Below are 72,089 nucleotides of genomic sequence, written 5' to 3'. Positions count from 1 at the left end.
CAAGACAGGAGGGTTTCCCATGCAGAGAAAAGTTCCCATATTAAAGATTGCAATTGGGGTCTTCCCACATGTATAAGATGACAAGGCCACAAATGCCTTTCGGGTACAAGGAATGTGTTGCTATGCAATATAATGGTGAAGAATCTAGGTTGAGAAGTCAGACAAAACTAGTTAGCAAGCATTGCCAACATATAATTATCCAGAAAGGACTATATATATGCTGTTTATTCTGGGATGTGGATTGTTTGAAGAATGCAACTTTTCTACCCCTCCTTGCTCTCCATCTCTCAGACATAGAAAGGGGAAAAAAAACAATTTTTCCAATTCAGACTCACAACTCTAAGACTGTCAAGAAGCAAAGAGTCCTAGGTGGAAGATGGCATTGTTTATTGCTCCCGAAATTCACTCATGGCTTTTAGTCAAAGGGTCAGGTATTCCAAATCCTTGATATCAGAGAAAAACATAATTCCCAATCCATGTAGAAACGTGTCCATTAAATATTACTTTTAATATTGAAGAATACTGTTTCTCAAGCTTTGTATAAAGAACACAGATTTCCAAAGACAGCATCATTTCACTTGCCACTTTTCCTGATGGAAGGGAAAGAAGAGGTCTTTCCAAATCAGCTATAATGGAGCCCACTACTCCTGTATGCTTCCTACTTATAAGATAAAATTATTTGGAAGATAATTTTTCTAAGCTAACATTGGTCAATTCTACCCAACAAAAGTTCTCTTTGTATCACTTTATTAAACTCTTTTCTTCCTAAGAAATATAGAGCAAAGGAAGTAGAAAAACGTGTTGTAAGAAAGCTGAGAAAATAGTAGAATATTCATAGAAAAGAGAGATCATGATGCCACGCAAGCTGCATAAGGCCCCTTTGTACCCCGGGGGGATCTGGGGGAAGCCACATGTGTATGTTGCAATGGAATCACGTCATCATTTCTCTGAATCTGAGGGGAGGGTTTGCTCTATATAAATTGTGGTCACAGAAGCTAACTGAGCTCCCTTCTGTTACATTTGTGGCCAGGAGAAGAATTGCACGTAATTATGCATCTTTGTTGACCACGCGTGGAAACAAATCCTGGAAATGAAACCAACTCTTCTATCAAGGTCTCCAAGTACAAATCCACCAAATTTACCAGACCTCGAGAGGATGAATTTGGAAGAATGGTGCTTCCCTGGAAATGGTTCTCCAAGGTGCGTAGGTCAATAGAGGACGGAATCTCGCGCCGTGTGACAGGGAGCCAGGAGAGAGTATCTGGGAATAACATCGTAAATGAAGGACCACTTCAGCCACCTAATACATCTGCGGCAGCTGTTTTGGCACCCAGTTACCGAGTTCACAAAGACTTATTTAACAGTGCAAACACACAACGCGGTGTGTGTATCTGTGTATGTTTTTAATGACCTACACACAGGCTACTATTTTATAGTGACTTCCAGCAGAGAGAGGAAAAAAACAAGATTCAACTATAGAATCTGTCTATATTTAATATTTCTGTTAGTTTTCTGTCTGCCAGTCTGGCAGATTGGCCCGATTGGAAAAACAACATCTATGATTGCTGAAGCAGTTCCTGGCTACATTTGGCACCCTTAATCCCAGTACGACACAGAAATCCCTGTCTGCAAATCTAAGGCAAAAGAGGCTAGCCTTTGTGGGTCACCAAGACTTATCTGTTCGTCTTTATTTCAAAGTCCAAATTCTAGTGTCATTCCTCAATGCGATAGCATAACAGTGCACAACATTTCACAAAAACAACGCACACTCTATGCAAATCCTCGGGTTGACTGGGTGTCATCCGTCCCGGGTCACCATAAAAAAAATGAATCTGTCTCCTGTTTTCTGCTTTTTGTTTTGTTTTTCTAAGACCAAGATGAAGAAGAAGAAAAAAAAAAAAAACCAAACTTTGGTTCATTTCACTCGAACTCTATTTTTAACAGGAGTAGAATTAAAGTGGTTTTTCTATACATTGATATACGAATAAGAAAAGTTCAATTGACATCATGTGCTTTTGATTGCTGTTTGGCCAACAAAACTCCAAAGTGCGGTGAAAATGTTTAAAAAGTACTGAACCTGAGATTGGAAGTGCCAAGTCTGAAACTTGGTCCTGACTCTTAGGAGCTGGGAGAGATTTGACAAGTCACTCAACGCTCTGAGTCACCCAGCCTCACATTATTGGCACATCAGATAGGATTCCACGTCTGGTAAAAGACAAAGTCCCATTCAAATGTAACATGATATACTAGAAAATTGAGAGAGGACACATTAGTCTGTAGGTAGTATTTAAATCGAAGCTTACCGTCAAATAAAGCTATAACTCTTAAAAAGAAAAAAGGCTGAAAATCTTATTTCCAACCTTCATCAGTGTTCATCTGTGCTCCTGTCGAGGGAAGAAACTGGAATATTTGGTCCCACATCTAATTAGGTCCTGGAAATTCAGCAAGATGTGAATGGAAGTTTTGTTTCTATGCAAGAAATCCTGGCAACTAGAACATCTTTTTTTTTTTTTTTTTTCAGCACATCAACATTCCATACCACAAATTACTGGCATAGATTGCCTGCAGAATCAGCTACCTTACCTTTAACCCTTTGGCTGCCAAAGGATGGGAAGTACACATTATTAGCAGAGACAATGGCCCAGGGGATCGGCACAGGGGAAGACTGAGAGTATCTTGAATGAGGCTTTGGATTGGTTATATGAATAAAGCATGAGCTTTAAAGTCGGACTGTGGTCATTTCAATCTTGATTACACCATTTTCCTTTTCCCATCTGTAGACTGGCATAACAATAATCCACAGGATAGTCGTGTCGTCGTGAAGTTTAATAAGATAATTTCAGATGAGTGCCCCAAATGGCCAGCAGCACTCAATAAAGGGGTTGCTATCATTCTTAATATCAACGGTGAGCTAATGTTTTGAAATGTTTTAATGCCCACCCAAATTTCCTATGCCTGAAAAACTGTTAGTTACGAAACAAATGAAAATATACAATAGTATCTAAATAATAGCACATTCACATTTATTTTTTTAGAATAAGTACATTTTTGCAGGGAAAAGAGCTCCACTCTTCCCCCCTCACACATGCATTAGCTCAAGCTGGAAAACTAATGTATTCTAACTTTTTTTCTTTAATCAGCTTTCAAATCCTGTCAATCTAATCTCTAAAACCCTCCCTCAGAGGCCCCCTCCCTGCTCTCCTCCCTGCCCTGGACCTCACCACCGTTCTTTCCAACCACATCTCAGTCTCTTATTTTGTCCCCATGCTTCCAATCTCCTCCCAGACCCATGCTCTATACTGCCACCCGTTTCTGGATTAAAACTGTGACCTGACCCCTGGGCACTGTGAAGACTGATCTTCCAATAAGATCTCATTAACCAAAATATTCAAATTCCTGAGTGTGATATACAGCTTGCTTCACAAAGTGGCCCTAGGTAACCTTTCAGGCTCTTATACAGTGGGAAGTTCCAATGGGAACTTCTCCCACCTCAGCGGACACTGGATGCCAAAGAGGCTGATGTGGGTTAGCAGAGGTAGGCAAAGGAAATAAGGACCCTGAGTGCCTTAACCACCTCCCCTGACCCCATGTAGAATAGTAAAATGGGCCTGAAGGTGGACAGAGGGAATCTTGTGGAATATTTCTACTAAGGAGGCTGTTGCCAAGCAGAGTCTTACCCTTACCTTTTTGGAAAGGTACGGGGGGATCCTACCTCCTAAACTTCTCCATCAAGAAAAGACTTGCCACCCCAGTTGCTAGGAGGGCTCATGGCACACTGCTTTCAGCTGTCAGCCCTTTCAGGGACTCCTTCTAGTGCAGATAAAAGCCTATTTCAGGATCCCACCCTATCAGGGTGGCCGCATCCAACGAAGAAGCCAGTGATGTATAGAGCCACGCTATCTCAGTCTATGAAGTTAACTCCAAAGGGCCACTTTAGCACCAGAGCTTCTCCTGTGCTCACCTGAGGCCACCTGAGGCCTCCTTCACAGCTGGACAACTCCCTCTGCCCAATCCTACATCCCCTTTCCTTCAACAGGTGTTAATCCTATGGACCGTTCCCATAAACATTTTACATGTTAAATTTCCCCTGAGAGCCAGCTTCCAAAGGAATCAAACCTGCAATAGCGTGTTCTAGAGGCTTGTTTTCAAACACATCTGCCTGGAAGTCTGTATGTCCCTTGAGGGCAGAGATGGATATTAATGCATCTTTGCATTGCTGAGAGCTGGCACCTGAGAAGCAGCACAGGACTTTTTTAATTAAAGACATCAAAACCAGGATGAGAAAGTGAAATGCAAACTTTCAAATCAGCACAGGAAGACTTTTCTATGAAGGAGTTCTTTAACAGGAGGAGTTTCTCATTTTTTTTTTAAGTTTATTTTAAGAGAGAGAGAGAGTATGAGCAGAGGAGGGCCAGAGAGAGGGAGAGTGAAGGAAACCCATGCAGTCCCCATGGTTAGCACAGAGCCCAATGCAGGGCCCAAACTTCCAAAGCTGTAGATCCTGACCTGAGCCAAAAGCAAGAGTCATGTGCTTAACTGACTGAGCCACCCAGGTTCCCCAAGGATTTCTCATTGTAAAAGAGAAATGTTTGTTTGTTTGTTTGTTTGTTTTCTATTATCATTTCTATGAGAACATATTTTCCCAACGCATTCATGGTCTACCTGTAGGCCTCATTCTTAGCTGTAGAAGTGAGGTAATTTACCTGCTCACTTAGGTAACCATATGACTTAAGGATACTCATCCATTTGTATTTGCATGTGTAGAGAGACGTATTTATTTTATTTATTTTTTTTTTAATATATGAAATTTATTGTCAAATTGGTTTCCATACAACACCCAGTGCTCATCCCAAAAGATGCCCTCTTCAATGCCCATCACCTACCCTTCCCTCCTTCCCACCACCCCCCCATCAACCCTGAGTTTGTTCTTAGTTTTTAAGAGCAGAGAGACATATTTAGAATAACACTCCTGGATTTTCTCCACCCTCATTTTTCCCCAGTGGAGGAGACTGACTTACCAGCTAAGTCTGGTAATAGGAAATGATCCTTCCTCTTCCCCAGCTGATTTGGAGTCTCCCTGCCTAACAAAAGCCATTGTCCATTGTCCTCTCTACTTCTGCAAGCTGTACAGAGGAGGCCTCCAAAGATGATGCAGCTTCTAAGCACTGCCAGAGAGCAGGTGGGTATAGTCGTCTACTTTAAGGGTAGGTTAGCAAGTCCACTTGGCAAACACACTTGTGTTAGTTATCTATTGCTTAGGGAAACATTGTCCCTAACTTACCTGCTTCAAACAACTTATTATCTCCCAGTATCTATGGGTCAGGAATCTTGACATGGCTTCACGGGATCCTCTGCTTCAGGGTTTCTCAAAAGGCTGCAATCAAGGTGTCAGCCAGAGCTGGGATTTCATCTGAGGGCTCAGCTGGAGAAATAACTGCTTCCAAGCTCACCTGGCTGTGGATAGGATCAGTTTCTTGCACCATATTGGACTCAGGGCCTCAGTTCCTCACGGGCTGTTGTCCAAAGTCTGCCCTCGAGTTCTTGCCACTTGAGTGTCTCCATCTTGCTTCATCAATGCCAGTAAGGAAGAGGATCAAAAGAGATTCTACTAGTAAAATAGAAGTTACAATTATATATATATAATTATGCATATATATACACACATATATAAAATTATATATAATTTTATATATGTGTGTATATATATATATAGGCATAACTGTCACCATATTCCATTTGTGAAACAAGTTACTGGGTCTCAAGGGGAAGAGATTGTACATGGATGTGAATACCAAAGGGTGGATGTCATTGGAGGTCATGTCAGAAGCTGCCATCTGCAACCCCTAAGGCCTACTGTCCAGCAGTTTTATCAAAAATCATAAAGATGTGGGGTGCCTGGGTTGCTCAGTTGGTTAAGCATCTGACTTCAGGCCAGGTCATGATCTTGAGGTTCTTGGGTTCAAGTCCCGTGTTGGGCTCTGCGCTGACAACTCAGAGCCTGGAGCCTACTTCAGATTCTGCATTTCTGCCTCTCTCTCTCTCTCCCTCCCTCCCCCACTCGTGTTCTGTCTCTCTCTAAAATCAATAAACATTAAAAAAAAATAAAGATGTTATTTTTATTCCCACAGGTCTGATTCTAATGCCCATGTCTCTATTGGCTGCAGTCTCAGGAGGAGAAGAAGAATGCCATTTATTGCTCATTTATTGTTGCTCACAGCTGGGCAACCTTTCAGTGACAAGGAAGGTTGATCTCTAGTCCTTTTCTTGACTCTGAACATGTATCCCAGCATAAGGCAGAATCTTTCTGGGAATATTTATCTTACTCTGTAGCAAATATGCACTACGCTTACCCTTATAGAAACTTGAAGGAAATTCACCCCATATTTCCAACTGGGCCAGTGATCTCACACAACCACATGCTAAGGCGAAATGTATACTTGTCATTCCAGCTCTCAGGGGACAGAAATACTAAAGACTCATGTGACTCTGGAGAAATGGCACTTCTCAGAGAGCATGTGATGCCAAAACCCAAACCACGCCTGAGTCACAGAGAAGCGTTGAGAAGTGGGCCATGTACGTATCACCGTAAAGGTCCTGTCCATATTGAAGCCAATCCAAAGGATAAGATTGACTGAGTTACAGAAGTCCTTCTGTGCTCAGGAAGCATTCTCAAGTGCCATGCGTAAGATAGTGACATTTATACACTGGAAATGAGTTTCAGAGCTAAGCTGGAAGCAGCTAAGCATGACTTGGGACATTTGTATACCTTGCTCCTCTAAGACATTGAAATTACTAAGCTCTAGTACAATAGGGCTAATTGAGTGTAAAGGCAAAGCTACATAAAGCCCACAATGAAAGCTGAGTCTGGGTTATTCCCTTTTCACCAGGACCTATATATGGCAAAATGCTAGCGATATGTGTTTATAGGTTGTTGTATAGGTATATGTTTAGATGTTTGATTCCTAGGCTTCTGTTGTTTGTTGTTTGGCTACTAACTGCCTTTCCAATTCTTGGCTTTTACCTACATTACAATATATGTGATTGCCACATAAGCATTCTAGCTAGATAAGGAGCTACAGTTTTTTAACTATTTGGTAAAAAATATCCCACAAGAATACCAAGATGGGAACCATAGCCAACAACGGAAACAAAGGACTAAATTAGATGAACATTTCTTGATGGGGTAGGGTAACAAGTGCTAGACATCTTGTGTTCAAATAGGAAAGGAAAATCTCAAGAGAAATCTCACATAGCTTAGATCATACCATGGCTCAGTAAATGCTAGGCTTTTTCATTACGTTCCTTCTGAAGATACAGACCATTTCTCTGGGAAGTTGTGCTACCTTGAAATTTCAAGAAGAAGCCATGCCCTGTTTACAAACTTCTAGAATCTGTGTTTTACCAGGATCTCCAGGTGATTTGCATACACATCAGAATTTGTGAAATGCTTCTCTAAAACATTTCTTTGTAGGGCTGGCTCTCAAAGGGAATAGAACATTGGAGGAGTTGTTGTTGTTGTTTTGTTTGTTTGTTTTTGAAGAGAGAAATTAGACAATGCAATATTACTCTAGCACCCTTCCTAGAGATATACCAAGACAGAAGGATGACTCTGGAGTCCTGTAAAATGTGATCTATATTCAACCTCATTCAGACGAGACACTCTTTCTTTTCCATTAGGGATGACTTCACAAGTACATTTGGTAGAAGGGTACCAAATGGGTAGAAGGGTACACTGGCCCTAGAAAAAGGCCTTTGTGCGGCACCCAAAAGCTCCACAAAACTTCTTGCCATTGAAATTGGTTTGCCAATAAAGATCAAGGCTCAAAAATTTCTATCCTAAAAAAACTAATCTGAAATTTGCACTAAGCTAGAAGAATCCACAATGTTAGTTATCAGAGCACTAAATGTAATAAGGAAGGGGTGAGAAAGGACACGTTTCCCAGAACTTAAAATGGAAAGGAAGGAAAATGGCAGAGGTGAAGGAAGAGACAAGAAAGGAAAGCTGGTGTCCCATGTAGCGTCCCATACAGGCTACGATTCTGGACTGAGAAAGCCCTTGTGGTCCAGAGTCGTAGTCTACAGAGAGTGGCAGCAGTCACTCTGGTAAACTAAATTCCGGGAATATGAAGTACCTGCACTAGAAAGGTCTGAGTGCCTCCGGGGTACCTATACTTAATTATTCTTTGGCACAGCTATTTATGCCACCGCCTAAATTGTTATTGTCAGGAACACCAAAGCGTTCCTTCTGTAGTGACCATTTTTGTATTTGTTTGCTTGTTTTCAGACTCTGCAGGCACATCCTCTATTTCCAATATCAGCTCCATAACTGGGGATTCACCTTCCGGTCGCTCTTGGCCAAGCGTGTCACTACTTCCACTCAAAAGCACAGAATACGGCAAATGCAAACCATTAGCCTAATGATGGGGATGAGTCCAGAGAAGTGCACATAAGTCAACGAAAACAAAATAGGAGCATGGCCCTTGGCAGGAACTTCCAGCAAAAAGACCCTTTTTCATTTGAGTTGACTTGAAACTGTAGAGCATGACGCTAAGCAGCCATTTTGATAGTACAAGGAGAGCACCTGCACAAGTCTAGAGACCGAAAAGAAAGATGCCACTCTTTTGAGGACCCAACTCAAGTCTCACCAAAAGCCAGTCCTACACACTGTAAACTGCATAAATCAATAGATTGTTTCTTTTCCCTCAAAAAAACCTGGGGTTAAATACTTATCTCTCCGAACCAAGTAAGTCCTAACAGATAAAGCTACCCTCGAGGGGAAATCCTAGGAGGAAGAAGAACAAGTTAGCTGAGGGTACAATAAAATAAAGGAACAAATGAAAATGCAGAGCTCTAAATAAAATGTGGGCATAAGAGTACTCTTGTGAACACTAAGCTTTCCTACTTTCTTCTGTAAATAAGTATATAGCCCACAAATAAATTTACAAAGCAAGCTCTTTAGTAAACATTAAGAAATTAACTTGTAGTGGTAAAACTCCACTTGTTCCCATTCCTTTATGGCAGGAATACCGTCATCCGTCACTTAGGTGAAAAGGCACCAGATTTCCAAAGGCACAGTTTAACTACTTGGTATCTCTACTTCACAGATTTGGCGCAATTTAATTTTAATATACAAACAGCAGTAGAAGTTAAGGTGCACACTCTCAGCTATCTTGTCCTCTTATTAAAATCTTACTTCCGTAGAGAAAGCTATGAGAGTAGAAGAAATAAGGAGAAAATACTTAATGGATTTCCCTAAAATATTGGAAACAAAACGTAATTATAGTGAATATAATGAGTGTATGGCCCAGGTTAATATGTCTGGGTTGTTTCTTATCAGTGAAACAATGTTGGGAACTGAGTTAGGAGTCTGTTTCATATAAGATATTAGATGGTGTAAAAGACATAAGCAGCAATAATAAATCAGTGTCAGGGTTTCTGACAGTGCATAATGTAATACCAGGCATAGAGTGGCATTCTATCTTGAGCCACTTAAACCACTTACACCCCTAAAGGAAATGCCAGTCACGTGTCCCCAATAACAAGTTTCCATAACACCAGAGATTTCCAGCATGCCATTGCTTTTTAGAGACAATATGCAAAAATGCTTCTGAACATGGATTCATTTTAATATGAATCATTTTTAGAGGGAGCTAAGCATTCTGTATCAAATCAGGAATGAGAGCTGCAGCCAATGAAGATGGAAAAAAAAAAAAAAAAGGAGATAGCTTATCCCTTACTGCTGGCAAAGCCAATTAGGCGTATCTTTGTTTCATGACAGCTATATAAAGAGTTGGGAGTTGGGAGTGTGGGCATTTGATATGGATGTGCAAACTAATTCTTTCTGTTGGCTCACATAAATAACATTTAGTGGATATCCGGTAGATGTTTTTTGGCCTCACTTCCCCAAACCATGTAAGGCAACGCAATTTAATACCTGCAGTGGGTTTTTTTGTCTCTTATCCAAAAAATTACAAGCACGTCTTCAAATAGAGTATTTAAGATGTGTTGAGATATCAATCCTGATTCATTGGAATATTCAAGCCGAAACCAAGATCAAGCTCACATTTGCATTATGTGCTTGCTGACTTTGACTTTTCTTTCTGCATTTCTGCCGTGTCCTAACTAGCAATCCGGTAACTGTTCGGTGTACAAATTCAGCACCAGCATGAATTTTCTGATTGTAATTGAATTTCTTTTATTATGCTTAAATCTTTGCAATTTGTTTATCGGTCTCCTCCGCTAAACTGTGAGCTCCTAGAAAATAAAATCGTCACGTGTGTTGACTCGGGTTCCACTATAAACACACAACTGAGAACTCGACGGCTTGTGAAATAAATTTAGTATTGGCTTCTACAGAGAAGTATATTAAGCATTTTCCTTAATGTTTTATTAAGGAAGCCCCACAGGGAAGGTTAAGTAGGATTCTTCTGGCCAGCACTCATTTGTATTTTACAAACACGTATTTTTTTGAAGTTCTCTTAAGCATAAAACCTGTGGCAATAGCAGTCAGTATTTCCTGACTTTTGAGTCCCGTAAAATGCCAGACCCTCTCAATCCTTTATTTCTCTTCTTTTCACAACTGCTTTCCATGGTAATGAACTTACTATTTAAATATTATAAATAAGGAAACTAATACTTCCTTAGTAACTAGAGGACTTAGTTGTGTTCCCAAGGCCACGCAATCTGAAACTTCCATCCTCGTTCTTAACTATTTTACTATGCTCCAACCATTAGGTTCTGTATTCTGATGACCATGGGAAGTAATAGGGAAACAGGCACGTGGAAACAGGCACGTGGGTAATTAACTGTACTATAACCTCTGATCTTTCTTCCTTTTTGTTTCTTAGTTTCAGGAATAAAATCAACCACATAAACTCATGCAATCCCAAGTGTATATATGGAAGTAGATCACAGGAGATTTTAAATCAGAAAATCGTTGGACTCCCGCAGGTTGCTCTGTTCTCAACGATCGTAGATGCACAGAGGGAGCAATGAGTCTTGCAGCGGTCGGGGATCGGTGGGTCTGAAAAGTGAGTTTAGCATGGGATAGCAACGTTTCCTGTTGTGTCGGTGGCTCCTTCTGTTTCAAGAGATGTAAAAAGGACAAAGGAAGAAAAGTATGAGCATTATCTATGACAAGTGGAGAAGCTGGTCTAGACAGGCAAATAATTAATAGTGACTATGCATTTGAACACAAAATGTTACTTGATATTTTCATAAAAAGTTACAATCATTTTATTAACATTAAAGAGTATTTTTGTCAAGCAAAATAAGGAAACTGATTCCTCGAAACTAACACTAGGAAAAAAAAGTTTATATAAGGTTAAATTCATTTTGTTTCTTTTATAAAGAATCTATATTGAATTCAAGAGTTAGCAAGTAATGTGTGAGACCAATTAGGGAACTACTAGAATGGCTGTGTTATTGAATATTCTAGAAACCCCAGTCTGTCTTTCTGAGCCCTTTTCAATAGACCAACAAGGGACTAAAGGGATAAAAGTCAGAGTAGGGAGGAAATTAAAGTCAGTTTTCAAAAACCCAATAGTAGGAGATACTTTATCAAAAATAACTCATGACTTGATGGGGAAAAGTATCCTTTTCTTCAGTCATTTCTAGCTTTCCAAATATTTTCCCTGCCAAAGCCAACCATCAAAAAGTAAGAGAATAGCAATCTTGGAAAACATTGCTGCTGAGATTTGAAGAACTCTGAGCTAATTTCTGAGCTCCACAGTATCCACAATACATTCCCAAATATAACGCATAGTAACCATTGGTGAAACAAGCCACAGACACCTGAACAGAATCAATCAGGACCACAGACCCCAAAATTTGAATACAGTTGTATGAGAAAGCATCCAGAGTCAGTTCTGTGGCTTCTTCTGTATCATGGTCCACAGTCATATAAACTATATTTATGCGCAATACTTTACAATGCTTTCAATCATCACAACGTCTTTGTAGGGTATGCAAATCTTGTTCTCATGCTCAAGATGAAGAAGGTGAGGCTCAGAATGTTTCGGGGATTTCCATGGCCACATAGACAATGTAGAGAACCACGATTCCAACTTTTTCATGACTTTTCACCAACCTAGGCAATGTCTCAAATATGTTAACATGAAAATGCTCAGATATTTCTAAATGCTTTGGAATGTTTCTACATTGAGGATATATTGTTTTCCCTGTGTCAGCAATCTATATAGATAATAATTCCATTTATACTCTCAAAATATTGTGGTGCTATTATGTATAATCAGGCAATCTTAAACCAGGATGTGGTATGTTTTCCATCTGGTCAAAATATATACATTAGCAAATATGTTTAAAATATAAGCATATTATAGAATATGCGACAAACACTGGAAGGGCTGAAGCTGGAGTCAAAATGTAGGTTTTAAGTCAGCTGCATTTCAAACTAAGTAACCCTGGGAAAATCCTTTGTCTTTTTAGAAGTTTTTTTCCGCCTATGAAAAGGGGAGCTGATTGGTCCGCTCTGAACCAGCTTGGGGGTCTCATTCATCTCTCGTTATTGTTTTAACTATTTATTTGTCATGGTTTTTCAAAGTAATGTACACATTCACATAATATATTAAAAATCAAAGAGAAAAGAAGGTTTTCAATGAAAGGTATGCCAGTAAGCTGGAGCTGCCATAACAAAATATCAGTGGCTGAGAGGATTCAATGACAGAAGCCGATCTCTTCACAGTTCTGGAGGCTGGAAGTCCAAGATCAGTGTGCCAGCATGATCAGGTTCTGAGAGAGCTCTCTTCCTGGTTTGCGGAAGGCCACATTCTTGCTGTGTAATCTCATGGCCAAGTAGAACAGTAGAGGGTGAGGGGGATCTCTGTCTTCTTACAGGCCACCATCTTGTCAATGAGGGGTCCACCCTATGACCTCATTAACCTTTATCTTTTAAAGATGCTATCTCTAGATACAGTCACATTGGGGTTTAGAGCTTCAGCAGAGGAATTTGAGGTCGGGACACAATTCAGCCCATTGCAAAAAGTAATAGCTTCTTCTCTGTATTTAATCTATTTATAATAGCCACTTTTAAAAGTGGTTTTATTCTTGCGAAGGGATTTTCATATCTTTTCTACGTGTATTGCAGGGCTCTCAGACTTACAGCCTCTTTGCCTTTTTCGGGCAAGTGGCCTCTGTCCTGAGGGCCCAGATAATAAAGTGTGGAAGCTTTGCTCTGAGACACCATCTCTCCCTACACCTGCCATAAAGTTGATTCTATATCTTTAATAAAAACTTCAGTTTGGGAGAGTGGATTGCTCAATTGGAAAAAAAAAATTCCCTCTGGAGTTAGGAGAAGAAAGACGATTGGGTGGGACTAATTCATCTATATACAGAATTTAAATTATTCCCTACATTTCCAACTGCCTTCTCATCCCCATGTCTCCTCACCCCTGCAGAGTCTGACACCTGCATTCTTTGTCGGCTGCATCTTCCTCTGAGAGTGGTCAAGTCTATGACTGTTCTGAAATATAGAACATATAGTGGATGTTCTGTATTTCATTATCCAAGAATTTTTTTGAAATATCTTGTTTGTTTAAGTTTGCCCCAGCGAGATTTTTTTTCTAGGTTAATATTTGATTTTTATTCCTTTATTATCATTTTTATTAAGTCTCTAGAGGCAGAAAAAATTAGTTCATGTGCAGAGTTCACCATTTTCAATGGGAAGCCTGTTTACACTTAATAATTGAAAATTTACTTAATTAGCTATCCATGCCGTACTCAACAAGAATTTGTTGAATATTTTCTAACTAATAAGTATTGTCCTAAAAGCCTAATAAATATATTATTCATACATTTAATATTGTGTTTTCAATATGGCATCTTCTATGTGCCAGGCATTGTGAAGAACTTCATAGTTTAATGTCCCTGGATACCAAAAGAAACAGCCAAGAGTGGCTCTAAATTGTCTATTCTCAAAAAGCTAAAGATTAAGATAGTTATTTATTTCTCTCAGAGTTCTGAGCATAACAGCATCTAGAATCTCTTTCAACTCAAGAATTCTGAAGAAAGCAATGTATAGAAAAGCTAGTTGATCTGGATAACCATCTTACATTGTGAAGTGAGGATCGTTAACTATCTCCCTTTATTAGCTCATTTCTTCCTCTTAGTAATAGTTTCTTCCTTTAGTTTTGACTGGAATCATGAGCAACCTTCTCAAGACTACATTTTCAGCTTCCTTTGCAATGGATTTGAGTGAAACTCACCTGTGTACACCTTCCAAATTGTTTATTTAAAAGGAAATGCCAGGGTGCTTGGGTGGCTTAGTTGGTTAAGTGTCCAACTTCAGCTCAGGTCATGAGCTTGTGGTCCATGATTTCGAGCCCCATGTCAAACTCTGTGCTGACAGCTCAGAACCTGGAACCTGCTTTGGATTTCTTGTGTCTCTCTCTTTGCCCCTCCCCTGCCCACCCTCTGTCTCTCTCTCTCAAAAATAAATAAGCATTAATTTTTTTTAAATAAAAGGAAATGTCATGTTCCAAACTTCTTCTCTTCCCCCTTATCATGAGCTATAAATATGGATAGATCAATGCCCAACTTTGATCATGCAGAAAAGGATTGTGACCCAGTGGGTGGAAAAATAAAATGTATGGAGATCAAGTCCCTTAAATGACTTCAAGCAGTTGGGTTTCCCAACGAGGCTAGACTAGACAGATGTTGCATGAGGAATTGAAAACTTTTCCCTTTCAAGCCACTATAATTTGAGGGTTTCCTTAGGGTATATTAAACTTTGCCCTAATCTAATAGCTTTATTTCACCCAATAATTGCCAACTTACTATTCATTTTCACACATATATTAAAACTATAAAAGATGATGCCAACCATAGTTTCCAAGTGTTCAGAGTAGACTCAAATAAAATTTCAGGTGCTACATTTGTAAATAACAATTCAGTGGGCAGAGGCACAAAGTAGCAATTCCTCTAACCCTGGGCAAAGAGAAAGAAAGAGTAGTGGAAGAATCATACAAGGATCATTGTACAAGCCTGAAGTTTCCACTCACATCAGTCACTTCCATCTACATTCCATTAGCTTGTGCAAGTCAGTACAAAGCCTGAATCAATGGGATGGGGGTACATACCATGCGGGGCACTGTGGTTTTTACAATAAAGGGTAAGAATATACAATCTTCCTACAAAGAGGACAACAATAACGAGGAGCAGTAACACAATCTCTACCATAAGCAGAACAAACTTTACATAAATATCAGCTACAAGCCAAATAATTTAAATGGGCTTCAATTTTATTCTTATAACTTCATCTTCTTTGTGCTAGTCGGGTCTAGCACTGTATTTATTTAAGACAGACTTTGGAGAGCCTTTTGTCAATAATATTCTGGTCTTGTAAACTCCTCTAAGTAGAACCTATGATCAGACATTCAGGTATTTATTGCCTTATTTCCTGATATTCTTACCTCCTCTGCTCTAAAGTCTGTATGACAAATAAAAATTTATTTGCTATAGAAAGGATTACTCTCATTTTATATGAAACGTATCTTCAGCTACTGTAAATGCAACCTTAATCAATTTAAAAATTCCACTGATCAAAATTTAAAATGAAAATTTCAATTCCATCATAGAATAAAGTTTGGCTATAAGGACTTAGAAAATCTTCTTTTGCCCTCCTAAGGAACTTTGCTTTTTCTCCTCTTTAATTTTTACTAATGTGAACTTAATACAGCTTTGACTCAGAATTTTCCTATTATAGAGGGAGAAAACAACTACCTTTTTTTTAAATTTTATTTTGGGAGACGGAGAGAGAGAAAAAGAGCATGAGCAGGGAGGGGCACAGAGAGAGGGAAAGAGAGATAATCCCAAGCAGGCTCCACACTGTCAGCACAGAGCCCCACGTGAGACTTGACCTCATGAACCATGAGATCATGACCTGAGCTGAAACCAAGAGTCAGACGCTTAACCTACTAAGCCACCCAGGTGCCCCACCTCAAAAATATTTCTAAAGAGGGACCATGAAATGTAAATTACTCATTTTATCACCCTTTACATATAATTTCTGAAATTATTTACACATTGTTATTGCACAGTGAGTATATTTCCATATTCACAAAAATAAGCCACAAACATAATTAAGATATCTCAAATGGTCTAAGGAAAATATTAAAACACATAATTTTTCTTTAAAATCCTGAAATACAATATGAGGAAAAGCAAACAAACAAATAAACAAACAAACAAAAACAAAAATGAAAACATGAGATAAACTTAAACCCAAAATGATTCTTTTAAAAAGAATAGGTTTGAGAGAGAGAGAGAGAGACCATGTGCGAGCAGGGGAGAGGGGGAGAGAGAGAGACAGAGAGACAGAGAGACAGAGAGAGGGAATCTCAAGAAGGCTCCGTGCTCAGTGCAGAGCCTGACACAGGGCTTGTTCCCACGACCCTGGGATCATGACCTGAGCCAAAATCAAGAGTCAACACTCAACCGAGTTGAGCCACCCAGGTGCCCCATCTAGAACAAAAACCTTTTCTGAGCTTAGTTTAAACCCTGTGTTTTCTTCATGCCCAGATCCTTTTTTTTCAATTTCAGTTCATCTGAGGAAACTATATATTAATATGGACTTTCACGGCCTTATGAACATAATTGCTCTGCATCTGTGTTCTGAGGGTGCTACCATCCCATCCAGCCAACCAAAACTCTCCTTCTAAAGTCACTTCTGTGTTTTGTTGTTGGCTGGTACTAAAAAATAAGCCTGAAAGTAAAGGCATGATTTTTAAATTATGAAAGTTAAAGTTTCATCTTATTTGCCATTTCTGGGCTGTCATCAGATGCTACTTACAAACTTCAGAGAACAATAGCCTTCACCAGATAATACCATGCTCACACAAAGGAGTGACCTTGCTGGGGTCGTTGAACCTACATAGGATATACGTAACCTCAGCAAAGGGCTGGACCCCATCATACCCTGGCCACTCCCTCAGCTTCTCTTGTCCTCTATTATAGTATTCCAGAAAATGAGTAAGAGTTGAGCATTTGTCAATCTGATTTAATGAATCAGATGTTTGGCCAAAAGATATATGTCTGTGCCTGTCCAGGTCAGTTACTAGTTGAGCAACTCTTGATCTCAGGGTTGTGAGTTCCAGCCCCACATTGACTACAGGGATTACTTAAACATATATGATATATATGGCTTATACATATGGCTTACATATAAATATATATATATGTGTGTGTGTGTGTGTGTGTGTGTGTGTGTGTGTGTAATATATACATAGGCTTATATATATATCATGTATGTTTAAGTAATCCCTGTAGTCAATGTGTGTGTGTGTATATATGTATATATATATATATATATATATATATATATATACCTATTTATCTATCTACCTACTTAATTAGGAGAAAAAGAGAAAAGAAAGGAAAGAAAAGGACATAGTGGAAGAACAAACCAAGAAGGCAAGGACCGGGAAGTAAACCTAATACTTCTGAGTTGCTGTCTCCAAAACGAGATGAATCTTGCGTCACAGGACTGGAAAGCAGACTTTTTTAGATTAAATAGAAAATATCAAAATACTCCTTGCTTTTGTTAATTTTTCACTAGGAGACATTTTTGATATTCTTCCAACTTTGAGGACCCTACTGTAATGATTTTGGATGTCAAAAGAACTAATTCCCATTTGAGCACAGAGGTATGTGCGTATAGGGAGGGGTGCATGTGATTATTTGTGGGTTTTCTCCTCCATTGGTTACCTCACAGGAAAGCTTCTAAAAAGCCCCACAGTTTTAGCAGGCCAAAGTATCTTCTTTGAGGACCAAAATTATTCATACCTGTGGGCTTGGAATAAGAAGTAAGTTTATTTTTTTCGTGTCTCAATCAAGTTTACAGACCATTCTTGTTCTGAGGAACCACAATGAGGATGGCACTCCCTAGAGATGTGCAGGGCACAACCTGAACAACCTTCCACAGAGCCCTTCTGCATACCCTCTTCCTTCATTAAAACATCCAAATTTGAATTTCGTGTTGTCAGACTTTACCACCGAGCTCCCCTCCCCATGGCAGCCATTCCCTTCATTTCTGTATGCTTTAGCTCCCGGACCTACTGGGTTTTTTTTTTCCCTTGGAATTTTCCTATATCCCAATAGATGATTCTTCCAACATTCTGAATTCTGAGATTCTCGAGTCCGTGCATTCTAATGATAATGTTCTTCAACTTATCTCAGTCATTTACTTACCGTGCTCATATACCAGGGCAGTGATTCCCAAAGTTCAGCCTCACTATCTTCAGAGAACTTGCTAGAAATAAAATTTTCAGACCTCATATTGACCTAGTGAATCAGGAAAAGGGGAGCAAGGCCCAGCAATTCCTGTTTAATAAGCTCTCCATACTTGCTCAAATTTAACCTCACTATTACCAAAAAATACAACACCTTTATAATCCAATTCCAAGAATCCCACACTGTTTTTTGTTCGTCAGAGAAGCAGTGTATGCGAGTGGGGGAGGTGCGGAGGGAGACAGATTCTTAAGCAGGCTCTACATTCAGCACCTGACATGGGGCTTGATCCCATGACCCTGGAATCATGGCTTGAGCCAAAATCAAGAGTTGGACACAATTGAATGAGCCACCCATGTACCCCCCAAGAATCTCAACACTTTGACCTCAATTTACCTACAGTGTCTTTGCTCTAACAGCTCTTTGACCCTCCTACAATTTCATCTCTTCCTTGAACGTGTCTTGAACACACTGTATATTTCATATCACCTATTGATATTGTTGTCATTTTACTCATTTGGCAAAAAGAAAAAAAAATGACCCTGGTCAAGACCAAACTTTAACCCATTTCTGGTCTGTATCATAAAATCCACTGGCATTTGGGTGGCTCAGTCGGTTAAGCATCTGACTTCAGGTCAGGTCATGATCTCACATGAGTTCAAGCCCCACAGCATCTCTCTGCTGTGAGTACAGAGCCTGCTTTGAATCTTCTGTCCCCTTCTCTCTCTGCCCCTCCCCAGCATATTCTCTCTCTCTCTCCCTCTCTCTCTCTCTCTCTCTCTTTCTCAAAAATAAATAAACATTTTTTTTAAAAAAAGAAGATCTAACATATGGCTAAAGAAAACCTAGTATTTCTTTAAATTTGTTGCTACTGTTTTCAGGGAGACCTTCCTGCCAGAAGGCAATCTCTGTGGATTTCCCAGTTCTGTCCATCTTCCCACCTCTGGGTGACTGTAATAAAATTTCATACTTCTTCCTCAGTCTTCACTCTTCCCTGATGACTTTGCTTCCTGTGTTACTGAGAACAGCAACAACCAGAACAGAACTTCCATCACCACTCACCTGCCAGCTTCAGCACCCTTACCCACTGTCTTACTCCAGTTTCCCCAGATTGTGTGCACTTCTAGGTAAAAATCAACACCTTCCACTTGTGTACCAGATTTCATCCCACCTGCCTCCTCACCGATGTTGCTGTAATAACTATCCACTCTTTTCTGCTTCACCGGCTTCCCTGTCTCTACTCAGTCGTTCCAGGTACATAAAACGTGCTGTTATTCCACCTGTACTAAACAACCACAACACTCAACCAAAGTGTTTCAGTAAAGGTCATCACTGACGTTTGTCTTCCACTTGCTTAACCTGTCAGCCGCGCTTGACCGAACTTTTCTCCCCCACCAGCCCTTCCTTCCCCTGGCTCTCCCCATGTTCCTGCCCCCTGGCTAATCTCTGGCTACACGGGTACTACTCACTTCCCAGTCCTGACTCCTACCGTCTTCTTCTTCACTCCGCTCTTTGATGATTCCAGCAGACTCAAGGCTTTAAATACCCTCTCTCCTATAAACTCTTATTTTCTATCTGTGGCCCGGACCATTAGCAAAATCCATGTTGACATTTTCAATGGCATATTCACCTACTCCACGCAGTAGGACCAAAATTGACCTTTACTCCCTTAAGTTTCACCAAAAGTGGTTTGAAAGGATATATGGCAAAACCAGACATCAGTCGAATGCAGTGGTAAAAAGCAAACAAACAAAAAACCTTTGCTTGTTAAGGGCAGGATAAGAATTTTAAAAGGATGAAACAAACTGGTAACAGGAGGAATAATAACTGTAATAGGTAACACTGATTCAGCACCTACTATGTGCCAGGCAATGTCCTAAGTATGTTGTCCATATTAACTCACTTAATCCTTCACCAGCTCTAAGAGACAAATACAATTTTATGACCCAAATTGCCCATGAAAACAATTGAAGAAGAGATGTGTTAAGTAATTTGACCAATGTATCCAGCTGAGAGGTAGGGGAGCTGGGATTTGAACCCTCGGAATGTGATTCTATAGCTCATGCTTTTATCTGCTTAACTATATTGCTTCTCAATGATAATAGGCTATAAAGACTCTCTTTTTAATTTGGAAAATGTTAACCCACTAATAAGCAAAATAGAAAAAGCTAGTGGAGGAAGTCAAGAGAAAACAGTAAAGCAAAATCTCAGAAAAGGTGAGAAAGGAACTCATGTAATTTTAATCTTGGAAGAGAAAAAAACACATTTTTAGCTAAAATAAGGAAAGACATGTTGGAACGAAGATCAGGGAACGTGTAGCTGCTCACATTCAAGTTTAAGTGGAGAAATCATTGGCGGACTAATAGACACAAGGGTTGGAAATTTAAGAGCGTGAAAAGCACTTGAAATGTCTCCTGTGAAAAATCCACCAAGGTCCCCAAAGGGCTAAATCAGAGGACCAGCTAAGAGCCCAGCTGGGGCCAGGTGGCATGGATTTATAATGGACCCAAACAATTATCCTATTCTCACTCCTGAAAACAAGCCAATTACAAATCAATTAACTATTCATTAAGAAAATTGCTCTAGTGACTCATTAATCAATTTCAGCTATTATAATTCAAAAGTTACAAACCATATCCCTTCATAAAAGATTCAGTAGGTCTGACCTATTGCTAATTCAGACTGGCCTTCTCCTCAGACTGCCCAAATCTTCAGTGTTTTTCTCTCCTTACTGTATTTCATCCATTCTAAGACACAGAATTGTTTCCGATATTATCATCTCAGAAATCATGTTATGTCTTACACTTGCTGATAATATTGGGAGCATTTTCCCCTGGTGGTGCATAAAATAATTACGTATCTTACAATCTATGACATATTAGGTTTGATGAACAACATTATTTACCTGGCCTTCAATTACCATGAACACTTCTAAGACAAGAAAAGGCTAGAAACAACCTCAACACTACTCAAGATTTCTATGGCTTTTTATCTTACCTAACACATTTCCACAATGCACTGTTTTATACTCATGCCAAACCTATGCGATATGCGCTTATTATCACTTGTTTTCACAGACCAGGAATCAAGAGTGTAGAGAAATCAACTCCCTTGCACAAGGTCACTAGCTCAGGGAGTCAGGAGGCAAATGCACATCTTCAGACTCCAGCCCTGCTTCTTCTACAGCCCTACCATGATTACCTCCAGGATTATGCTCTGGATAAGAGTCCTACTGTCCTACACTGTAACCAGGGTCTAAACCGTTCAACTCTGGTTATAGCTAACAACCCCTCACTCATTAGAAAAGGCATATGCTCTGAGAAACTTACCCAGTATCACTCTGTACTTGTGAACAATAACAGGCAGAGAAACTGGCTATGAAATCACTTCCTATCCTTTGTTGAGTTCTTTTAATTTCACAGGCCACAGTCATCAAAATTCCAGGGTCTTCATGCTGATAGACAGAAGCCTACTTGGATGTAAGGAAAGAAATTTAAAAGAAAAAAAAAGAGCATGCAACAAAGTGCTTTGCAGAATCAGGGCAATGCTTTGAGCTGATGAAATAAATAAAGATAGCCAACGTCATTATGCAGCCAGTGGAAAAATAGCTCTCAACTCCAGATTTATTTGAAGGCTACCAGAAAGCATGAAACAACACGAAACTGACACAAAAGTCTGTTACTGACAGAGAACTCAATTAAATATGTCAATTGGCCAATAAGACTATAATAGTCAACCCTTCTTTTCAGCATCACAAGATGCTGTTTACCTTACATTACCCACAAAATAGGCTGCTTACACATGATGGTGAGCTACCCTCAGATTACCAGGCACCCAAGCCAATTTGGATGTTCATGCAAACACAACAGTCAAACTTCTAAATTACCAGTCTGGCTGAAGAACCAGATTTATTTTGAGAGTTTGGTGACTAAAATAAATAGACTTCAAGCCTGAGGGTGGGCAGGATCTAGTTGGGTTGAGGGCCAGATTGCAGGCAAAGGTAGGGAAAAGGCCAGAGGGGGATACTAGAGAGAGAATAGTAAATGAATCAACTCTGTCACATGGAGACTTAGCCAAGTGCTATTGTAGACTCATGCTATGAGACAGTAAAATGCACTGCCAAGGGGTAGTAAGTAAAACAGAGTGGCACTGAGGCAGGAATAGATTCAGCGATGGACAGAATATGGGAATTTAGCCAAACAAGGTTGGGGGCGGGGAGGGTGGTCTAGTAAATAATTAATGTGGGAACAAAGGGCCAAGAGTTTGGAAAAAAAGGTAAGACTGCATTATTACTTTTTTCTTTAAAACAAAACGAATTCCAGATGAATCAGAAATCAAAATGCAAAAACAATGAAACCATAAGAATACTAAAAAACACATTTTTATAATCTTGGAAAAATAAGACTTTCTTAACAATCGCACAAATTGAAAACAAATAAACATCCATAAAGGAAAATATCAGTTCATTTGACTCCATGAAACTGTGATGGTCTAAGTTCTACATTGCAAAATATTTCCACAACCGGACTGAAGGATCAATGACAACCTGGAAAACAAAAAACAAAAAAAACAAAAACCAAACAAAAAAATATTTTCAAGTCTACGCCCCTAAAATTTTAAATATCTATTTTTCTAAGTTCTTGCAAATCAATATTTTAAAAACATAGAAACCAATAGACTTTAAAAAGCCACTTACAAAAGAAAAACAAAAACAAATGACTCTGCATGAGGGATCTTATTTGGGTGATGAAATGTTCTAAAACTGATTTACAGTGATGGTTGCACAACTTGGTAAATTGACTAAAAGAGAAAAAAAAGAACATCACTGAATTGTACACTTGAAACGGGTGAATTATATGATATGTTAAATGTGCCTCATTAAAGTTATTAATAAAATGGCCAGTAAACATTAAAATAGATGTTCTTCCTTGTTAATATTCAGAGAAATGCTAATAAAACACCCCCTACAATGATCTCCTCCCTAAACTTCCACAAGATCATATTGTCCTGATTTTCCTCCTTCTCTCTGTCTCTTTTGTTCACTCCTGTTGCTAGAGGTGGCCATTCCTTAGGGTTCTCTGCTGAACTTCTTGCCCATTTTACTACATTCCCTTCCTAAGAATTAACCCTTGTAACTGGCCCTTGTGCCAACAAAGCCATGTAACAACAATGTAAATTAACATGACACACCTCTTTTCTAAGCTTGGGAATCACGTATCCGACTTTCTGCTTGGTGTCTCCACTTGGTTGAATGATGAACATATCAAATCTGACTCATAGCTCTCTTCCTCCAGCACTCCTTTCTCCCATATGTGTTTTTTCCACCCTCCCGCTTGCTCATGCCAAAACTCGAAGATTCATCCTTAGTGCCTTTCTTGTCCTTACTTCTCTTTGCCAATTCAACCCCTGTTCTATAGAATCGGTCTCAAAAATGTCTTTTGACTCCATTCACTTCTTAGCAACCCTACAGTTTCCCTAGAGTTCAAACTATCATCATCTCCCACTGAACAATACCAAGAACGCCTAACTGGTTTCCTGCTCCTACACTTTTCTGTCTTTAATCTATTCTTCCCAAACTACCAGCATCATTTTTTTAAATGAAAATAAGCTTCTTGTGTTGGACACTGAGAAGCAACCCTCAGATTCTGTTTCAATGAGAGACTTGGCGTCCAGAAAGTGAGACTGATATCAATCTCTTTAGGGTGGCCAAGGCAGTAAAGAATTGCCTTGCCCCAGATCACACCCCACCCTGGGGAAGCCCATATCCAATAATGGTTCAGTGTGGAAATATAAATGTCCAAATATCTCAGCATCACTGAGACTACTCTGGACGACCACTGCTTGCTTTGAGCAAGGCAAACCCCAAGTCACCTTCTCCCTCTACCCAATTCTTGTTTTATCCCTTCTCCAACAGATGCTAATCCCAAAACCACTCCTTAATAAGCCTCCTTCCCTCTCAATTCTGTCTCAGTTTACAATCTTTGAATGCAATCTGCACCAGTCTTTCACTTCCCTGCTAGAAACCCCACAATCGCATGTTGGGGGTTCTACTGATCCAAATTCCTCTCTTGCCACTCTCCTGCTCTAGTTTTGCTGAATCTCTGTCTTCAAATGCGCCAAATTTCTACAGGCATTTTTGCAGACCCCTCAGGATTTTTTCACTGGTGGATTCAAATGACAGTGTCATCATGTTAATGGCATCCAAACTACTCGAAACTAGGAGATACAGATCATTCATAGATATTACATTTCATCATTTTATGAGCTTCTTACAGGTATGGATCTCTTAGAAAACCACATTATCTAGCACCTAGCACAGAGCTGTGCTCACAGAAGATGCCCAATAAATTAAACGTGTATGGAAGTGAATTATGTGTCTTGGCAACAAATTCTAAATTACAGAACCAAGCCACTATCAATGAAGGAATCTTGAAACATCTTTCTACTACAGCTAAAGCCAAATTCCAGTGGAGAAAAAGGATGGAGATACAGGAGACAATTGATATATAAAATGTATAACTGTCTTATAAAGTTGGGATGAGAAATTCTCTCAAGGCAAACTAAAGCACAGTCTCGGCAATGACTCATACCCAAGGTATTTATGGAAGTAGCAAGAAGTATATCAGGCTATCTGTTCTCAACTCCTGATTATCACATCACAAAAACTCCCTTTCAGGAAAAGGATCTTCTTGATTAACTCATGCTTGATTAATTCTATCATTAAGTCCTTCCTCTTCTCTCATTGAATCTTTGTACAAGTTGATCCAAAGCAAAGAATTACTTTATTCTCCCAGGGCGCCTGGGTGGCTCAGTTGGTTAAGTATGTGACTCTTGATTTCAACACAGGTCATGATCTAATGGTTCCTGGGATTAATCCCAGAGTCAGGCTCTGTGTTGGCAGTAAGGAGTCTGTTTGGGATTTTCTCTCTTCCTCTCTCTATGCCCCTCCCTCTTTAGGGCTTGCTCTCTCTCGCAAAATATATATATATATATATATATATATATATATGTATATATATATATTTTTTTAACCTGATTCATAACATAGTGCATCCCTTCTCTCCAATTCCAAGACCCTTTATTTAATGACATTTTTCTTTCCTTTCAGGATCCCTTTCAACAAACTCTTATTGGCTTGGCTTATATTTAAGTGCTTATATTTAAATGGCTTATATTTAAATGAGATAAACCATATATTCTTGAAGCTAACAACTGTGGCCCCTTTAAAAAGAGCTTTCTTCATAGAAGGCATTAGAAAAGTAAGTACAGTTAACCCTTGAACAATGTGGGAGTTAGCAAGTTACTAGCACTAACTCCCTACACAATAAAAAATCCACATATAACCTTGACTCCCCAAAAATTTTACTACTAATAGTCCATAGTTGACCACAAACTCTACTAAGAACATAAACAGTCAATTAGCACATACTTTGTATGCTATATGTATTATATATTGCATTCTTATAATAAAGTAAGTTTGAGAAAGAAAATGTTAAAACAATCATAAGAAAAAATACATTTAACAGTGCTGTACTGTATTTATCAGAAAAAAAAAACTGTGCATAAATGGACCCCACAGTTCAAACCTGTGTCATTCAAGGGTCAAATATATAATGATATAAATAACTGAAAAGGTCCAGAAAAATAATCTATTTGCATTCAAAAGATTTCCAGTAGAAGGCAACCAAGATTTAACTGGTGGGATAATGTCTCCTTAATCATGAATGACATATTTGTTTGGGGTTTTAAAATTGATAGATAAACAGATTGCTTATATTTTAAAAATCATTATAAAACAGTTCTTAAAAGATGTGAGGAACCTGGACAGACCACAGGTAATAGAAGTTGCTAGAAGAAAAGGAATAACAAATCGCCCCTAAACAAGCCAGAAACTTAATTATCACCTTTACTGAAATCCAAACACCCGGGTTCTTGTTTCAAGGAGACCTACTCACAGAATATTTTCATGACTAACCTTATGTTTGCAACTAAAGATTAAAAACCAAATATTATTTGACAAGTTTTTATATGACGACATACAGAGTGGCTGGAGCCTGGCTGTTGACTCAGACGTTTCTGCCAACCTCCTTTGCCTGCCAAAATATAGCTTCAATAAGCACACATAAATTTTATTTTTAATAAATAACCACAAAACGGTTTCATAAACAGACTAAACTGTGGATAATTGTAGCTTACAATGACTATGTGTTACAGTTTCAGTAAATAGAAGTTACACAGTCTGAAGCTGGCACACCCTATCTCCATCTTATGGATTGATGGCAAAGTGGCTCATGTTGGAACAGCCCAGTGATTTTCTTGGTAAGAGGCCTACATCCTAACTACTTAGGCTCCTGCCTTCTTGCAGTAGCTGTCCTGTTTGTCTCTGCAGACATTAGGTTTTAGAGTCCTGGGAATTTAAAAGGATAGCTGAGTTCTCCACTTGGTGTCCCAAAAGGGTCTTTGTGGTAAGAAAAGTTCTTTATGCCCTGAACCAACATGTAGACACCTAGGATGGTTTAAAATGAATAAATAAAGGGCATCTGGGGGAAATAAATACTGATGTGATGAGAAGGAACCAGTGAGAAGAAACTGTTCTTTCTAACTAACTTTTCTTGGAATGTACGTGTTCCTTCTGGTCAAAGGATCTTTTTTGGAAGAGTGCATTGACTTTTTCTCTGCTGGCACCTTTTTTTTTTTTTTTTCCTAAATAAATCAACTTAGTCCTTAAAAAAAGTAGCTTATTGAAAGCTTAATTAATGCTATTTTTTTTCTCCTTAAGAAATCAGCTTTATTTTTAAGCTTCCTTGACCACACATGTGCTTTGATGAACTTCCTGCCCCCTCATGGAAAAGAATTCCACATTGCTAACACTTGCAGCTCTGAGTCTCCAAATTCTTCACTTCACATTGACCCCAGGACACACAGAGGGAGAAGAGTCAAAGTGGGAGGGGCAGAGAAGAGGGGGAGGGGTTTTGGGGTGTTTTTAACAGTTCGAGCTTCCTTTTGAAGATGAGGTAAGTTTTATCTCTAGTAGAAACAGGCCCTTGATAGAAAAAAAAAGTGATGATTGATCAAACAGTGTTCAGAATTCCTGGCATGCCAAGATATTGTTAGCTTAAATGGTCGAGATGACCCAAAGACCCCGCACCATTTGAAAATAAATAAGATAACTCTGGTAACACGTTCCACATTCCTATTGTACTCTATAATCTTACATGTTTTACATTCTACCTGTGGTGACCTTTTACTCATTTCTCGGCTCACAGTTGGACTTAGCCACAATTTACTGAGAACTTCCTTACTGGATGTATGACACTGGGTCCTAGGAAGGACAGGGCAGAAGCATCAGGGAGGAAATAGAGCAAGATGGTGGCATTGACACCAGGAAGTGCCCGGCCTGAGAACACAGAATACAGCAAAGCTATGGATTAAGTGCCATATGAGCTCAGGGAGAGAATGACTCATGCTGCCTGAGGTTGATCTCCATCAGGAGGAATGCCTTGTGGTGTTTTGTGACCTATGAAACATTGGCAGCCTGCATTGCCGCCTCACAATTCTGTGACGCTCTTCGACACTGCCAAGGTTAGATTTCTGGTCTGAACCTCAGCCCTCCTCCCGTCTGCATCCTTTAAAACCCTACACAACCCCCAGTGACGTTTCTCTAAGCAAACGCTCACTCGATTCCAGTTAACCAGTTTTTCTATTCCTCACTCCAAATTAAATTGAAGTGTCTGTCTATATTTCTTGTTAAGCAGTCGTGTGTGGAAAGCTATGGAGGATACTGAAAGGCAGGGCCACCCTTTTCCTGCAAAAAGCTTAGAAGCCAGTGGGAGTTAGACATGTAAAAATTTAATTGGAAAAAAAATGTAGTAACGGAGGTGCAAACAAAAGGTGGTGAGTACTTAAAGCAGTGGCAAGTTTCAGTGTGATGGGACCACAGAAGTTTTCACAAAGGTTCTGGCATGTAAACTGAACTAAGAGGCAAGGACACCTTTCACGGAGCTCCAAGGAGCCGTGTGAGCAAAGGACTAACGACACGTGGGTAGGTGGCTAAGAGTGTCACCAGAGCATAATCTACATAGAGGAATTGGTTAAGGGCTGCTGATTTGGGCCAGGTTTGATCCAAATGAAGAAGAATAAAATGTTACTCTATGGATAATGGGGAGCATTTGAAGTTTTCTTAGGAAAATAACAATGGCTTACACTGACATCTGGTTTAGAATGGTGACTCTGGAAGGGAAGCAGTGAGAAAGACTTACTGAAGAGATTCAAGTCAAACGCTAAAATGGATTCATGTCCATGACCCAGTTACAGTGGGGGTAGAAGACTGTAAGATAACAGGCCCTGTAGAAGGTGAAATCAATGGACAAGGCTTCTCTGTCACATCTCAACTTCCCTGCCACCCTTCCTTTTCAACAATCAAATAAGTGACCAAAGAAATCAGATTTTAATTGAATAAAATGGTCTCTATCAAGAATAGTGTTGTCCAATAGAAACATCTGCAATAATGGATATTGATCACTTGGAATGTGGCCACTGTGACTCTATGATTGGACCTTTAAATTTTACTTAATATTAATTAATTATAATTTACGTAGCCCTGTGTGGCAAATGCCGCCATATTGAACAGTGCAGCTCTAGAGAATAAAATTTTACTGACTGAGTCAAGACATTCAAAACATTTGTGAAAAATTTACATTATTTTTCTACCAATTATCAGACTACAGTGGCTTGGCTGGATTTTGAAGATGATAACTGTCTACTATCAAAAGCCCCACGTTGTGGGGATGGGCTAAATGGGTGATGGGCGTTAAGAGGGGCACTTGTTGGGATGAGCACTGGGTGTTATATGTAAGTGACTAATCACTAAACTACTCCTGAAATTTAAAAAAAGAAGAAGAAGAAGAATGTAGTACATTCTCATGTGATTTAAATTTGTATTTAAATGAAATCATGCTGACATATCATTCTGCAATTATCTCTCTCATGCAATAGGTTTTTAGGAAATACTCATGACAATTTAAATAGATTGATGGATATATAATCTAATCATTTTGTTTGCTATAACTGCATTCCGTTGTTTGAGTATTTCAAATTATATTTAACCTATCCCCATACTTAACATTAAAACCATGTCCCTTAAATTCCACGTATGAGTGAAATCATATGGTATTTGTCTTTAAGAAACAAAACAGATGAACATACAGGAAGGGCGGGGCGGGGGGAGGGGGAAGCAAACCATAAGAGACTCTTAATGATAGAGAACAAACCAAGGATTGACGGAGGGGCAGGAGGATGGCCTAAATGGGTGTTGGGATGAGCACTGGTTATCATATGTAAGTGATGAATCACTAAATTCTACTCCTGAAACCAATATTACACTATACGCTAACTAGCTAGAATTTAAATAAAAACTAAAAAAAAACCCCCACACTAATAGATAAGATGTTGTGCTTCTATTTAGCTCATGCATAATAAAATTTCCAAAACATTTTCACTTCCAAAAGGGATTCCTTTGAGTTATTCAGAAGTATTATCTAATCTCTAGGTCTGCTTTGATAGCCTGTCAATGGTGGATAACATCATGGAAGTCAGGAAGAGTTTGACTAATTCTTCCCGACTTCACAGAGAGAAGGATCTGTCTCCTGACTATACATTTTCCGATGAAAGTTGCCCGATGAGTCATTGCCCCATTGTTAGCTACAGCACAGCAGGACGCCCATGGTGTGTAGTTCAGTGTTTTTGTAAGTTGATTTGTGGTCTTCACTTTCTGGATCATAGAAATGATTTTGTTCAGTATTTTTTCCTCTGTGGGTTTGGAGTCAAGAATTATGATCAGTTCCTAAGACTTTCACTTTGAGTTTTCCATGCAGTTATTTCAAGAACATCCTTTTGCAATTTTCTTGGAAACTGATTCCTTGTTACATGAATTCAGATACGCTATATGTCATGCCTACCAGTCAGCTACCAGGACACATGACCATTTTAATCACTCCTTAGAATCTCTTCTGAGACACTGTAGCAGACTAAATAAAACCAGAATTAGATGACTTTTCACTTGCCAATAATCTCTGTGACAAAATATAAAAGAGAATCATTACCAAAAATTAATAATAGAAAGATTTTGGAATATTTTATTTATACATTGGTATTTCCTTTGGACTAAATGTCTGGAAGATAGCTGTAATACTGTGAATCTCTGGTAACATTTATAAACAGGACAGATTGCCTTGAAATGATAATGAAAGAAATATATGTGCCTAAAGCCACAAAGATGAGTGTTATTTAAACTGGATCACAACCAAGGAGGTGAGGAAGTCAATTTAGTCCATTAGAACCAAATTTAAAAATGAGAAGAGAAGAGAGGAGAAGAGAAGAGAAGAGAAGAGAAGAGAAGAGAAGAGAAGAGAAGAGAAGAGAAGTAGAATAGATCAGTGTATATCACACATAGTGGGGAGGGAAATGCTATCTCATAAAACTCTTGTCAACTGTGTTTGTGTATGTTCTGAGTTGTGATGAAAATATGTATTTTTTATAAAGCATTACTGTATGGAAAGCTTGAAAGCCAGGTGACAGGGTTGGTTTTCCTGGCTGAATATATTGTTCCATGTGACAAATATTTATCAAGCATTTATCCTCTGCTTGATATTGGATTCGGTTATGGGAACAGAAAGCTGAATACACGGTTACTTCCCTCAAATAATTTACCATCTAATGTATACACACAAATCATTACAATAAACTAAATACTACAATAGATTTATGAAGAGGTACCTTGGGGACATTTCTGCATGTGACAGCAAGCAGACAGAAGGCATGGGGAAGTCTTCACAGCATGGCATTTTATTTGCCCTTGAAAAATAGGTGACTTGGAAAAACACAGAGAAGGGCATTCCAAGAAGACAGACTGTCTTACTTAAAGGTTGAAATGCGAAATCTATTGTGTCTCCTGTCTGGATGGGGTACTCGAATTTCATTGCATATCTTGGTCATTTACAGGCCTTCAAACCCAGAGAAGTAGTGCAAGCTGAGACATTCTATTTTAGTTACTTTTGACTTGCTAATAATAAAACTATCACTTAAGAGGGAAGTTTTTCACAAGGAAATGTTCTTCTCAAATGGATCAAAAACTATACTTCCCAGGCAAGAAAACAAAAGTGATTTGCTTAATAACCAGATTTAGAGAGTCATAGAGAGCTCAAACTTCTTTCTCTTGGTGGCTTGAACAAAACAAATATTTATTAAAAAAATAAAATAGTACTGGGGCACCTGGGTAGCTCAGTCGGTTACGCGTCCGACTTCAGCTCAGGTCATGGTCTCATGGTTCATGGGTTCGAGCCCCACGTCGGGCTCTGTGCTAACAGCTCACAGTCTGGAGCCTGCTTTGGATTCTGTGTCTCCCTCTCTCTCTGCCCCTCCCCTGCTTGTGCTTTCTCTCTCTCTCTCTCTCTCTCAAAAATAAACATTAAAAATTAAAAAAAAAAGAAAAGAAAATAGTACGTAATCAAAAAATGAAGCAAATTAGGTCATGCTTTTGCATAGTTATAACTCTTGTAGGATATACATCATTTAATTTAATTTCACACTTATAAAATTTACATTATTTTGGGTATTGGGTAGAAATTGAGGTCCAGAACCAGGCATGTGTGTCATGAACAATCACAAAAGGGTTTTGGAGCCAATTTAGACAGCATGTGTGTGCTTTATAAGCATGAAATTATAGAGAGCTGTGGGCACTAACTTCAAAATAAAACTTTTCATTAATTTTTTTCTTCATATCATTTACACTTGAGTGTGAATATATTTGGTATTTATTTCAAATTTATTTCCTCCTCCTTTCTTTTTTCCGTGATATCTTACAAAGAGCTTTTCAAGTGGCATTTCAATTCACAGGCACCAAACGATGCAGCAGAGGCCAGGAAAACTTTACATGTTAATCAGGATAATTGCTAGAAAAGATTATCAATCAATTGTATCAGACGAGGAAAATCATCTTAATCATTCTAAATGTCGTGTATGTGTGTATGTATTTTTCTTAGTATGAAAAAGAACCTTTCAAATAATCTCAAAAATGAAAATGAGTCTTGTGTTTTTAAATTTTTTAACATCACATAGTATTTTATTATGTACATCATAATTAGAATCTACATTTATATTTAGTATGAGACACAAATTTGGAATGAGTTTTTTCCAACTGGTAAGTGTAGGCTATTTCGGTGGGTGCAAAGTCTTTAGCTCTTTAAAATCACTTTCTTCTCAAGCCACGATAATGTTTTAATGAAAATCATTCTGCTTTAAAATGAATGGGAGAAATAAACCATTTTTCTGGATCAGAATCATGATGATGATAGGAATAGTTACCATTTTGTCGGTGAAGCATAGTTGACACACAGTTTTCCATTAGTCTCAGGTGTACAACCTAGTGACTGGACAACTTTGTACATTAAGCTCTGCTCACCACAAGTGTTGCTCTCATCTGTCACCATACCATACTATCATAGTTTCATTGACTTTATGCCCCATGCTGCACCTCTCATCCCTGTGACTTATTCCTGTTATAACTGGAAGTCTGTACCTTCCATTCCCCTTCACGCATTTAGCGCATGCCCCCACCCCTCTGGCAACCATCCATATTTATGGGTCTGTTTCTGCTTTGTTTGTTTGTTCATTTGCTTCATTTTTTTAGATTCCACATATGAGTGATACCAGATGATATTTGTCTTCTGATGTCTCGCTCATTTCACTTAGCATAATACCTTCTCGGTCCATCCATGTTACCACACATGGCAAGATCTCATTCTTTTTTATGGCTTAGTGATATGCGCGCACGCGCGCGTGTGTGTGTGTGTGTGTGTGTGTGTGTTTATACCACAGCTTCTTTATCCATTAATCTATCAGTGGACTCCTGGGTTGCTTCCATATCTTGGCTGCTATAAATAATGCTGCAATAAACATATCTTTTTTTCAAATTAGTGTTTTCATTTTCTTTGGGTGAATACTTAATAGTGGAATTGCCGGATCATATGCTATTCTTATTTTATTTTTACTTTTTTAGGAACATCCATACTCTTTTCCACAGTAGCTGCATCCAATTACACTTGCACAAGGGTTCCTTTTTCTCCGCATCCTCACTAACACTTGTTATATCTTATCTTTTCGAGGAACGTTGTACAACAGATTTGGTGACTTCTGCGGGAATGACCATTGTAAAGGCTTTAACATGGCCTTGAGGTTATAATTTAGTCTCCAAAAAATGATTCTTGTATAATGACTGATTTGACATGAGAATATAAATAATAAGATTTCCAAGTTTTATCATAGCATAGTTTTAACATAGAAATTAAACCTTCCTGCTCAGGTACCTATTACATCTTTCAGGGCTTGGAAGGAAGCAGCACAGTAATGATAATTGCAGCCTCCACCTAAGACTTAAAAGTCTAACAAACCCGAAAGAATCATAACTTTTTAAAGCAGTTCTTAAGGGTTTTCCAGAATAGGAAAAGTGATTATGAGTTAGCTTGTGTTTGGGGTTGGTTTTCATCCTGCGGGAATGAATATCAGACTGAAAATGTATACCTATATCTTGGAGTGGAAGCTTCTGTTCCTTTCCCCAGCTGCCTGAATGCTGTAATGTCAGATTTTTCAAATTCTTCTCTACCTTGGAAGAATCAAATATTTCCAGGAGCACCAAGATGGCTGCCTTTCTTTTCAGCAAGACTTCAATTGTCTACCTGTTTACACAGAAGAGGCTCTGTAATTTAATCCCCACCACAAATGACAATCATTATGATTAAATCAGGCACTGGTTTAACAAGGTACACCTAATAAGCACTTCTCCTCATCAGATCTTGCACAAACAACATTCTTTCATTGTGCAACATGTAAAATAACTCTACTTTGTGTGTCCTGTTGCAGACTCTGACACCAGGCTCAACGTGCTATCCCGCGACTGACTTCTCACTGGAAAGCAGAAGAGACACTGCTCCATCCAAGAGACCATGACCTCAGTTCGTGTAGCCTATACGAAAGCAGGAAAGGAGACATATTTTCCACTGCTTGTACTCATTGTGGGTTTTTGGTGTACCACATGCCTGAGGACATGTCTTTCAGAGCACATGGCAAAAAGAATGTGCCTCAGAGAACACAACTTTTTCCAAACTCAATTGGTTTCCCCAATTTTTTAATTTCCTCCCCCTCATACTCTTATTTAAACAGGCACATGCACACTTACACACACACACACACACACACACACAATTTAAAAAGAGCAAAGGTGGGGCGCCTGGGTGGCTCAGTCGGTTGAGCATCCGACTTCGGCTCAGGTCATGATTTCATGATTCACGGGTTCGTGTCCCACATCAGGCTCTGTGCTGACAGCTCAGAGCCTGGAGCCTGCTTCCGATGCTGTCTCCCTGTCTTTCTGCCCCTCCCCCATTCACGCCCTGTCTCTCTCCGTCTCTCAAAAATGAATAAAAACATTAAAAAAAAAAGTTCAAGAAAGCAAAGGAAAACCAGAAAGTTCTTGTGGAAACCAAAGAAAGACAAAGCTTTAAAAAGAAAAAGAGAAATACATTTTAAAAGGGTACACAACCCAGAATAAGAAAGAAATTTAGAGGAGAGGAAAACAAAATATTTCAGCTCTGAAAAAAAGGGAAATATTTCAAAGGACCAAAAGAACACCCGGAAGAATTGCAGCTCATATGTGGATTTATGAACCAGCATTTCCTTTGGAGACCAGAGGTAGAGCATGTGGGTCAGCCTCTCCTATTTCCGGCCAGTGTCTTGGCTGTTTCTGTGTTTTTGTCACTATATCCCACAATCTCCTTCCTTTCTTCTCCTTCCTTCTCTCCCCTCCCCCTTCTTCTTCTTCTTCTTCTTCTTCTTCTTCTTCTTCTTCCTCATCTCTCCTTCTCAGAATGTGAGTACAAGGTGGCCCTTCCATAAATCACTATGACACTTCTGGGTTAGGGAACTGTGGGAGAATAAGGTCAAGAGTGCTAAGCCATCAAGCAGCATTCAACTTAGGCAGAGCTGTTGTTTAGGAGGGAAAGTAAGTGAGCCTAGACTCCAGAATCATGGAGATTCTCAGAACTCCCTGAAGTTTATATTTCCCATGTGGAGACAACTCACAGTTAAAGAACAAACTGATAGAGTCAGTGTCACAAAAACACGATAAGGGCTTCAAGTTTGTTGCTTACTTTAGAGAGCTTATTTTGATGTATTCCTTTCACCCATTTCAGGTTTGGAGACAGGACAAGCAGTCTTCTTCCAGAGTCCTTTCAAATACTGCCTTCCACAGCAAATCTCACAACTGCACCCACCCCAGATTGTATTATGCATGCAAGCAACAGTTTGTGTATAACTACATTTCTCCCCAAGAGTTGTTTTGCTGTAATTTCTAGAAAAGAAAAGAGTTATGTATAAAGATATGATGAAGATCTCCAAAATGCATATGTATATTAGAAAACAGAAACCGGGGTGCCTGAATGACTCAGTCAGTTAAGCATCTGGCTCTTGGTTTTGGCTCAGGTCGTGATCTCATGGTTCCTGTTGGAGCCCCAGGTTGGGCTTTGCACAGACAGCATGGAGCTTGCTTGGGATTCTCTCTCTCCCACTCTCTCTGCCCTTCCCCTGATCATGCTCTCTCTCTCTCTCTCTCTCTCTCTCTCTCTCTCTCACTCTCTCTCTCCCAAAATAAATAAACTTTAAAAAAAGAGAAACCAGAAAAAGAAATATAGGTATAGATATATAGATATGTATATTTATATCAATGGTATATAGATAGTAGATAGATTGATAGGTAGGTGACAGAAGATAGATTTTTTTGAGAGAGAGAGAGAGATAAAGAGAGCAAACAGAGGAGGGGCAGAGGGAGAGGAAGGGAGAGAATCACAAGAAGGCCCCATTCCTAACACAGAGCCTGATGCAGGGCTTGATCTCACAACCATGAGATCATGAGCTGAGTGGAAATCAACTGCTTAACTGACTGAGCCATCCAGCACTCCTAGATCTCATTCTTAACTTGTTTTCCCATCTCACCTGTGACTGTTTTTGTGTGCATGTATCTTTTCACATAAAGGCAATATTCATGACTTTCCACCAAAAAGTTACACATAATAGTATGAGCCTGGGTGGCTTGGGGGCTGAAGGATCTGACTTTGGCTCAGGTCATAATCTCCCTTTGCGAGTTCGACCTCTGCATGGAACTCTCTGCTGTAAGTGCAGAGCCTGCTTCAGATGCTCGGGCCCCCTCTCTCGCTTTCCCTCCCCGACTTGTGCATGCATTCTCTGTGTCTCTTGGGAAAAAATAATAAACATTTATTCTTAACAGTGACATATAATAAATTACCTGAAGATTATCATGAGTTTTCAATTATTAGATCTATGATCCATCTTTTGGCCTGGTCATCTAGAACCACACCTAGGTAGTCACTTATCCAAGGGAAGCAAATACATCCACAGGTTTAGACCTTAATCATAACTTCATTTGTGTGGGGTCCCGAACTCCCAGAGATTACGTGCACTGACATGAAATCTGTTATCCCTTCCTCAAATCCCAACAGTCCCTCCTCTGACCTAGTTATCAGAATAGCCATACTTCAGAGATGATGTGATGCTGATGTTCATGGAGGTGTTGGTGATGATGGTGGTGATAAGTATGATAGACAACAACTATTGAGAGTTTCTGTTTGCCAGGTATTTCTCAGTGTTTCTCACAGATTATCTTGTCTGGTCTTTGTAACAACTCCTAAGGTGGGACCCATCCCCCCTTAACAGGTGAGGAAACCGAAGCACGGAAGTATTAGGCAAATATCCTACTCAAGGTCACACACTAGTAAGTGACAGAGCCTTAGCTTGAAGCCAGACAATCCATCTCCAGAATTCGTGCCACTAACCCCTACTTTCTCCTGCCTTCCATGATGTCCATGCAGGTGCTAAACCACTGAGAGTCTGGGCCAGCCTACAAGATGCTCGAGCCAGGCACAGTGAGGGTGGGTGTGCAAGTGCCTAAGTGTGCATATGTGTTCAGCTGACTACATTTGGGCAAATTTAGAGCCAATTGCTACACAATTGATTGGACTCTGAAATAATCCAAAAATATAAGGGGCCAAAACAAGCAAACTGTTTCACAGTCTGGCTATTCCCTCCTTACAGACAAAGTCAGAATCTCTGTGAGCAAGGCCAGTCTATGGCAATGTGGAGAACACAGGCACCTCCTGGCTATATTTTAACCACCCTCCCAACCAATAGATCCACAACACACACTATCGCTGACATCCATTTGTGTTCTGATACTCCATCTAAGACCTTAAATAAAATGTAAATACAATATACAAACCCAAGATTACAGAAGGAACTAAGGATAGGCAAAAATATTTTGATATTAAAGACTTCTAGGAAGATCCAAGGTTCACAGTACCCCAACTCCCTCCACTGCTGCCATAGACACATGCACATACACACACGTATACATACGCATACCCTCAAATGAGCCGCTCAAATGGCAGGCAAAAGCAGTCAGAGAGCAGTTGGCAAAATTAAAATGAAATGCTTCAAATGAGCATAAAAATAAGAGGGGAAAATCTTTGATTCTATTCTGTAACCATTCATTCAGTAAATATTTTTGAGTATCAAGTCTTATGGGTACTAGCTGAGGAGATACCAGTCTAGTGCAAGAGATAGACATACACACAAATGACAGAGCAGAGAAAATTTACCATTGTTTAAAGTCGGCCATTTTGTGAACGGTCTTGCATATCTACGTGCATGTAAGTTTTTGAATAGTTTCGAAATGAAGTCTATCTCATACAGGGATTAGCTGTTGTTTGAGGGTTCCACATATGTCTCTTCCCCTTAGTGGGTGGCCAACTATTAAATATGGCTAGTCAAGTATCAATGAATCTTGGCTCTGCATTTATTTTTTTTTTTTTACCTAATGTTTTGGCTCACATCCTGAATTTCAGACATCCGTAACCTGACTTCACACATGCTTCCAGATAACTTCAATTAATGTATCCTGGCATGCTATGAAAGGATTGTGTTATAATATGTATAAGAACCATCCTTTCGCAAAAGAATCTTAAATTGTTTGTGGTGATAAGAGAGGTATGCAGACAGCTTTATCACAAAATGCTGCAAGTTAATCTGAATGCTAAAGAGGCAAACAGGTTACATTCAGTGGAAAATTTCAGAAAGATCATTTTTCTTTCAATTTAATGTAAAATCTTTAAGACAAGGGTGTTAAAAGGGGAGGAGGGTTAAAACCTAATTCATTACAGTTCACAAGTCATTAACAAGATAATACTCAATGTCCCTCATGTCTGAAGACTTCAATATATGTTTGTGTTTAATAACTTGAAGTAGCTGAGGGACTTAGCCAGAAACTTTCGTTGTTTATGGATTTGTCATCAGTAACATCCACATTCATGAGTCTCCTGGGGAAGAGCTTTAGCATCAGGTGTGATTTGATTCAGGGGCTCAAAAAAAACATGGGAATCAAAATTTTTCCTATTGTGTTGAGGACTTCTGATAAAACTAGGTTCATATTCTTCCATGTTTGATCTAGCAGAGAAGAGAAAATATTTCTTTCCAGGAACTCCTAACATCCCTTGGATTCACTCCTTTCCATCTTGGAAACCATTACTGTGGCCAAGCATGGGTCACAGACTCCACCCCTGGCATCAGATATGCCAGCCTACCTGAGTCAGAGGGACAGAGACTGGAAAAAAGATAATCGGCAAAGAGAAGGGAGAGGCATCTGATGCTGGGTATTTCAAACAAATATCCTCATTCAGAGTATTCATTCTTCTGAATGAATGTTCATGAATTTCACATTCCAATCATATGTGAAACAGCACATATCATATATGAGGAATATAGGACAATAAAAATATAATTGTGGATTTTGATCTAAAGCTTCTATATAAGATTTGATTCTTAAATCTATGCTTGTCTCTCAATGAGTGGTTCTACAGTCTGTTGATTCCCTGTTCTTCTCTGATACAAACTCCAGATCTTTAACCCTTCCTCCTGAAGCCAAGTGTGCTGTCTGGTCTCGTTCATAGGGCTCCCCTTCCATTGATGTGGGAGAGCTTTTGAAGAGAAAATAAGTGTTGACTCTTCAACCAAACATGTGTTGAAAATGGAGGGAAATGGCATCCCTTGAACTTATCTACACACTGAAACTAAATCAGAAAAATACATGCAAAAGCAGGAAAGAACCAGACTAGACCCCGGGTGGCTTGTCCATCAATGTTGCTCTGTTCCCAAGACTTTCTACTCAATGGCAGGAAATGCATAAGAGCTCTGAGAACACTGTTTAGTACCAGGAGTGGGGAGAAGGAGGAAAGATCATAAATGCATATTAATTTTTCACCCTACAGAAGATCACATTTTCAGCTAGTGTGAAGGTAGTAAGCCATAACCAGCACTCTGCAACCACAACTTTTAGACACAAACACCCTCTGAAACATGCACACCTCTCCTCATCATCTGTCTTTTCATATAATTATCATTATACATTTAGAACAAGTTTGTGTAAGCTTCTTAATTTGGTTTGCTTCAACTTCTCTTTGGAATTAAGTGGAGTTATATATGAAACATAGCTTGTTGTTAGGAAAACACCAGGTCCTTAATAAATGTTTTATTGGTTGAATTCACAATAATGGCTAATGTGATACATGTTGCCCCACTTGAGTGGGACACATCATAATTTTAACAAGGCCCTGTAGGAGCCCTGGAGACAATGTCATGACTCAAAGGAATGACTAATACTAGGAATTCCAGACATCAAGGTAGATGCCAAGGGGAGAATTGTCTTAGCTTGTGTTTGACTTGGGAACTTCCTGATTCCACTATTTTGCCAACAAGTAGAATGGGTTTCATCTACATTAAATCTACTGATACCAAAGTAACAACCCTGGAAATAAGTCTTGTCAAATCCACTAGCCTCATCCAAATTAGATCGGTTTCCTGGCAAAATTATTTCACTCACAAAAAATGATATGTAAGAACTCACGTGTGATCCAGAGGTTTTAAAAGAATCTTAATACATGCCTGATGAAATTATGCATTTATACGATGAGAGTTCTGACATATTCAAATATAAATGCCCAGCATTCCGCCTTGTACAGCTCAGGGGGAGGGGGTTCCCATTCATGTTGTACTTCATGTGAATGGTGAGCCCTGAAGGTGTACAAAGCAATGACCCAGTATATATGTCATTTGCTTAAAATGCATTGTGTGTATGTATATATGTATATATGCACATATCTATACCTACAAACACAGACACATGCAAACACACACACACACACACACACACACACACACACACATATCAAATTAGATTTAGTCTTTCAGAAACTTTCAGAAACTCCTCCACCCAACAGATAGTATGTTAGTTTGGAATTTCCCAATGCATTTATAAGATGGACACTATACCAAGCCATTCACATCCCCTTGCTATCTTTTGAATTTTGATAAGCTGTAAATTATGACAGAATTTTCCAGGCACACATGCCTTGCCCATAATTTTAAGTAATCTGTTTGGTTTCTTTCTTCCTATAAAATACATAATGCTAAGTTGTGTGCTCGCATGTGTGTGAGACACAGAAAGACTCAAAACCATGGAAATCACCGAAGAAAGTTCTCCGTAAACCTAGAGAACAGGCGTCTAACCATACCAGGAACTGGTTACGTGAGCCCATACAGGTCACTTCCACTTCTGAGTCGTACTGTAATTTTTCGGTTGCATATTTAATTTAAAGAGGCTGAAAGTTATTAGTTTGTGATGGTAGTTTCAGAAATACACAGTTTCAGAAATACTCAGGGGATTCAACAGCAAAAACAAGTTAAATACTGCTGTCAGGACATACAAAAGTCTCAAGCTTAAAAGAAAATCGGGAATTCTGACATCTGACACATGGTGTAATATTTTCTCTTGGTTGAAGTTAAGGTGAATTAATTGTAATAAAACTACCCAATCCTAAAAACGAAAACCAAGCTGGACTATAACTGGAATAACACTTAGCTAATCTATCCAAGTTGGATTTCAACCAAGTTTCCAGGGTAGAAAAGACTTATGACTGGTCACTAGTTTCCAGTACAAGTTTCAGTTTTCAAAATATTTCCTTTAAAAGAAAAAATGAAAAGGGCAGAATACCAATTTTGAACTTTAAAGAATAAAACCTTTGCTGCATATATTCCTGGAATCCTGCTTAATGCTGTCTCTCTTTTTCTCCTTACCTTCACATTTCTATAAAAAGGGACATTGTCCAATTAACACACACGGGTCCATCCTCATTTGCCATCCTGGAGAAATGAAGACTGAGGATCTGTAACAACATAGCCTTTCGCATACTTAGTCCTTACCACTGAAGAAATCCATTTATTCATCCTTTATTTCCTCCTCTAAAGATTTTTCTATAAAATGTATATTCACCCTCTCTGTTGATTTATATCTATGGGAAATCAATGTCTTTCTTAATGCTCCAGAGAGGTAAAGAAATAACCCATTCCCAGTGGCAACAAGATTATATCCATAGAGATAATTTGCCTGTGAAATATTACCCAGCAGTCTTTTAACTTGGTACCATTACTCTGCTCTGTGGTGCATTCTGTCTTTTCTGATTAGATAGTGTTTGCAAGTAAAATAGTTCCCCCGGTAAACCAGATAAGGAAGCGGTCTGGCCACTGGGCAGGACGCAGACAGCTAGAGGTATCTCACATAGTTGTGTCAAATTCAACTCCTTCCTTTTCCTCTGAAACATTATTTTGGAGATGAGCCAGTTGATGTTTAACACCAATTAACCAGGATCCTCCTTACTGTTCTTAATATCTCAGAGGTCATTGCATGGGGGACATGATGCCTAGAAGGATGCACCTCAGATAACCTTGATAGATGGGGAACACTGACACCCAACATGATAAGGGACATATCCAGACATATCCAACCATCAGACCAGTGTCAGACCAATAACTGGTCTTCTAAATTTCAGGCCAGTCCAAGTGGCCTAAGTCTGACTGAATTAAGTCTCAGTACTCTTGGTCTTCAAATTATCCAGTAACATATTGACATGTAAATAATTTTATAATGGTTTTGTCTCTCTTTTTGCTCTGTATACAGGATAAAATTCCATTTCAGAGGATGGTATGGTCAAACATCAATAGCTTGTCAGGAAAAAGGGAAGAGTTTTTCCCGTCTGCCCTGGGAATATCACCCCCTGCAAATATACACATAGGGCAGGGGTTCCCATTCCATGGAACAGGTGGGATGAGTCCTTCATCTCTACAAAGTGCATTTTACTCCAGAAATTGTTCTCAGTAGAGCCATTCTGGGGAGGAGACAGTACATTCTGCATGGTTCTTCTGTGGGGAGGACAGGGGAAAACTTCAGAGGTGTTCACTCCAAGAATGAGCTCACCTAAAAGCTATTTTGTGGCCATGCCATTCCTGTGAACTAGATAGTCTTGGTGCACACGTTCCTGCCACGGCCCTTCTGCCCTTTTGCCATGCCCTTCACTGTCCGCCAAAAGGAAGATACCCAAGAGGAAGTTCCTGCTTCTCTCCCCACCACCCCTTCTGTCTTCCCAAGTAAAGAGGAAGATGGTGAGGGCCTCTCTTGGGGGTTCGGGTAGGGGGAGTTAATGAGCAATACTCCTTGCTCATGGATCTCTCCTCTCTGGAAACAACCTGCCCTTGAAGCAAACACTTCTTTTTTTTTCCTTCTCTTTGTTCACCTGTCTTGCAGGAAGGCTTCCTCCCCCAAATGTTCAACCTGTGGCAGGGTAGATAGATACAGCATTGAGTCCTGGCCACATCCTCCTTATATCCATAAATAAAACTCATTTCTCTCTCCTGAACACCAGAGACAATTTCAGAATTGGCTCAGAGTCTGGTCAGGAGAAACATGGAGATGAGATCTACTGTCCCTTTTGAGGCTTCTCTGAGGACAAGAGGCGATGAGTGACAGATCCCATAGAAAATCTGCATCAAGTAGGAACTTTAACAAAAGGCACTGACCCAAGGCCAAACTCTTGGTCTTACTTGCCTTGGGCCAAGACTAAGTGGACATTTCATCAAATTTCAGCAGGGAAGACGCACAAGTGTATTGGCCCGCCTCTAGTTAATCCATACATAGATCAGTGGAAGAAGTAAAAATGTTGACGGTTACTTGGAGAGAAGCCAGGAGGGAGTATGATAGAGTAGGGGAGGAAGCAGGCTCAGGGCCGTGTAACGCGGTGGACAGGGCCCAGAGCTAGACATCTACACCTGGGTTCTAATCCCAGTGTTGCCTCCTACAAGCACCATGCCCTTATGACGTTCTCTCTGAGGTGCTTTTCTGCAGGTGGAATAATCATTTCTGGAGAGGTTGTTTTTAAGAAAATCTATGGAAACCCCTTAGAAAGAGTGAAGAACAATAAGAATTGAAAGGACTATTATGTGAAACAAACTGGGAAACCATTAAAAGAGCTAGATAACTGAACATAGTAGTACATTGATGCTTAAACAACATGGGCCTGAGTCGCATGGTTCCACTTATTCATGGATTTTTTTTTTCAGTAAATACAGTACAGGGGTGTGAATGTATTTTCTCTTATAATTTTCTTAAGAACTTTTTTCTTTTTTCTAATTTACTCTATCGTAATACGGTATATAATACACGTAACATTCGAATTACGTGTCCATCGACTATTTATGTGATCACTAAGGCTTCTGGTCAATAGTAGGCTGTTACTAGTTACGTTTGGTGGGACCAATAGTTACATGTGGATGTCCAACTGCGCAGGAGGTCAGTGCCCCCACACCTGTGTTGTTCAAGGGTAACTGTTATTTTCAGGCTGGTGGGTCTGAGATGAAGAAACCGACCCTGATTCGATAGGTATGGGGAAGGAAGAGAATTCTTTTAGGCAGGACCAAAACAGAGAGGGAAAGCAGCAAGAGACCTAATTTCAGCTTAGGGCCACCACTGGCCTTTAAATCTTTTGCTTGCAAACTAGGAAATGATGCCCTTGCCCCAGGCAGACAAGCCTCATGCCATGCTGCACAGTGCGGTGACGTGCACAGGGTTTGTATTTCAGCCCGCATTTGTCCTTTTCGCCAGGGATCCTATGCACTGCGCAGCTTCCCCACCCGCACGTGCCGGCTCCCGCTTCTGTGTGAACTTGGGCACCCAGGTTTCTCTGCTTTCTGGTTTCTGCCCTTGGAAAGCTGGAATTATAGTCATGCTTGCCACTCTTGCCTGGTTTTAAAGATTATGTGATGTACATAGAAACACTGAGGGAAGCGTACACAATGACAGACATAATAATGTCTAACCCATTAGATTAGACAGAGCAGCCTAACCCATGTCTCTCTAGCAGGCCAGTAGGGAGGAGAGAGACTGAAAGGCACAGTTGGTCATGATTAAGCCTGAGGACACACTGCATTTGGTACAAAGAGGAACAGTGGGGGGTCAGGAGACACGTGCCTCACTAGGCATGAGGAATGCCATGGCTTTCCTCTTGTTATGCTTCTGTCTGGGGGGAGATTACCATTTGTAGTCATGGGTTGTACAATTACCCAGAGGCTATGGTGATGTTTTTGCATCCTTAATCAATCTAATAATCAGAACCTGAGCCCATGTGCCTATCACCTACGTGTTAAATATCTTCCCTCACATCTATCCACTTATCCTCCCGCTCACGAGTCTTGAATGCCTTCATTTCTTTTCTCACACATTCCTGTAATTTATTCATCTCAAGATGCACTTCTGTCTCATTCAATCACTTAAACAGACCTTTGGTGCCTTTTTAATTGATTCTTCTTGGGTTTTAATTTGCATCTTTGACTTTGCTATCCTGATTTCTTTGACTATCCCTCTCTCTGCATGACATATGTTTATGCTTTAGCAGGTTTCCAATATTCTGGAAGACTTCAGAGGCCAAGGTTGAAAAAAAAAATGCTATTTTAAATAGAATCTTATTTGATTGGCCAGGCAACTGAGCAAAACCAAGGGTAAACACTCCACCTTTGGGAAGCAGACAGCCAGGGTCACCCTTTAATGGCCAGCTGCCCAAAGCCAACCCGGCAAGCTCCTAGGCTGACAGAAGATGGCCAGAAAGGGGAGAGAGGTTCATGAATCAGAAAAGGTTAAGGTTTCCTGTGAGGAGTTTCCATTTGATTTTGCCTCTATATGATTTAGGGACCTACTGAGTGTTTCCCCTGCATTTGGATTCTTTTTTGTTTAGGGTGGGGTGTTGGAACAGGGAAAACACACTAATGAATTAATAAACTGGTTTGTTTGGGAAAGCAGGGAATAGATGAGCAGTTCTGCAGCAATGTATTCTACATTACCCCTTGGGGACAAGATTTGTGTTTTTAATTCTGTATAGCTTAAGTGCAAGTACAATTGCATGAGGGTTCCTATAAATTAATTCCATCCATGTAAGGTCCATATGATAGGAAGAAGGGGAGGGAGGCAAGGTGCTGTGATCCTGACTTCATGAGCCCATATGGCAGATAATCCAATAAGGTCATCCCAATTCCCCACCTGGGGCTCTAACCCTGGGCTTGGGTTACACGAGTGATTGGATTTTTATTGGGATCCTGCCACTGACCTGACACAATCCTACTATGTTTATTTTCTTATTGATATAATGGGATCCATAAGATGAAAATGATTCCCAAGTGGTATTATGCAAAGGAGTTAATATTTTTAAGCACCCAGAAACTCTACCATATGACAGAGAAGTACTGAAAATTATGATGCCACATGCATTTTTTTATGTTCTTCAAAGGAAAAAAAATTATTACTTAAGTTTTAATCACAAGCATAGAATCATTAAACTTGCAATGTGGATGTATAATTTCTGCCAAAACACACACACACACACACACACACACACAAGAAAATATTCTATTCTAAATCTTTCATTTGTTTTAATGAGCTTCAGAACCAAGTATTGGCACCCAATTTTTAAATATGCATCCATTTCCTTATTGCTATATTTAAACACTCCATCATAAAATGTGGTCAATTTACTTCAAATGTACAATGGTTTTTAATCAACCAAGACCTTATTATAATGAATATGCTGCCTTCATGTTTTCTCTTGGATCAATTAAAAGACCTAGATTCTGAGCATACGTATGTAATATTATGAGGAATATCGATACTTCCTTTATGTTTTTGTGAAATCTCAATCACTTGTGGGTATTGAAAGAGTGAATGTAAACTGGACCCCATCTTTCAGTAGATTTATATATTTTTATACTTTTGGCCTTAGATATAAAATTCTCATCCATGATTCTGGGAACTCCGATTGACTGACTGCCCCCTCCCAACACGACTAAATGGCTATTTCAGTTGCTCTGTGATTGTTCCTGAATTCACCATTGTGTTTAAATTTGCGGTAGACTGGGCCAGAGCTAAGAAGCCTGGATCTGCATATTCAAGAGACAAAACTTTATGGAGATTTAAAAAAAAAAGGCATCTAAGGGAAGTCAAAAGTCAGAGACCCAAGCACAGGGCCGTCCTTCGTTCATTGAGCAACTGAGTGGTACGACCTCTAGCCACTCACCATGGAGTGTGTCCGGGAGCATGACTGCATCCACCTAGAAGAGGAGTCTTTCTTAAACACATGAAACCTTCTAAATCCACATTTAGAAGGAGGTAGCCAGGTTCCAGTCCTGAACCCTAGGGCCCATGAGGAGAACTTAAGTCTAGGGTGTTGGCTCCAGGAGGAGTATTTCAAAGGCACACCAAGAGTACTGCTCCAAAGGGTGCTGGTCACTGCTGGGCCCAGAGCCTGAATGACAAAATTAGAAAGAAAAGGAAAGATGGAGAGTGCTGAGAGCAGTACTTCTTGATGGTACAGAAATAGAAACAATGATAAAAAATACAGGCATATTCTGGGAGCTTCTGAATGAAGCTCACACACAAAGGAGATACCAAAAGATACGTGAGAGAAGAATCTACATGCCAGAAAATCTTGGTAGTCTAGCCCCAGTGAACAAACACCTATTCTCCCAAAGTCCTCTCCTTCTGCTGACTGTCATCAAACACTCCAGATAATGTGAAAATGAAGGAGACTCAGAGATCAAAGACCAGGACTAAAAGGTCTCTTATACAAAGTAAAAGAGATAGACATGTACTTGCAGGGCTGTGTAAGAGTCATGGTTCAGCATCATAATGGAATCAGTCTCTGAGCTGCTGGCCTGAAGCGCTTTCAAATTCCCTTTCTTACAGGCAAGATTAACTCCATAGTTAGGTAGCCAAACAGAGACTATAAGAGTGTGGAAGGGGCAGAGGCTGCTGACATAGAGGATGTGCTCTGTTCCAGTGGTTCAAGCATATAGAGTCAGGAAGCCAATTTCCCATTGTTGAGAAGAAAATATTGACCAGGAAGGGAAGATGGAAGGAGCTATTAACAAACTACAAATGAGAAAACCCTTAATTAAGAATAATAACAGGGCACCTGGGTGGCTCAGTCAGTTAACATTCGACTCTTGGCTTCCACTCAGGTCATGATCTCCCTGTTCATGAGATCCAGCCCCACAGCAGGCTCTGAGCTGACAGCACAGACCCTGCTTCGGATTCTCTCTCTCCCTTTCTCTCTGCCCCTCCCTCCTTCACATGTATGCATGCATGCTCTCCCTCTCAAGGTAGATAAACAAACATTTAGAAAAAAGAAGAATAATGAAATTCAGAACATCTTTGGACAAAATCTAGCATACAAATAGCTGCAGGCAATTCTGTAGGGATAAAGAATTAAAGTAGAAACTATTACTCCAGATATTTTTATACTTTGATGTTCAACATTTGCATGCCCATACATTTATATAATGGTGAAATATGACAGTATATATGACAAGATATAAGGTTCACATTCACCAGATATTTTTATACTCTGATGTTCAACTTTTGCATGCCCATACATTTATATAATGGTGAAATATGACAGTATATATGACAAGATATAAGATATCATAAATCATAGTCAGATATCTAATTCCCTTATATTCTGACTTGAAATACTCCATCTTTCTCAACAACAGTGTGATCTGATATGGTTCTACACTCTATGTTGTAGGTTGAATTGTGTCTCCAAAAAAAAAAAAAATGTTGGAGTTCTAACCCTCAGAGCCTCTGATGACCCTATTTGAGGAGATGGATCTTTGCAAGTGATCAACTTAAGATGAGATCATTAGAATAAGCTCTAATCCAATATGACTGGTGTCCTTATAAGGAGAACTTTAGACACAAAGACACACACAAAGGAGAATGCCACATAATGATGAAAGCAGAGATGGAGTTCAGGGAGATGTATCTACAAGGAGTGTCAGAGATTTCCAGCAAACTATCAGCACTAGAAGAGAGACACAAGGCATATTCTTCTCACAGCCCTCGGAGGAAACAACCCCACCAACACCTTGATCTCAGACTTCAAGGCTCCTGAACTGGTGAGACAATAAATTTCTATTGCCTAAGAGACCCAGTATGTGGTTTTGGTTACAATAGCCCTAGGAAGCTAATACATTGTGGTTCCCTTTACTACCATATCCTCAGACTTCTAATTTCTATAGTTATCCAAGATTTCAGACTGGTACAAGAATGCTCATATATGTCCATATAGCCCAAATCAGTAACAGCAGTAATGTCCACCAACAGTAGAATAGACAAGTAAATGTTAATATATCCACGCTATGGGATGCTAAACAACAATAGGAATAAACAAACCACCGCTATTTACAACAACAAGGGAGAATCTCACAAGTAGAACATTGAGCCAAAGAAACCAGATACCAAGATGTACACAACGTATGATTCTGTTTGGATTAAATTCAGAAATAGGCAAAACTAATCTTTGGTGGTAAAAGTCAGGAATTTTAACCTTTTGTGAAAGCTGGTCATTGAATGGACAGAGGCCAAAGGGCTGCTTCTTAGTCCCTAGAAGCATTCTCTTTCTTGACCCAGGTAGTAATCACATGGAAATGTTCACTTTGAAAATTCATTGAGCCACTTACTTATGAAATGCTTATTTTTATGAATATATTATGTAGTTCAATTTTTTTTATTTTATTCAGTTTTTTAATTCCAATATAGTTAACACACAGTGTTATATTAGTTTCAGCTGTGCAACATAGTGACTCAACAACTCAGTGCTCATCATGGTAAATGTACTCTTAATCCCCATCACCAATCTATCCACCTCCCCTCTGGTCAGCCTCTGTTTTCTTCCTATAGTTAAGAGTCTGTTTTTGGTTTGTCTCTTTTTTTTCCATTTGTTCATTTGTTTTGTTTCTTAAATTCTACATATGAGTGAAATCATATGACATTTGTCTTTCTCTGATTTATTTTGCTTAGCATCATGCTCTCTAGCTCTATCCATATAGTTGCTAATGGCAAGATTTCATTCTTTTTGTGGCTGAATAATATTTCATTGTATATGTATTATATATACCACATCTTCTTTATCCATTCATGTGTCAATGGACACTTGGGCTGCTTCCATAATTTGGCTACTGTAAATAATGCTGCAATAAACATAAGGGCAAATATATTCTTTCAGATTAGTGTTTTCATATTTTTGGATAAATACTCCATAGTGTGATAACTGGATCATAGGATAGTTCTATTTTTAATTTTTCAAGGAAACCCCATACTGTTTTCCACAGTGGCTGCAACAGTTTGTATTCCTACCAACAGTGCAAGAGGGTTCCTTTTTTTCTTCACATTCTCACCAACACTTGTTGTCTGTTGTGTTTTTGCTATTAGCTATTCTGACAGGTGTGAGATGATACCTCATTGTAGTTTTGATTTGCATTTCCCTGATGAGTGATATTGAGCATCTTTTCACATGTCTGTTGGCCATGTGTATTTCTTGTTTGAAGAAGCGTCTGTTCATGTTTTTCTGCCCATATTCTGATCAGTTTATTTGGTTTTTTGGTATTGAACTGTTTATATATTTATATAGTTTGGATACCACCCCTTTATCAGATACATCATCTGCAAATACCTTCTCCCATTCAATAGGTTGTCTTTTAGTTTTGTTGATTGTTTCCTTTGCTGTGAAGAAGCTTTTTATTTTGATATAGTCCCAGTAGTTTATTTTTGCTTTGATTTCCTTTGCTTTGCCTCAGGAGACATGTCTAGAAAAATGTTGCTACAGCCAATGTCAGAGAAATTACTGCCTGTGCTCTCTTCTAGGATTTTTATGGTTTTGAGTCTCACATTTAGGTCTTTAACCCATTTGGAGTCTATTTTGGTGTATGGTGTAAGACAGTGGTCCAGTTTTCTTTCGAAAAAATTATATAACCTCTCTAAACTTCAGTGGTTACACTTTGCTTGGAAGTTATTATTTAGCACTTGGAAACATTATCATATATGTTTTACATTTAATGTGCTCATTAACTTACCTTTTTTAGCATTTTATAATTTCCCCTGAGAGAAAATACCATATTATGCATTTTTGTATCTCTAGCACTGTATAATACCCAAAGAAGTACTCATAAGCATTCCTTGATAATAACATAATCAGAAATAGACAAGCATAGATTGACACGAGAGTACCATTAACACATCTACACATAGAAGAATATACTTGTGGATATGTGACACATCCTAAACCATACACTGGACTGTCTTCTAAAGACTAAGAGAAAGAAAAGAATATTCATTGAGTATTTACTATGTTCCATTCAACAGCCTAGATGTAACATACCTTACCTCAATGTATGCTCTGAACAACCCTTTGAATTTGACCCTGTCGTTACTGATGAGGAAATTGAAGTTCAAAACATTTTAATTAACTTGCTCAATATAATATAACAACAACACTCAAAATCAGAAGCGTGCTGTGCATTAACTGGAAGGTGGAAAAAGATAGTATAATTTTCCCCTTTTTCTAAATTCTCCACCAGATAGAGTTTCAGGGTTCTGATTCTGTCTTCTGATTCTCTCTTCTGTCAAGTTTCAGATTCTGTATTCCTAAAAATTGATCCTAGAGCAAAGGGCACAAACACTGGATTCATTCCAGGATTGACATTCTTCCTTTTTTACTACCTCAACTCCCAAGGTTAACCTGGTTCCTTCAGCATTCTCCTCGATTCTGTAAACAAGCCCATGGCTTTCCAGTAAATGCCTCCTCTGCTTATGTCGGCAAAACTTGGCCCTGCTGTTGCAGACTGAGTACCCTCGCCGAATCATCAAGAAACATCTCAGAGTGACAAGAACAAGACCCAGAGCAGACCTGTGACTTGCTAACATTCCTCCACACAGAATGGGCACAAGTATCAGGCCCCTCACCAGCGCTCATTTCTCCACTCCATCTTCTTGCCAAGTGAGAGCCTTTTGTTACTGAGTTGTTGAAACATAACTGTGGTTGTGTAAAGAGTCCCCTTTACAACACCTCAGTTTTTTTCAGGCTTTTCTTCAGCTGCAGTGGACTTTGCCAAGTACCATGATCAATTGCCCAACAGGCTCCAAGTGCAACGTCTACAGCATTTTGGCAGTTAATCACTGGTAGCTTTGCATTGTTCTTTGTTTTGTGTGCCATTTCTCCCATGTGTTTGTTTGTCCCTTGTTCTTTATAGTCCTCATGCCTCTCAGCATAAGGTTAGCACTCTGAGATTGATCTGAAACCACAAATGTAAGATAATTGCCTCCTGTTATTCAATATTTTAATTTCAGTAGTGGCCCAGCTAAGGAGAAGGGACCCCTTGTTTATGATTAGTATGAAGTCAACGTGTTCTCTAACCCTTTCTGCAATCGTTTCAAGAATCATCCATTCCATAAGGACATAAACAGAAGGAGTTCTACCTGGTTTTCATGAATGCCAGCTATTACATATCTTGAGTAACTCCATTCAACATTCCAAAGTCACCCTAAAAGGTCCCTCTCCAAAACTATAGTAAACACGTTCAGCTCTCTAACCGAACTTTGCCCCTATTGTTAGCTCTAAAGCTTAATAATCTGGAGGTTAAAATGAGGCTAAAGTTTAGTTGCACCCAGTTAGAAAATCCATTTATAATTGTAGTTTTGAACTGTATACCAAAACTTATATCACTGAATAGTACCCAAGAAGCATTCTAACATTCTGTTTTATGTGCTTGGAATCTCTCAAACTCTATCAGAGACTCAAAAATGAGCATGCAGCCACCCAAGGGTTTGAATAACAAAGTTGGAAAAGGACAGCCAAAAACAATAAATTGGCCTCCATGGTCTGAGCCAGACTCAGCCATGTATAACTACTGAGCTGGAATAAATAAGACCTCTGTTGAAAATGGTAATGAGAATACCTAAAAAAAAAAAAAAAAAAAACCTCAAAGAACAAAGTCAAGAAAAATTATAAAACTTGGTTCTAAAATTTCTAAAATACATTATTTCTAAAACATCAAAGCATCAGTTTAATAAATGGTTTCTGGACCCACGTGCAACAAATTAAATGCCGATGTAAATAAGAAAAACATCATTTTGACACAGCCTGAGAGCTCTGGACATTGAGACAGAACATCTCCATAGAAAAGTGCTTTCTGAAAATTTCCCCAGACGCACCATAAAAGCAAATGAACTGGGAACATGAGCCCACTGGTAGGCAGGGGAACACGGCAAAAATAGCTCATCTCAAGCATTAAATGTCTTTAGGTTTTGTCTTTCTCTTAAAACATCATGGTAGTTTTGCATTAAATATTAATATAGATCTGTGTAAAAATTTTAATGACTTAATTTAATTATCTTTGGGAAATTTTTGAAATTTAATCTTTGTTAAGCTTTGCCTAAAGTCAATATATAGACCAGATAGGTCATGTTGATCCTGAGGGTTCTTGAATTCTGCACACCACCACTTATCCATAGGGACACAAAAAGCCCAGGTTAATAAGCATAGTTTTAGAAGAATTCATATATTTCCCCATCTTTTGGCAAGCAGCTACTAACTGATTACATGAATATAACATTAGGAAGCATACTAAGATATACATATTCCTAAAGGATTAGTTAAGGAATTGATTTGGCTGCTGTAATGGAAAGACCCAAAATAATAATGACTTAAATAAGATATGTATTTCTTTCTCCTGTAAAGTCTTGGCTAATGTGTTGGCCCATGTTGGAAGCCAGGCTCCATCTGTCTTGCCATTCTGCGATCCTCAACATGGTTCAAAGTCCCTCCTCTAGCGTTTGCCCTCGTGTTCACACCCATCTCTGGAAATTGCACACATCATTTCCATTCACATTGCAAACGCCCAGGATTTAGTCACATGGCCACACCTAGTTGCAAGGGAGAATAGTATTTAACAAGATAGTCTTACACTCACTGAAAGCAGAAAGAAAGAGAGAGGAAGAGAAAGAGAAAAGAAAAGAACACAAAAGAGAGACGAAAAGGAAAAAAACTACAACTAAATCAGGAGGAGGAAGTGGATATTAGAGAATAACCAACAAGTGCTGTCACACTCAACTAGTGGTGTCAGTATGACAAGACCACTTGTTCTACTGAACAACAGAATAAAAGAATAACAGAAATCATCTTCTAGATATTGTGACTAAATAGGCATAGGTGTTGACTAATATTCTATAGTTATCAAGCAGTTAGAAATTTAATTTAGGGGCACCTGGGTGGCTCAGATGGTTAAAGGTCTGACTCTCGGTTTCGGCTCAGGTCATGATCTCATGGTTCATGAGTCTGAACTTTAAGTCAAGCCCCGTGATGACAGTGCGGAGCCTGCTTGGAATCCTCTCCCCCCTCCCTGCCCCTTCCCTGTGTGCGCTCTCTCTCTTTCTCTCTCTCTCTCTCTCTCTCTCTCTCTCCATTTCTAGAGGTAGATCTCTATCTCTATCTCTTCCAAAAATAAATAAACTAAAAAAAACTAAAAGAAATTTAATTTAATAAAACGAAGCTCAAATAAATTTTTAAAAATGAATATTCAATAATTGAGATCAATAAGCAAAAGATGACACATAAACATTCTAACCCAAGTGATATTATCAGTGGACCTTTGAAAACTTTAAACTATGGGCACTGGAAGGAAATACCTTCATGAAAAGAAAGAAAATGTACTAACAACTTGTTGATTTTTGGAAGAGTCACAAAAGACAATTGAACTTTATAGGAGTACTTTGCTAAGGTAAAAGTTAGTATTAAAAAATAAAACCTGGGTTGGCAAGACAGTGCAGGTCAGGGGTCACAGGAAGCAGACTGCCAGATGGAGTTCAGCATGAGAAGGCTGAAGGAGTGCCCTTGTAGAAAGGAAAGGAAGGAAGGGAAATTGAGCAGTGGGAAAAGTTGAGCAGTAATGCAGTCCCAGCTAAGGCCTCAGCCAATGTCATAGAAAGCTTTGATTGTGGGTTGGCCTATCAGAATTGTCCTAACTTGGATTCAGGATGACAAGCCCTTTATGTCACCACATTGATTAGTCGTTGAATGTCAACTGTTTCTGGAAGAAGACATGACGTGGTAGAGAAAGTTTTCTTCAGCTGAAGTAAATCCTAAAGGAGACTAACATGTGATGGCTATCTTCTAGAAGCCTTTCCAACCCCTGGGGAAATAAGTCTCTCAAATGTTGCAAGTTTGCTTTCGTAAGAAGACCTCAAAACATAGATTAGCATAAAGGATGTTTAGGGAGTGTTCTTGAACACTTGTTAAAAGGAGAGGGGGAAAAATGCAAGAGCTGTGATACACCCCAGCAAAGAACTCAGCAAACCTTGTCGGAAGCTCTCAAGCTTTTAACGGACCTTCAGATTGGCTGTCTGCTGAGGAGAAGGGATAGGGTCTTTATCTCCTATATTGATCAGTCACTGGTTGTGGGCCGTCCAGAAGGGGACATGACCTTGGGTGAGGCATATTTCTTCAGCCAAGGCAATTTCCAAAGTGGAATGACAGCTAAAGAGTATTGTCTGGCAGTATTCCCAGCAGCTGGGGAAATAGATCCTTCAACCCAGAAAGGATCTGGGTGCATATCACAGTGTCTACCGTGCAAGATACACTTAATATTTTCATTTCACGGCCAAAGAAAAACTTAAAAATAAATCATTTTTTATATGAAGAACAGATTCAATGATTTTGTCCATATGAAACTGAGGGCACTTGTTACCTTGCTTTTTTCTCCAAAGAATATTTGGCAATACTCACATAAATTAAATGTGGGACTGATATATGACTCTACTGTATAAATATTTCTATTTCTTTCACTCTTCCATTCTATTCTTGCCAGCACATGCCTGCCCTTATTTTCCTGCAAACAACAGATCTATCAGGCCTTAGTTCCCTCACTACCTTCCCTTAGACACTCTTCCCCGTGTCTTAGAAAATAAAAAGTTGGGGTGCCTGGGTGGCTCAGTCGGTTAAGCATCCGACTTTGGCTCAGGTCATGATCTCGCGGTTTGTGAGTTCGAGCCCCGCGTTGGGCTCTGTGCTGACAGCTCGGAGCCTGGAGCCTGCTTCGGATTCTGTGTCTCTCTCTCTCTCTCTCTGCCCCTCCCCCACTTGTACTCTGTCTCTCTCTATGAAAAAAATAAAATGTAAAAAAAAAAATTTTTTTTAAAAAAGAAAATAAAAAGTGACCACTTTAAAGGTAAAGAAGTCTCTGCTGTCTCCTGTCTTCTTATACCTCACACATTCTTTCCTTTCCCAGGAAAGCTCTTTTTCCCTGATGAAATCTATTTTGCATATTTCACACATTTACCCATTCTGAAAATGTCTTTCTTGACTCTTCTGTTTTCCCTAACTACAGCCATACTTCTATCCTTTTCCCTACCAAATTTCTTAAGCTAGCAACATACAATCATGGACTTGTTTCTACAACACCAGTCTACTCCCCAGGGCCCTGAAATCCTATTTTACTTCTCTTCACATTTTTCTACCTACATGTACTCCATCACCACAAAAGGCTAAATCACTCTTTTCTGGGTGAATTAAAGATTGTTTTTTCCACAATCCTCACACTTGACCTTCAAGTTACACCCATTTTTTTTTCAGACTGTACGTGACACTGACACTGTTGTTGTTGTTGTTTTTCCTGAGTCTCACTTCTCATTTCTAGTTTTTTTCCCCCAGTCACTAACCAGAGAAATGATCCAAAGCTGCTTCTGACCCTTTATTTAAAGCACCGTTATATATCATTTCTTGGTATTTTAATCATTGCTCCTGTGCTGGTGATGCAGATCTGCATCTCCGTTCTGTTTCCTTGAGCAATTCTAGTCTGGATCTCCATCTACCTCATGGAATTTGTATTTGCACAATCAAGCTTTGCCCCCAAATCAACATAATCAAAACCAAATTCATCATCCATTAAAAAAGAGTCTTCTACCTTAGCCTCTTTGGCACTTACGTTCTCCTGGTTGGTCCAGGCAAAAAAAAAAAAAAAAAAAAAAAAAAAATTGAAGACATCTAAGAACACAAGGTATGAAGGAGAAGAAAGCCACAACCATAACCCTAATATTGTCACTTCCTGAACAGCAAATATAGTCTTTCGGCTTCTACTCCCTCCCTGTTCCAATTGATCCTATATGTTGTGTCTGCATTTAAATAAATGTCAACATTCTGTCCCCCTTTTCAAAACTTTCATCCTAATTGTCTAAAATACAGGATCAAACTCATGAGTCTGGTCCTCGCGACCATCCTGAAATTAGTCCCACCTTTCATGGCCAATCTCATCACACTCAAGCTTTCTGCCCTGTACCCACTCCCCACTTAAAATCTTTCCTTGGGGTGCACGGGTGGCTCAGTCAGTGAAGCATCTGACTCTTGATTTTGGCTCAAGTCAGGATCTCAGGGTTGTGGGATTGAGCCCTGTGTTGGTCTCTGCCCTGACAGCAGGGAGCCTGCTTGGGATTCTCTTTCTCCCTCGCTCTCTGCCCCTCCCCTCCATTCTCTCTATCTCTCTCAAGAATAAATAAATGAACATTTTTTTAACTAAAAAAAAAAATCTTTTCTCATACTGTTTTCCTGAGAGGAAATGACCTCCACCATTCATTGATTTTATTTAAACCTACTCTTCTCAGGATTCATATTAGGATTAAACTATAAGCCATACTCAATCTCTTCCAGCCCACTGCAATATTGTTCTTTCTTTATTTTTATACCAAATCTCAACCGTCCACTACAATAGCTTGTCACACTCTGATCTGTGGAACACATAATTATACCATGTGTATATATCTTGTCATTTATGTTGTAAGGTCCTTTTAATGCTTCAGCAACAGTATTAAAGATCTAAGACAAATTCAATGCATACTTTCTGAATTAAGATTAATTGTCATTCCATGTGCTAATATTACAAGAACAATGTCATGGAATTCAGAATTTCCTATCCAGATTTCAAAAAAGACAAAAGTAGAAATAATCCACACCTGTGTATTATTAAACGGTGAGAGTAAAAATGATTAGGTCTTATAAATACAATTATTTACAAAAATTATAATTATTTTCTTATTATTGTGCTATTTTCTTTCCTTTTTTTTCAAAATGAGGCAAAATTGTAATTAAGTAGCTGAAACACTGATGATTAGAAGTGCTCTCTTGCTTTTTCTCAATTAGAACTCACCTACCTTTCAATTATTCTCAATGCCAAATAAACTGCTTATGTAGGTATATATCATTCCTCTGAACAGATTCTAGTTTTTTTAAACATAAAGTTTGTTAAAGAAGACCACACAAATGGGTAGGAAAGAAAACATTTTGTCAGCCTTATGCTCGGACACTTACACTAAAATATTTTTGCCAAGAAGAAATAGACTAAACATACATCAAGCCAAATGGAGACGCTTACTTTAGTGACTAGAGGTACTTCTTATGATTTAAGGCATTAGAACATAATTTGAGAATGTTTGGAAAGAGCGTGCAATTGCTTTATGTTTCTGACAATCACTGTCCAAAAACCTGAGCACATCCAAAAGGTGTACAAACACATATGTGTGGTTAATACTATTATTTTAAGTTATATTTTAGTTTTTTAAACTAATGACAAAAACTTCTAAGGACAGTTATTTTTTAGTGCTTTTTTTTAAATTAACTCGTTTTATTTATTTTTTTTTTAATTGACATCCAAATTAGTTAGCATATAGTGCAACAATGATTTCAGGAGTGGATTCCTTAGTGCTCCTTACCTATTTAGCCCATCCCCCCTTCCCACAGCCCCTCCTGTAACCTTCAGTTTGTTCTCCATATTTATGAGTCTCTTCTGTTTTGTCCCCCTCCCTGTTTTTATATTATTTTTGTTTCCCTTCCCTTATGTTCATCTGTTTGGTCTCTTAAAGTCCTCATAGGAGTGAAGTCATATGGTTTCTGTCTTTCTCTGACTGACTAACTTCACTTAGCATAATACCCTCCAGTTCCATCCACGTAGTTGTAAACGGCAAGATTTCATTCTTTTTGATTGCTGAGTAATACTCCATTGTCTATATATACCACATCTTCTTGATCCATTCGTCCATCGATGGACATTTGGGCTCTTTCCAGACTTTGGCCATTGTTGATAGTGTTGTTATAAAGATGGGGGTGCACGTGTCCCTTCGAAACAGCACACCTCTATCCCTTGGATAAATGCCTAGTAGTGCAATTGCTGGGGCGTAGGGTAGTTCTAGTTTTAATTTTTTGAGGAATCTCCATACTGTTTTCCAGAGTGGCTGCACCAGCTTGCATTCCCACCAACAATGCAAAACAGACCCTCTTTCTCCGCATCATCACCAACATCTGTTGTTGCCTGAGTTGTTCATGTTAGCCATTCTGACAGGTGTGAGGTGGTATCTCATTGTGGTTTTGATCTGTATTTCCCTGATGACGAGTGATGTTGAGTGCTGTTTTGTTTGGTGTTCTACTTTTTTAATGAAATATAAAGTTAATTGTGAGTGTTTTCCTTGGTCATCTCTGCTTAGCATTTCCCAATATCAAAGTTCAGGTACAAAAAAGTGGGGTTTTTTGTCCACGCAGTATTGCCAATTTTCCTTTACCTATATTAGAATTTTTCAACAGAACTAGTTTCTACTAAACACTATCATTTCTTTTGAGGCAAGAATGCTTTTTTGGAGAAGGCATAGGAGTGGGTTAGGACACTAGTAACCCTTATTCATTTATTTGATACAGATTTTTGAGCACTTTCTATGTGCAAGTTTCTATGCTAGATACTGGAAATACTGCAGTGAAAGAGACACAGTCCTCATCCTCATCAAATTTGCAATAAGAGGAGTAGGGGGACATTAAATACATGATAATTTAATCATAATTGTGGTAAGTTTTACAAAGAAGAAAAATAGCTAGGTAACTGGGAGACCCTGCAGAGTTAACCCCTCCTTCTTCAACCATGGTTGTCCTATTCTTTCTACCTATGTTTTATTTCTGTCAGAGATTTTATTTAAACTACTTGTAATTAACCAAATCCAGAAGGTCTCTTGTGAATGACTCAGCATGACTCTGCAAACTTTTCAAAGAGATCAGAGTACAAGATTTTGAAACACAACCAACATGTTTTGACCCAGCGTAACCTATGAGATGTGACCGGGATAAGTTAAATATAAACAGGTATCTTTAGGAGTAACCCTACAACAGACAGGTTCAAAATGATGAGTGGCAAGCAGTCCCCATCATAACCTCCCCCAGCCACTCATTAAATACAAACAAACACTCACCAAAAAAGGCACACATTGACAACTCTCAGAAAAACTGTGATTAATCATCATCCTAAAAGCAGAATCCAGATGGAATTGGCAGTGATTACAGAAGAGTTGGACCTGGACTGTGAAACATATATGGAGGCTCAAACACATGGTATGGGAAGTGAATAAAATCTATTTGACAGAGAGGCTCTGCACCTCTTACAGCACCGCTGCCCAGATGGAGATATGCACAGTCCCAACCCAGCAGAGAACAGGCAGATGGCAGTAAGATCCCTGGGTCCCACTCTAAGAGGACAACATTGACTTCCAGGCACGCTCAGTGCTGGCAGCAGGCAGAACTAACACTATGCATGCGCAAGGAGGAATCAGATCTTGAAGCAGTACTGAGAATAGTATGTTTCATTTTATATTTAACATTATTATCAAAAACAGTGGGGTAGAGAAGACACTAACACAGTCAAGTTGCACCAAAACTCTAAATGAAAGGCTTCTAGGGGACGCCTGGGTAGCTCACTTGGTTAAGCATCCCACTCTTGGTTTCTGCTGAGGTCATGATCTCATGGTTTGTGAGTTCAAGCCCCACATGGGGCTCTGTGCTGGCAGTGTGGTGCCTGTTTAAGATTCTCTTTCTCCATCCCTCTCTCTGCTCCCCCTGCTCTCTCTCTCTCTCTCTCTCACTCAAAATAAATAAACTTTTAAAAAAAGGCTTCTAAAATGAGGTTTTGTACAAAGCAGCATGCACCTCGTCTGAAAATCTGAGAAAGATATTGGACCTCTACAATGAGGACAAGTAACCTGTCCTTTCTACTGAAAAGCATCCTGCATGGTAAAAGTATGAGATAAAAGACCAATGGAAAAGAAAAGTATGGAACTGCTATAACAGAATAGCATCTGAAACTCATGACTATAGGAGTTTATGAGAGTTTAACTTATAAACTTATATAAGAGTTTAACTCTTGTTATAAGAGTTATAAGGATCTATCTAATACTGAAGCATTAGACATATTTCTACCCTTATGAGATGATTTATGGAAGGGCCAGCTAACGCAATTAGCCGTGTAATGAAATAAGGTGTAGAAGATTTGAAAGGAAGAAACAAAATTCTCATTTTATGCAATAGAAACAACACAAATAACAAAACAAAAGTGATTCCTGAATATATTAGTAATCACCATTTTAAAAATATAATAGACAAAATATCTTCTAAATACAAAGATTTGAATATGTTAAATAAACAGAAACACAGTATTAAAGGTCCATATTTAACAAAAAATACTTTAGATCTGAACCCACGGACTCACAATATCTTTATACTCCTATCAAAAATGGGTTTTCCTGCATGGGAAGTTTCAATATTCTAAGGATGTCAATTCTCTTCCAATTAGACTATAAAGATACTCCAAATAAAACTCGGGAATTTTTAGTTGTAGGTGTAAGGGCGGAGAACGGGGAACTTAACAACATGATCTCAAACTCACCTGGAAGAATGAGCACAGGTATATAGACAAAATTAGAAAACCAAGAGTAATGAACAAGCTCTTCTCAGTTAATCAAATATATTACAAAATTACATTAATTAGATTCTTTCCAGTAAAAACGATGGAAAGCACACAGATGATTTTTTTGGTGGATAATGAGTACAGGCATACTAAACATTGAAAGAGCACAAAACCCAAGTTGCATCTCCTCGGATCCCAAGACTGCCTAGAATGGGAAGAGCAGAGGATGTGCAGGAACAGAGCACAGCCCGGGCTCATGTAATCTACCTTCTCAAACAGCACACAACATTGTCTCTTCCCAAATGGATGAGTCCCAGGATCAATCTGGCCCCATCCTAGGTGACTTTTCCCTTTGGGCAGAGTTTCATGCTCAACTATGCCAGTGGTCTTTGGCCTCCTACATGCCCATCCCATGGTTACCTTTGACGGGGCTGGATAAGCCGAAGTTCAAGAAGCGATGGCTACCTTAGCAAAGTTCGTTTCACCTGATGTATATATCAAGTTTATGAAGAAAGAAGCACTGTTGTCATATAATAAATAGTACACGATGTAGTAAGTCGTATTCTCTCCCAGAATACCTTATGCCACAATAAATTCTAGACAATGGCGGATTCAAATGTCACAGGTGAAACTATCAACCTAATAAAAGTATAATTGTAAACATTCTTAAAATATCTCCAAAATCAGAAATACTAACAAAAAGGACTGGGAAATTTGAGTAAGTAAAAATTCTTAGGTGGGAGGGAGGGATGAACAAGCACAGCACTCTGTATGAAACTACATTGATGAATATATGGCATTATATGTTTGTCAAAATGCACAGAATATACAACGGCACAAGTGAACCTTAATGTAAACTATGGGCTTTGGGTGATAATGATGCTAGGATGTACCACTGTTGTATGGAACGTCAATAGTGGGGGTGGTTTGTGTGTGAGAGGGGTGAAGCAAGTATATGGGCACTTTCTGTACTTTCTGCTCTATTTTGCTATGAATCTAAAACTACTCTAAAGAATCAAGTCTATTAATTTAAAACAAAACAGCCAAAAATTTTCTCTATGGAGAAATACAAACATAAACAACATTTTTTTCAATAAACAATTAAGGGGAAAATACTTGCCATATGCATAATAAGAAAATGGTTAATCGTCTTAATATACAAATTGTGCTCAATGAAAGAAAATCTGAAAATACACTATATTAATTTCCTAGAGCTTCTGTAAGGAATTATTATAAATTAGTGGCTTAAAACAACAGACATTCATTGCCTCACAGTGCTGGAGACCAGAAGTCCAAAATCAAGGTGTCGCAGTATACACGAAAGGCTGTAGGGAAAAATCCTTCATTTCCACCCTCAGCTTCCTTCTGGTGGCCGAGGAGTCTCTTGGTTTGTGGCTACAACACTCCAAACTTTGCCTCCATCTCCAGATGGTCCTCTCCAGGTCTGTGTCATCTCATATCCCTTGTAAGGATATTTGTCATTAGATTTAGGTCCCACCCAGATAACCCAGGATGCTCTCATCTTGAGATCCTTGGTTATAGCTGCAAAACCCTTGCAGTGTAAATGCCTGACATTATAAGCTTTTGATTGCCAAGGCAATCATTTTTTAGAAATCCATTTTATGGATTTATTAAATCTGTTTATTAACAGATTGCCAGCTGTATGACACAGCTACAAGCAAAAAAAAAACAAAAAACAAAAACAAAAACAAACATACAAAAAAAAAAAAGCCAGTTAAGGAACGAAGCTCCCTAGACGGATGAAGTTACCCTTTCAAAAAACCCAGGGCAATCTAGTTAATTGGTAGCTTGGGTGACCCTGCCACCACTCTCCCACACCCTAACTCCTGCTCTTAGTGTTCAAATTAGCCAATGGTGAGTGGCCTCTTAAAACCTCAGACACCCTTGGATCCTAATAAAGGCAGAGCCCCAGGTTCTCCCTCTCTTTCTTTGTCTCTCTCCCCCTCATTTCTGTGCCTTCATGTCATGTACCCTTCAAGACTTATGAGTCTTGAAGACTTATGAGTAGTAAATCTTGTTCCTCAATGTTTCCTGATGGCTTTTTGCTGGAATGCATCCTGTGATCATAAGAAGAATTACAAGGGCTGGTCTACTCACGAATTGACCCTGGTGGGGAAGTGTCCATGGTGCTTGCTACTTGTACCACTGCCTAGGCAGGAGCCTCAAAGCATTCTAGTCAAGAGCATCACCGTCCGTGGGCTGGAATGGGCAAAACAACTCTTTCTCGAAATAATTTCACGTTCATAGTTTCAGGGGTTAAAACGTGGACATGTATTTTGGGAGCCACCATTCATTCTTCTACATACACTAATAAAAAAAATAGGCAAAACATATGAAAAGGAAATTCCCAAATTAAGAAATGTAAACCCTTTTAAAAGTCATCAAGCTCAGTAAAAATAAAATAAATGTAAATATAAATGACACTGAAATATGTTGTGCTCTCAGATGTATGATGAAATAAAAGAACAAACTCTATGTGGCTAAATTCCAAAGTTTATCTTGGAATACCTGGAAAATTGATCCTCTAAGAAGTTATTTCCTCCCCACAACCCTCAAGTAGTGAATGCCAGAATAATAATACACATAGTTTGAATTTCCAATTTTGATTTAGTAACAACTAAGTAATATGATTGTACACCCTATGTCTCACTTTCAGGATTTTTACCTAAAAAACCAACAAAAGGAAAATTTCTCTACATAATGCTTTTCCCATTAAATTTCTATCTCAGAAGTTAGATGGAAACTTGGATACATCTTTAAATATATGAAATAAGCTTACCCTTAACTGTTCTCTTATAAAACAAAGAGTCGTTTTGAAACCACATAACAATTCCCTAATTTAACGGTTTTGCCAGATCATAAATTTTGCCTGAATATGCCTCATGTTGGGAGTTAAGAATATACGCTGGTACAACCACCTCAGATAATAATATACACTAACCCTGGGCATACACATATTCTACTACCTTAATCTCCACTAAGCATATATTAAACAAAATTGTGTTTGTATCAGCATTATGTATGATAGCCAGACAGTGGAAGCAATACCCATCAAAGAGTAGTATGAGCAAATAAATGGGGGCCCATTCATACAATAGAATATTCTACGGCAATGAAAATAAACAAACTGCTAGTTCACAGAACAACATGGATGAATCTCACAAAATAAAGTTGGGTGGAAAAAAATCTAGAAACAAAGGGTATGTACTATATGCTTCCATTTATATAAAGTTCACAATCAATTAAAACTAACATGAGAGAAGTCAAGATAGCAGCTTCTGTCATGGTGACTAATGCCCTGGAAAAGGTACATGGACACTTGACAGTTTGCTGGAAATGCTATTTCTTTGTTGGGGCAGTAGTTACATGGAAGTGTTTACTTTGTGAAAATGTATTGAGCTATATGCTTATGATTTATGTATTTTTCTGTACGTAATATATTTGTTACAATTCTGAACCACTATTTCTTCTTAGCCTCTTTTCCTTGCACAGCCAACAATCTGACGAATGTCCTAAGGGAAAAATCAGCAGAGAATATGCTTCCTTTTTCTCTGAGATCTTGACCCATCAAATTTCAGTGTGAGGATGAATCTGATACAGCAGTTAAAGGCAGTGGCAGAAATCATGTAGGTTTGTTTGCTTGCTAGTTTAGGATTCAATGAGATAACACCCATCAAATACTTAGCACAGAGCCAGGGATACAAATAGTGCTAAATTAAGTTGACTGTATAATTTATCATCCAAAACAGGACACTTCTGAGAGTCAGAGACTGCTATTAATAAATACAGTGGACTACAAACATGCATTAAGATTTCTCAGAGACAGGGGCGCTTAGGTGGCTCAGTCGGTTAAGCATCCGACTTCGGTTCGGGTCACGATCTCGCGGTATGTGAGTTCGAGCCCCGCATCGGGCTCTGTGCTGACTGCTCAGAGCCTGGAGCCTGTTTCAGATTCTGTGTCTCCCTCTCTCTCTGACCCTCCCCCGTTCATGCTCTGTCTCTCTCTGTCTCAAAAATAAATAAATGTTAAAAAAAAAAATTAAAAAAAAAAAGATTTCTCAGAGACAAACTGAAAAGTACAGTCAATGTAAAGCTAAATAAATTATGACATGTACAATTAGTGTACTTGAGCTGGCCTTGCCATTAGCAAATACATTAATAGGCTATGGTTTTTAAATTGTAAAAGTGAGGAAGTAATGCATTTGAGTGAAGCAATTATAGGTCAGCTACAAAACATTTATCTCTGTAAACAATGTACAACTGCTCTTGTACTCAAAAAAGGAAGGCTCTGAAGAAGGAACACCATCAAACTTCACCCCACTTTGGGAGGAAACTCTGATGCTGACATTTTTCCTAGCTCTGTAGACTGTGCCAGAGAACTGAATTCAGATGACCAGAAATCAAAGCACCCTCATCTCTTCGGGAGAACATAATCTTTATCACTTACTGTATTTCTTCATATTCAGTATCTTCACATTTAATTTTATTTTTTTTTTATTTATAAGTTGGAAGCCCAGTAATCCCAGTAGCATGGTTTATACAAGCATATTGTTATAAATTCTATTGCATATTACAGAGAAATGCCTGGAATCTCATTAGCTGTGATTTAGCACATTTAACACAAATTTTCATGTTTACGCCTAACTGCAATGGCATCTTTTATTGCTGGCACCAAGATCCCCTGGGTGGGCCTCAAAAGTCGATGACACTGGGTGGCCACGTATGGCAAAACAGCAAAAGACTGGGAAATACGACAGAAGCAAGTTTGGGTCCCACATGTGGTGTTCACTTCCTGCATAAATATTGGCTATACTTGGGCTTCCTTTCCCTGATGTGTATAAACATGGTTTTTCCCTAGCATTTGAAGATGACATCATAACCCAACAACAGAAAAAAATCTTTTTTTTCCCCCGAATTAAGAAAGAGGTTTCTGATGTTCCATACCACTCTTTCCTCAGTTTACTGTCCATGTATAAAGTAGCTCTTTCTATAAGAAATTATTTTATGAAATCAGATGTAGAGATAATTGGACCAGGTCACTGTTGTTCAGTGTTCTTTCTCGGGCCCTTCTGATATCTGGTTGCCAAAGACATTCTATTATAGAGTCAACCCAAATACATAATTTCATTTTTCAAATTTCACCAAGCTCTATATTCCCACATTCAACTTCTGAAACAAGTTTTGTGTGAAAAATACCTTGTTTACTTCTCAGACTGGAAGCTCCTTGAGGGGAAAATGTGTAACAACTCTTCTTTCCTAGTTGTGAGAATACGACTTATTCCCGTCAGCACACATTTATTGAATGAAGGAATGAATGGACAAGGAATCAGCAGCCCAGACCAATGGCCAGCCCGGGTCACAGGTGAGTTCTGTCTGCACACAGCAATCATGGCAGTGAGTCTCATCCTGGGTCCTCTTTGACAGATCAACTTTCCAAAGTTGGACAAAAGGCCAGCTAGGAGGAGATGGTGGCCTAAAATTGTGTAACTGGTTCCTCCTCCTCCACACCTGTTTCTGGAGTAAACCAATAAAGCATAGCACATTCTTGCAGAGTCCAGGCATGAAGAGTGGGCATGTAGAAGTTGTGGTATTAGGGTACAGTCTAGGGGCCAGCAGGTAGGGAGAAGGGCCATCTCTTCTGGGAGCCCACTAGAAATAGCATATGTCCGTGAGCCTATTTTCACATAAGAGAACCCCTTTATGCTAGAGGACTGGACTTAACTTACACTGTAGTCAAATGTGCAACAAAAAGGCATGATACTTAATTTCCCTAAAACTGAGAAATATCATGTGACCTATCATCCCATCCTTCATGACACCCTATCTGCTGGGTAGTAAGGGAGGAAACTATACTTCACTTCCGAAGATTCACTTAGTTTGAAACAATAGTTGAAACAGCTCCTTGAGGGACACCTGGGTGGCTCTCAGCCGGTTAAGCATCCGACTTCAGCTCAGATCATCATCTCCCCGGTTCATGGCTTGGAGCCCTGCATGGGGCTCTGTGTTGATGGCTCGGAGCCTGGAGCCTGTTTAGGATTCTATATATATCTCTCTCTCTGCCCCTCCCCGTTCACACTTTGTCTCTGTCTCTCAAAAATAAATAAATTCTAAAAAAAAATTTTTTTAAATAAAAATAAATAAATAAATAAATAGTCTCTTGAGTTCAATGCTCAGTTTTCTGGGTCCTCTTCTCTAAGTTGGCTTCTGGCTTCATGAAGTCGAGGCATGGCCATCAGATGGAGTCCTTAAATCCACATGGTACCCTTGTGTCCCCTGGACCTTGTAGCTGAATGACTGGTCCCAGTGGCCCCCGCCCAACACCTGCTGCTCTGAACCGGCCTCACCCTTGGGCACCTGTCTGTCACTAGAACCTGTGATGGGAGCACTCAGAGCCTGATCCCTCCAGGTCCATCATAGCTCAGTCAAGAACTCTGGCTAATTGGACTTCACCACCCCGTCAGTCATGCCAACACTTCTGTAATTCTCTCCCATGTCCTCTATGTCTTCTGCCAGCCTTGACCCTTCAGTCTCATCACAGAGAGCCGCCCGGTCCCACCTTTATAAACGGGTCTGGACCAACCGCCTTTTTATCGATCAACCAAGGTTTTCATGTTTCTAAATAAGAAGATCCTTCGCCTGCCCCGCTGAAGTCAGCATGACTTGTGTTACTTTCTCTGTCCTACAGTTCATGTTTTGACATAAAGATGAAAACATGTTACATCCACCAGCTGCATTCCTCCCAGCTTTTCTGGGTAAGCTGTTCTAACATCAGTGCTCCAGGAACAAGCTTTTTAAATTCCATTCTAACCTTTGAGTTTCTAATAATAATCGCAGGGTATTTTTTTCAACCCAAGATTAGTTATCTGGTGTGTGATAAGGACTTCCACTCTTCTTGATGCTTTCATGAATTCACGAGATTAACCCTTGTACGGCTCCTTCTTCATCCTTCAAAGTACTTCAAAATAAGATGAGAAGGCATAAATGTAGGGCAGTGCACCTCGTGCTGCCTACTCATGATCATACTAAATAAAATACTCATACACAAGTGTCGTGAGGCCCAGTGGAAACGTTACCCGCCTTTGCAGTTCAAGTGTTGGCTGAAAAAAATATACAGATAAAGGGAAACAAAGCATTTCTTCCACCAGTGCAGAAAAAAAATCTGTATGATGTATTATCCATTTTAAGGTAGAAACTAACTGGAATTTAAAACCTCCCTCTCTCTCTCAAAATAATAAATAAACTTTAAAAGGGGGGGTGCGCCTGGGTGGCTCAGTCAGTTAAGTTAAGCGTCTCTTAGTTTCAGGTCAGGTCATGATCTCACAGTTTGTGAGACTGAACCCAGTGTCGGGCTCTGTGCTAGCAATGCAGAGCCTGTTTGGGATTCTCTCTCTTTCTCTGCTCTCTGTCCCTCCCCCTCTCCATCTCTCAAAATAAATAAGCTTTAAAAAAATAAAATAAAATCTCCCTTTCTAATAATCGAAGATCTATGATGCCAGATGTGACCACAACATGCCTTCTTGGATGAATATCAGACACAAGGGCCCTGAAGCCATACTCACTGTAAATCTAAGATAAATCATCCGCATCTCCACTCAGATACCAGCCACCACACTCAAAGCAAGGAGCCAGGCCTCTCTAGGTGGTATTTTGGTCACCAAAATGCCAGTGTCCTGTGTTATTTTTGAGACTTCCAGGTCCATCTTCCTGTGGAGATTTTGGAGGAAATGAGGTAGGAGATCAAAATATCATCTTGGGGTTTTTTTTAATGTTTTCATTTATTTTTGAGAGAATGAGAGAGAGAGAGAGAGAGAGAGATTGAGAGAATGAACAGGGGAGGGGCAGAGAGAAAGGGAGACACAGAATCCAAAGCAGACTCCAGGCTCCGAGCCATCAGCACAGAACCCTAGGCGGGGCTCCAACTCGTAAACCACGAGATCATGATCTGAACTGAAATCAGACACTTACCCAGGGGCTCCTACAATATCATCTTTTTATTTTTAATTTTTTTACTTATTTTTGAGACAGAGAGAGACAGAGCATGAGCAGGGGAGGGGCAGAAACAGAGGAAGACACAGAATCTGAAGCAGTCTCCAGGCTCTGAGCTGTCAGCACAGAGCCTGATGTGGGGCTTGAACTCACAGAGTGTGAGATCATGACCTGAGCCAAAGTTGGATGCTTAACCAACTGAGCCACCCAGGCGCCCCCTACAAGCTATCATCTTTAATGATAGCTCAGCTAAGGATAAGACAGCGATCTGACTCAGAGCCTAAACAACTTCCTCCTCCTTACTTCTTGTAATAAATAACCCAGTGGCCACAGGCAAATCAGCCATCAGAGAACAAGAGCTTTGCTCTGACAAGAGCCCCACTTGAAGGAGAAAAGAGCAGGGAGAATTTCTGGACTGTGTAGTTCCAAAGTAGCTGACAGACATCCGTACCTGTGCAAGGGTCCTGGGGTTGCAATAACAAAGTACTACCAATTGGGTGTCTTAAAACATTCTCTCACAATTCTGGAGGCTAGAAGTCTGAAATCGAGGTGTGGGCAGGGCCATGCTCCCTCCTAAGCCTCTTAAGGAGGACCGTTCCTTCTCTTTTCCACCTGCGGGCAGCCCAGCTGTTCCTTGGTTTATAGCAGCATAACTACAAACTCTGTCTCCCCCTTCACCTTCACATTTTCCCTGTTTCTCTGTGTCATTCACTTATAAGGCTGACAGTCGTATTGGATTAGGGCCCACACTAACAACCTCATCTTAACTCGATTACGTCTGCACAGACCATATTTCCAAATAAGGTGGTACTCACAGGTACTGGGGGATTTGGACTTTATTTTTTGGAAGATATATTTCAACCCATAACAATGCCCATAAGCTGCAGCACATTTATTCCACCTCATGGAGAAGTCTGGATAAAGGAATCTCAAAATTTTGCCTTCCAATAAGTCAGAGAAAGTGTGTTTTCCATGGGGAGTGTCCAGTGAGGGCCAAATGAAGAGGAAAAGCTTTCAAAAAAGACACTTTCTTATTTTATGGACAAGAGTCAAAGGAAGTGAGATTAGAAAAGAAACACAGTTTGGGGCACCTGGGTGGCTCTGTGGGCTAAGCATCCGACTCTTAATTTTGGCTCAGGTCATGGTCTCACGGTTCATAAATCCAAGTCTCCTGTCGGGCTCTTCACTGGCAGTGCAGAGCCTGCTTGGGATTCTCTCTCTCCCTCTCTCTCTGCCCTCTCTCTCTCTCAAAAGTAAATAAATAGACATTAAAAAGAAAAGAAAAGAAATAGTTTCGTAAGCAAAGAGGGACTAGCAGGGACTGCTTTAGCAGCACCTATATGCTAATCTAACACTTCATGTGTTAATCTAACTAGGGATATAAGTTATTTAATATGCTAAACTAAATTTGCATGTTTCCATCATTTATAAAATTAGGTTGATCTGAAGGAAATAGCTGACTTATGGTTAAATATTAAGCACGTGAAAAGCAGAAAATACTATCAAAGTCAGGAAAAATCAAAACATGCAAATTCAAACAAGTGGCTGTTGTTTTCGTCTAACAAATTGGCAAAAAAAAAAAAAAAAAGAAAAGAAAAGAAGAAACCTCCCAGTATTCATGATTAGCAAGGATATAGATAAAAAGGCCTTCCTTTACACCACTGGTGAGAATGGAAATTACAACCCTATGGACCGTAATTTGGTAATAAATATCATGTACTTTATAAAAAGACTTTCCATAGGACTCAGATGTTCTTTTTTCTAGACAATTATCTTAAGGAGAGTCTAGCGCATGTGTACCAACTTTCAGTTATAAGCATTTTCATCACATTACTGTTTCTCAACAGTCATGAACTAAATAAATGCTTACAAGAAAATAATCATACAGCCATGTGACAAACTCCTATCGGTGTCATTTTTAAAAATGATTCTGTAGAACAAGGATCAGAAGGCTATAGCCCATGGCTAAATCTGGCCCACTGTTGCTTGTTTTGTAAGGAAAATATTATCAGAGCACAATCGTGCACACTCACTGATGCGTTCTGGATCGCTGATTTCTCCAGGGTAAGTAGTTGGGACAGGATTGCCCACAAATCATAAAATATTTACCCTCTGGCCCTTTGTAGGAAAAGTTCACTCGCTGATCCCTGCCCTAGAAAATGGCCGATGATAGGGAAGAAATTGTCAGTTATGTTTATAAAAAGGAATATTACAAAATAATGTGCTTGCTAAGAGTCTATGGTTTTAAATGTACTTATTTAAAGATTTATGTGTATATGTGTATGTAAGTCAGTACACCAAAAAATTAATAGTCATTATCTCAGGGAAATAACATTTTGAGTGTATTTTTTCTTTCTTTCTTTCTTTCTTTTTTTTTTTTAATTTTCTATCTTTGGGGCACCTGGGTGGCTCAGTTGGTTAAGCATCCGACTTCGGTTCAGATCATGATCTCACGGTTGGTGGGTTGGAACCCCACATCCGGCTCTGTGTTGACAGCTCAGACCTTGGAACCTGCTTTGGATTCTGTCTCTCTCTCTCTCTCCCTCTCAAAAATAAACATTAAAAAAATTTTGTAACAAATTTTCTATCTTTTCCAAAATGTCTGCAGTGAAAAGGTGTATATGTATATAAAAATATGCTTAAAATAAATACTGCTAATTCAAAACTGAATTAACTTTGAGTCAGTTGCTTAACTTCCCTGAGCTTCAGTATTGTCCACTGTTACTAATAGTATGTTCTATAGTCTTGTGAGC

This window comes from Panthera uncia (assembly GCF_023721935.1).
Source record: "Panthera uncia isolate 11264 chromosome C1 unlocalized genomic scaffold, Puncia_PCG_1.0 HiC_scaffold_3, whole genome shotgun sequence".
In the NCBI taxonomy this organism is placed as follows: domain Eukaryota; kingdom Metazoa; phylum Chordata; class Mammalia; order Carnivora; family Felidae; genus Panthera; species Panthera uncia.
The sequence above is the reverse complement of the archived record's forward strand: the minus strand, read 5'-3'. Positions refer to the sequence as shown.